This window comes from Schistocerca americana, chromosome 3 (genome assembly GCF_021461395.2).
Source record: "Schistocerca americana isolate TAMUIC-IGC-003095 chromosome 3, iqSchAmer2.1, whole genome shotgun sequence".
Classification (NCBI taxonomy): domain Eukaryota; kingdom Metazoa; phylum Arthropoda; class Insecta; order Orthoptera; family Acrididae; genus Schistocerca; species Schistocerca americana.
The window spans coordinates 985172219-985244307 of record NC_060121.1 but is presented as its reverse complement, the minus strand read 5'-3'; the positions used below and the strand labels follow the sequence as shown (position 1 = coordinate 985244307).

Sequence of the window (72089 nt, the reverse complement as noted above, 5' to 3'; positions counted from 1 at the left end):
TCATTAACTCCCAGGGTTAAAGTCCGTATGGTATTTCTGTTAATTTCACCAAATTCAAAATTATAGTCCGATTCCTTTGTCCGCTAGACGTACGCCCTGTCAAACTTCGAAATCCTCTCAGAGGGTAACGTTACCGTATTTCACGCTAGAGAGATGTACGTGAGTGTTATAACTTCCCTTTACACTACGACAGTTAATTTTTGTTACAGTGCAGAGTAGCCTTCACATTACAACAGTACAAGTTTCATTACGGCAGTTCATTTATTGTTACAGCTCAGTTCTTACAATCAGAAACATTACTTCTGTCTTATTTTTATTTATTTAGATATCTTTCAGCCGCTTCAAGAGCTCATAAACTCGGCTTAACGTAACAACAGCGCCATCTCGGCTTCCACAGCAGTAGCTACAAGGATTTACAAAACTGGCGACGAGGAATTGCAAAACAATGACGTGACATCAGTCGACTTCTGAATACTGTTCTGAGTACCGTCCAGTTTAGTAATTCTTTCAGTTCGTTGTATTTCTTACTATGACGTTGCTACCAGCCGCGTAATTACAATGAGACATCCGTGGCGTACGGACTTGATCAATCTTCCGTCATGGTCGACGTGAGTTTACGAGCCGTACCCAACTTGGTAACAGTTTCCTTTGTATTTCCTTCCTTATTTGCACGTGTTATGTCTTTGTGGGACCGAATAAATGAAACTTCAGCTTACATAGGTAGCGAAATAGGTCGATCTGTACGTATGTGCTCGATTAACGTAAACTATAAGTTACTGATCGGGCCTACAAGAATTTTGACATATCCCTTTTAGTTGCAGTTTGCTGTTTAAAAATGCTTTTGGACAAGTATACGCTAATTGAAAGGAATCATCAGCTTTTATACTAGCGACCCGCCATGGGTTCGCACTGGCTATCTACTGGCAGACGGCTTACGGGAATAAATTATACACACAGACCTTCTTTATGGATCAATCTGTCGGTTAGTGAAAACCACGCTAAATTCCGTGTAGTAGTTCCGAGACTAGCCTCCACCTACAGATAGGAAACTTGGCGGGGGATCTTCGTTTATAATGTGTAAGGGTATGTATACATGGCGACCACAAAATTTCCTTAGTACGAAGGCCCTACAGTCCTGCCAGCTAGGAAAAACCGTCGTGAGCACTGAGGCAAGCATCCCATTTACTTACCAGGTTGAAGGTACCTATTTGGTAAAACTCAGCGGCCTATAGCGTGAAGAAGCCCGTAACTGCTTGCTGCACACCCTAGTGCAAATGGTAATCGTCGACCCTCCAAGGTGTGATAATCGCGTGGGCAGAGATGACGACTTGAAGACGCGTGGTTGGGAGTCTCGCACTTAAGTTGGAGTAGCTTCTCCGTTACAACATTTGCGATGCGGGAACGTGCGTTATCATGAAGTAGTAGCACCAGCGACAGACAATCTGCCCCATACAAGTTCTTCAATCTACGATGGTCCTGTTTGGACGCATTTGGAAATGACGGCGCCACGGTTCACCTTTCCGCATTTACCACGAGCACATCGGAAAACACGAATGTCGCACGGATGGCTGGCTTACATGTCCATGCTTATACACCCGCATTGGAGTCGCGATAAGTTGCACTGATTCCTCTATCAGTATTGTATAATTAATAGTCCAAGCTAGTAGGGACATTCTAGATCCAGTCAGTCTGTTTTACTCTAAAGCATAGGCCTCACTTGACTTGGTGCAATTTATTCTGACTTTCACCATAAGTCATTCATGTGTACTTTCTTTAAATGAAGTGAATTTACTCCTAGGAGAACATATGGTCTGTCAGTTTGTATCAGAAAAGAAATAGCAGACAGCTTACAATATGACACAATAAAATCGGATCAATAAAGTTTTGTCCTTTGGTAGTAACATTCTCAGGAAGGCAACTGCCTGAACCACTACGCGTAAATACGTTTTTAACAATGAGCCATAGCCTAATTCATCCACATTTAACTTTCTCTAGCATGCGACATATAGTCATACAGCTTCAATTATTACAGTGGAAAAGTGGACCACATAATCACAAATGTAAATTACTGGTGTATTAAAATGTGCTACAAAGACATTACTGCAGAGATAAATGCAAATTACCGTCGTAATAATTAAACTAGAGAGAGTTACTATGCAGGAGAGAGAGCGCACCCGTTCTAACATTTATGGTTCTGGGAGCCACTATTTTCGAACACAAGCTTCACTTCGTTATAAAGAAAGACTGCATTAAGTGACGAACGACGTAAGAAGTGAAGTGACGTACAGATAAATTTTTATGTGTTTATATTTACTCAAAATATAATGCAGATTTAGCTGACTTTCATAGTAATTGCCCTCTCAATTGCAAGCTATCGTACATTCTACTCAGATTTCAATTTGCTCGCTTTCTTCATAACAGTAGAATTACGATGTGCAGACGAACCACTTCGCGCGCCTTCTTCACCTCCCGCCAAAAATGTACACCGAGCGACGTGTTTCGGGCTAACTAGTTTAGAGGTTAAGGAGAGGCTAGACGCTAAACGGTTCGGTTCCAAGAGAAAGCACGCACGATTAAGATCAAAGTTGAGCGCAGGGTAAATAATGATCGTAATAAATAGTGATTCTGTAACCAACAGAGACAGAGGAACGGTGTATACGATAATCATCTTGGGGTTGAAGCTCTTTGCTTCCGAGTTTGCTTTAACAATACACACACAAACACAAACAAACAAACACAAAAAGAAAGAAAAAATCTGAGACACCTCTCAAAGATTCAGAATAACCAGCAGGAACACCTTCAGCTGTTCCACTGCCAGCCATCTTGTTTTTACACCTTCAGTTGTTCTACTGTCCGCCATGTTTGTTTGTGCAGCTGGTAAACAGTGAGAGTGACAGTGGCAACTCAATATGTAGTGTTTGACAATGATGAAGATGAGTAAAAGGTAAATGTAAGTGAAACATTATGTAAATAGACACACACATAGAATTAAATAATTGCAGGCATAGAAATAACAAGTTTTTCAAATCGTAAGTTTGGCTTAAACAATTTGTCTACTTTAAGGTATAAGTGGTTGCAGATGACAAGCTGTATAACAAAACGGTCACTGTAGAAACACAACACATCAGAAAAGCCACACCATGTGGTAAAAAAGTATGAATTCGTGATTTACGAGGGCTTTTTTCATGTAACTGAAATTACGATTTAAAAACTAATAGCTACATGTATACAAACAGCAAAGAACACGCTTCATCTATAACAGATGGAAAATAAAAGCCCACTGAAGATGCTGCAACTGCAGTGAAACATGTTTGGGTTAAAAAACAATTCTATGGAGTCCCACACCGGTAAGATATTTTTTTGGACGTAGCGATGTCAGAGATTAGATGTTTTACCGGATTCCCGATATTCACGGCACACTCGTGTAATGGTCGTAAGAGAAAATCCTCACTTCATCGCTATCTCGGAGATGCTCTGTACCGTCGCTCGTGAGCCGACTATAACACCACGTTCAAACTCACTTAAATCTTGATAACCTGCCATTGTAGCAGCAGCAACCGATCTAACAACTGCGCCGGACTATTGTTTTCTTATATAGGCGTTGCCAACCGCATCGCCGTATTCTGCCTATTTACATGTTCCTGTATTTGAATCCGCATGCCCGTACCAATTTATTTGGCACTTCAGTGTATTAATACAGTCTGTTGATTGGCTAAGTATACGAGTCATTGACTACCAATCCATTATGTGAAAACTGCACATCAATAGCACTTTCCATTTCCGTAATATTTGCGGTGCAGGTTTTAGGTGGTTTATCCAGTATACTGATGGTGCATTCACTACCTGCTGATGTGGCAAAACACTGCCTGAGAACAAATGCCACCTGCTGGCGTTGAGCGCACGTGATGCGGTAAGGAAAGCGAGGCGAAATGGGAATCATTCTAGCGACGATACCGGCCAGAAATTGGGATTTCTAGTGACGCAGGGGACTTGCACCCGTGGTCTAGGGGTAGCGTCTTTGATTCGTACGTCCTCGGTCCCGAGTTCGAAACCTGATTAATAATTAGCATTGGCGGCCGAAGACTTCCGGCATAAGAAGTCACCCCTCATTCTACAAACGGCCTTGTGAAAGAGGGCGGAGGAGCTGACAGAGGTTCAGGGCACTCTATTACCCTTGGGGTGGGAATTTGCCCCTAAAGGCGGAAGAACCAGCAATGATCAACGGCATGAAGATGCAGAAGGCAATGAAAACCACTGCATTAAAGACACATAACGTGTATCCACAGGACATGTGGCCTGTAACGGAATGATGATCTCTCTATTGGCAAAAGATTCCGGAACAGTCCCCCATTCGGATCTCGGGATGTGGACTGCCAAGGAGGAGGTGACCATGAGAAAAAGATTGAATAATCAACGAAAGGATAACGTTCTACGAGTCGCGGCGTGGAATGTCATAAAGCTTGAACTTGGTAGGAAAGCTAGAACATTTGACAAGGAAAATGCAGAGGCTCAATGTAGATGTAGTAGGGATTAGTGAAGTGAAATGGAAACAAGAAAAGGATTTCTGGTCAGAAGAGTATAGGGTAATATGAACAGCAGCGGAAAATGGTATAACGGGAATCGGATTGGTACTGAATAGGAAGGTAGGGCAGTGAGTGTGTTACTGTGCACACTTCAGTGATAGGGTTATTCTTATCAGAATCGACAGCTACCCAACAACGACATCGATAGTACAGGTATACATGCCGACGCCGCAAGCTAAAGATGAAATAGAGAAGGTATATGAGAATATTGAAAGGGTGGTACAATACGCAAAGGGGGATAAAACCTAATAGTCATAGGGGACTGGAATGCAGTTGTAAGTGAAGGAGTAGAAGAAAAGATTACAGGAGAATACGGGCTTGGGACAAAGAATGAGATAGGAGAAAGACTTATTGAGTTCTGTAATAAATTTCAACTAGTAATAGAGAATAGTCTGTTCAAGAATCACAAGAGGAGAAGGTATACCTGAAAAAGGCAAGGTGATACGGGAAGATTTCAGACTCCATCATGGTCAGACAGAGATTCCGAATTCAGATTCTGGATTGTAAGATCTACCCAGGAGCAGATATAAACTCAGATCACAATGAAGTAGTGAAGAAGAGTAGACTCAAGTTTAAGAGATTAGTCAGGAAGAATCAATAAGCAAAGAAGTGGGATAAGGAAGTACTAAGGAATGACGAGACAGGCTTGAAGTCCGCTAAGGCTGTAGGTACAGAAATTAAGAATAGTCCAGCAGGAAGCATAGTTGAAGAGGAATGGACATTCCTAAAAACGGCTGTAAAGGTAAACATAGGTACAAAGAAGGTAAATACACAAATAAACCATGACTAACGGAAGATATACTTCAGCTCATCGATGAAAGAAGGAAGTACAAAAATATTTAGAGAAATTCAGGAACACAAAAATAAAAGTCGATGCGTAATGAAATAAACAGGAGGTGCAGGCAAGTTAAGCCGAAATAGCTGCACGAAAAATGTCAAGAAATCGAAAAAGAAATTATAATCGGAAGGACTGACTCAGCATACAGGAAAGTCAAAACAACCATCGGTGCAATTAAAACCAACGGTGGTAACATTAAGATTGCAACGGGAATTCCACTGTTAAACGCAGAGGAGAGAGCGGATAGGTGGAAAGAATACATTGAATGCCTCTATGAGGGTGAAGATTTGTCTGACGTGATATAAGAAGAAACATGAGTCGATTTAGAAGAGATAGGGGATCCAGTATTAGAAACAGAATTTAAAATAGCTTTGGAGGACTTAAGATCAAATAAGGGAGAAAGAATAGACAACATCCCATCAGAATTTTTAAAATTGTGGCAACAAAACGACTATTCACGTTGGTGTGTAGAATGTATGATTCTGGCGACATACCATTTTAGTTTCGGAAAAGCATCATCCATACAATTACGTTGACGGCAAGAGCTGACAAGTGCGAGAATTATCGCACAATCAGGTAAACAGTTCATGCATCCGAGTTGCTTACAAAAATAATATACAGAAGAATGGAGAAGAAAATTGAGGATGCGCTAGATGACGATCAGTTTGGCTTTAGGAAAAGTAAAGGCAAGAGAGAGGCAAGTCTGACGTAGCGGTTAATAATGGAAGCAATACTAAAGAGAAATCAAATTTTCATAGGATTTGTCGGCCTGGAAAAAGCGTTCGACAATGTAAAGTGGTGCAATATGTTCGAAATTCTGAAAAAATTAGGGGTAAGCTATAGGGAGAGACGGGTCATATACAATATGTAGAAAAGCCAAGAGGGAATAATAAGGGTGGACGACCAAGAACGAAGTGCTCGTATTTAAAGGGGTGTAAGACAGAGATGTAGCAAAAAAGTGTTCAAATGTATGTGAAATCTTATGGGAGTTAACTCCTAAGGTCATCAGTCCCTAAGCTTATACACTACTTAACTTAAATTATCCTAAGGACAAACACACACACAACTATGCCCAAGGGAGGAATCGAACCTCCGCCGGGACCAGCCTCACAGAGAGATGTAGACTTTCGTCCCTAATGTTCAATATGTACACCGAGGAAGCAATGATGGAAATAAAATAAAGGTTCAGGAGTGGAATTAAAATTCTAGCTGAAAGGATATCAATGATACGATTCGCTGATGACATTGCTATCCTGAGTGAAAGTGAAGAAGAATTAAATGATCTGCTGAACGGAATGAACAGTCTAATGAGTACTGAGTATTGATTGAGAGTAAATCGAAGAAAGACGAAAGTAATGATAAGTAGTAGAAATGAGAACAGCGAGAAATTTACCATCAGGATTGATGGCCACGAAGTAGATGGGGTTAATGAATTCTGCTACCTAGGCAGTAAAATAACCAATGACAGATGGAGCAAGGAGAACATCAAAAGCAGACTAGCAATGGGAAAAAAGGCATTACTGGCCAAGAGATGTCTACTAATATCAAATATCCGCCTTAATTTGAGGAAGAAATTTCTGAGAATGAACGCCTGGAGCATAACATTGTATGGCAGTGGTACATGGACTGTGGAAAAACCGGAACAGAAGAGAATCGAAGCATTTGAGATGTGGTGCTACAGACGAATGTTGAAAAAAAGGTTGGCTGATAAGGTAAGGAATGGGGGGAGGGGGGAGGGGGGAGTGGTTCTGCGCAGAATCGGAGGTGAAAGGAATATGTGGAAAACACTGATAAGGAGAATGGACAGCGTGATAGGACATCTGTTAAGGCATCACGGACTAACTTCCATGGTACTAGAATGAGCTGGAGAGGGCAAAAACTGTAGAGGAAGACAGAGATTGGAATACATGCAGCAAATAATTGAGGAAGTAGGTTGCAAGTGCTACTCTGAGATGAAGAGGTTGGCACCGGAGAGAAATTCGTGGCGGACCGCATCAAACCAGTCGTAATACCGAAAAAAAAAAAAAAAAAAAAAAAAAATGGCGACTTGGGACTTGGACAGAGAACAGATTGTTTTGGCCTGTCGGCTAGGAACGAGCTTGTCGGAAAGGTGGCAGGTAGTCGGTTGTTGGTGTGCTACCGTCGTGAGCATCTATGGTAAGTGGTTGAAGGACTGTGACAGCGTGAGCAGGTGACTGTGTCCACGCCCCATCACAGAGTGTCGATGTCGGAGGTTTGCCCGCTATGTAAAGTAGGCCAGCCGGCGGACTGTGGCACATCTGGACGACAGAGTACAATGCTGGTGCAGGCATAAGTGTTTGGTACCCGCAATATGCGACCACTTCGTTTTACAACCTTGACCCAACGATGTTACCAGGGGATCATGGAGACTGGATGAATCAAAAGGTATCGCCTGGTCGAACGAATCAGGTTTTTTGTCCCATCAGAGTGATGCTCGCGTGCTGCCACCCAGACGAACGACTGCTGTAAATATGGACTGCACCCGAACATAGGCCGGCGGCGAGCAGCATCTTCCCAGATCGTTTAGAAACAGACTGCCCGACCCTTCTGTGAAAAAGACAACCGCATTAAATGGCTTTGCTGTCGGACAACAAACGTGGCAGACGACACTACGACGTCCATTGATCTATATATTTGACGAAATTGCCACTGGTGTGTCTTCAATGAGGTGTCGTGGCCCCGGGATGTGGCGAGTGCGATGTCGCAGATTAGTAGGAGTCGGGACGGCTGGAGTCATGCAAGTCAAGTGCTTTCGCTCATTACCCGACTACGTATAGCTATAGATCTGCTCTCCTTTCTCCCGAATAGTTTTCCTTGTCGCTTCCATCAATGAACGCAGATTACCTCCCGTAAGCCGGCCGCTGTGGTCGAGCAGTTATACGCTCTTCAGTCCGGAACCGCACTGCTTCTACGGACGCAGGTTCGAATCCTGGGGGCGCTGATAACCTCGTTGTTGTGCGCCCTGAAACTCTAATCATCATAATCATCGAATCCTGAGCCGGCCGCGGTGGCCGAGCGGTTCTAGGCGCTTCAGTCCGGAACCGCGTGACTGCTACGGTCGCAGGTTCGAATCCTGCCTCGGGCATGGATGTGTGTGATGTCCTTAAGTTAGTTATGTTTAAGTAGTTCTAAGTCTACGGGACTGATGACTTCAGATGTTAAGTCCCATAGTGTTCAGAGCCATTTGAACCATTTTTGAGCTCCCGTAATTTTACACTGAAGCGCCAAAGAAACTGGTATAGGCATGCATATTCAAATTCAGAGATATGTAAACAGGCAGAATACGGCGCTGCGGTCGGCAACGCCTAATATAAGACAGCAAGCGCCTGGCGCAGCTGTTAGATCAGTTACAGCTGTCTCTATGGCATGCTATCAGGATTTAATTGTGTTTGAACGTGCTGTTACAGTCGGCGCACTACAGCGCCCCCGAGGTACTGATGAATTGGGGATTTTCCCGTATGACCATTTCACGGGCGCACCGCGAATATCGGGGATCGAGTAAAACATCCAATCTCCGACAGCGCTGTGGCCGGAAAAAGATCCTGCAAGAACGGGACCAAGGACGACTGAAGAGAATATTTCAACGTCACAGAAGTGCCACCCTTCCGCAAACTGCTACAGATTTCAATTCTGGGCCATGAAGTGTCAGCGAGTGAACCATTCAACAAAACATCACCGATATGGGCTTTCGGAGCCGAAGGCCCACTCGTTTACCCTTGACGACTTCACGACAGAAAGCTTTACGCCTTGCCTGGAGCCATTAACACCGACTGTTGATGACGGAAAACATGTTGCCTGGTCGGAAGAGTCTCGTTTCAAATTGTATCGAGCGAATAGACGTGTACGGGTACGGAGACAATCTCATGAATCCATGGACCCTGCATGCCAGCAGGAGACTGGTCAAGCTGGTGGAGCCTCTGTAATAGTGTCGACCGTGTGCAATTGCAGTGGTATGGGACCCCTTATACGTCTAGATACGACTCTGATAGGTGACACGTACGTAAGCATTCTCTGATCACCTGCATCCATTCATGTCGGTTGTGCATTCCTATACACTTGGACTATTTCAGCAGGACAGTTCGACACCGCACAAGTTCAGAATGGCTACAGAGTGGCTCCAGGAACACTCTTCGGAGTTTAGACACTTCCGCTGGCCACCAGACTCCCCAGACATGAACATTATCGAGCATATCCGGCATGCCTTGCGGCGTGCTGTTCAGAAGAGATCTCCACCCCCCGTACTCTTACGGATTTATCGACAGCCCTGCAGCATTCATGGTGCTCATTCACTCCAATACTACTGCAGACATTAGTCGAGTCCATGCCGTGATGTGGCACTTCTGCGTGCTCGCGAGGGCCCTGCACGATATTACGCAGGTGTACCAGTTTCTTAGGCTCTTCAGTGTATAAGCGAATGTTATTTGTGCTGTAGGGATGCATCTTATTACTACATGCAAAATAAATGAAAACCTTGAAATGTAACGCTTAGAAACATTTCTTGTGAGGTAGTGTTTGAATGCAGGCCGTACTGCAATAAAAGTTTTCTGATAAATTGTATTTATGCATTCGAATGGTTTGCATACTCGCTGCCCTCGATGTCGTCTGTACACTCCCTTTTGTGATATGGGACATTATGCTGTGGAGGACATTCACCTGGCCGCCCACGGGAACTATGGTAGTACTCCGAGGGACTCTGACAGCTGTGAGCTCGTGAACAGATCTTTTCACCACCTGCTATGAATGGGCTATTACAAGATTCGATTGACTGACCCTCTCGATTTTTATATGAATCCAATAATCATATTGATTAGATGCATCTTGATAAGCGTTTTCGATTGTCGTGCTACGTTTTTAATTTTAGTTTTGTACAAAAATACTCTAAATTACTTTTTCTATAGTGAAAAAGATTTATTTTACAAAAAATAAAGTGATGACATTGCGCTTACGGAGTATTTCTTCCTTTGTAGTCAACAATAGATGCTCATCTTTACGAAACGCATAAATACCCTCTGTCGTTAATGCCATATATAAAAAGAAACACCGTCTAAACAAGGCTTGAAGACCCAATGGTACCGACTGGCCGTCATGCCATCCTCAGACCTTAGGTGTTACCGGATGGCGATATGGAGGAGCATGTGGTCAGCACATTACCCTCCTGGCCGTTGTCAGTTTTCATGACCGGTGCTGCTATTTCTCAGTCAAGTAGCTCCTCGATTGCCACTATGAGAAAGCCATTGGCAACACCATATTAGCAAAGCTAAATATGTTTTTTGCACATGTATTGCAGTGAATATGTTTTCAAACAACAAAATTTTCCAGGAAGTGAATTAAGGAAGGCTAACTTAAGTATTATTTCTCATTGAGTCATGAATGTCAAGCTGTTGCTGCGTCCCCTACATTAGAAAACGATCTATCAGAAGGAACAGAAGAAGCCATTTTTCCCAGATATTTGCGAGCCACACCATGTAGAATAGTATATACCACCTCATTGTCGTTCCAAAATTGCAGAGGAGATGATTCTGGGTTGTTTGCAAGTTGATGTAAATAGAGTCGAAGTTCAGATACTAAATTCTGGGTATTTTCTGTTACTGTGGTCTTCAAAACTGATCCTTTTGCAGCGAGGATCGAGAATTGTGCACTATGGAAAGGAAATGGCCTTCTCAGCGTTCTGAAAGCGTCTTTGATACTGTTCTTGCAGATTTTCTTTCAGACTTTTTACATTCTTGAGTCGCAATTTGTATGTCCATTAACTTTTTTGACAGCAAATAATTTATCGTAAATACAGTCAACTATGTAAAATTAATTGATGTGAAAGAAACATTATCTTACGCAGAATAGATGACCGGAGTAATTGAGATTAATTGATTAATTACAATGAAATGGAAGCCCTACGACCTGCACTCATCCCTTCGTGTTTCATGTTTTCCTCTACGGCGACAGCAACTTCCAGCAGGATAACTGTCTGTCTCCCAAGGCCAGAATCGAGCTTACCGTGGTTTGTTGAGCGCTATAGTGGACCAACATCGATGCCTTGGCCGTCATATTCGCATGATCCGTACTTGATGGAACACTGTTTGGTCGGTAACGGGAGCCAGGTCTGCACCCACAAGCCACCTTCCCGTAATTTACGAAAACTGCTTTCCAAAAGTGGGCCGTCACAGTTGGCCATAATGTTTCTGCTCATCGGTGTAGGCGTGCTGCGCACCTATTCGAGGAACTGATGTGGATGAACAATTTATGTCCAGTTGAAACACTCATAAGCTGCTAACTTGGAGACCACGTGCCGTAATCCAGAACACAAAAACGCGGCTGTGGGGGGAAGCAACTTGCGAAAAATACAATAGACCCACACGTGAAGGAATTCCAAGTCTTTCTCCACATGTATGTCTCTATCGACGGGTCAGTGTGGGTATAGAGCAAAGGAGGACCCCACTACCCTTAGGCGTCGAAGAGTCAGGAACTATGAGAAATCCTACTCGACAAGCTGATGCAGGTTACGGGTACAGGTTAAATAACGCTAACATTTTCGAAAATGCGATTGTCAAAACTGACTTGTTTTAAAATAGTCCAATTCCAAGAGGTAAACTATTTGAACGAGGAGTAGCAACAGCAGTGCATGTCTTATGAGGCGCTAGTTTCCTGTAATCGCACACGTGTTAACATGTTTTCAGATAAATTATTTAAAACTGAACAGCTCGACAAACAAAATAATTTTAAAGTTGTTACTTGTCTGATTTGGCTGCACACTGAAATCTCTTCTCTGTCCCTGGATCGAACTTCCAACTTGCGAACATTCAGGGAATCAGGTTGTCTGCGAAATTTCGAAAATTAGAGTTCCAATCGTGTATATATATATATATATATATATATATATCCCATTTAATTGAAGGATATAATATTTTAAGTACAAATAGTTTTTAGTAACAACTCTACAGGACCTCTATACAATAATTTTTACAATGAACTCACTTCCGAACTGTTCGCTATCAACACCCACTTAGAACTATTGATGGTACGACTGTTGGGTTTGACAATCGATTGGACGGTTGAATGTTATGGCTTCAGTTGCGTTTTTCTGTCGAATGAATGATTTTACTTACTCACGTTTCACTTAATGGAGACCGTGAATTCTCTGATGGTTATGTTGCTTATATGTTTTTCACTCTGTCTCCACGTACTTTTACATTTCCGTAACTGTTTAGCTTTTCGGTTACACATTAGCCATGATGAGGGCTGCCAGTTGTTTTAGTGACAAATAACGTATCCTACTTTCAGGAGAGATAAATAAAAAGCATATTTCTAAAAATTAAGTATTTTCGTTATTCATGCATTTATTTATTCATTTACGAATATCTCTTACTTCTGGCATTAAATACCAATTTTTGATTGGTTTTAATAATTGGAGGTATATTATAAATTTAGTTTCGATAAATGAACAATTACTTGTTTGAATTTAGGTTTATTTAGGGCCTGTTTATTCACGCTGCTTTGCACCAACCACTAATAGTTCTCTTTCGGTAAATACTGAGGTGACGTGATCAGAAAATAAATAGGATACACTTTGAGTGCTTTATGACTTAAGAATTTGCATAAACTTAAAACGTACCTTTGCATAGGTACTTACGTCTCTATTAATAATGTAATCTACATCTCAACCCTCCATTCTCGTATCTCCACTCCCTAAATTTCTTCTGCTGAGTTCATATTGTTACAACGAGGGACAGAAGTAACTGAAATAGTGTGGCTACGTGGCAGTTTCTTATGTGTCGTTGAGGTTGGTGTCGATTTCTTTGCAGAATTACTGTAAGCTTAAGTTGTTTCTATGAAACGTACGTCAATAAAAAACTAAATAGCCCTTTTTTCCCATAAGTTATTTATTCCAAAGTAGTTTATCAGCCTACACCATAAGTGTAATTTAGACGTTGAAGGCTTGAGACAAATTGTGTACACATCCAGAATCGCTGAATACATCTAACTACATCTTAATGCATTGACGTTGAGCGTGTACTGTTTTTGGTTCATCTAAATAACTCCTGTTGCAAGAAACACGGCAGGGTATACGTATTTCTTAATTCTAGATTGCCTAATCCAGTATTTTTCCTGAATCTCTTAATGAAAGTGTATTCGGATTTTACATAAGCAACTTATAAAGAAGACAACTAGCTTCGTTTGTCGCGGAAGACTAAGTGTACTGCGGTGAGTTGTGAGCAATTTCTTGTAATAGCAAAGACTTCTACGATCTTAAAAGGCTCAGACCTCCTGCCACCCAAATACTAATCTGAATATACAATGGTACAAATGGTACAAACTGTCGTCAATAACCAGCACGCAGCCGCCATATGATGTCCATTACAAGCCGAATATCAGAAAACATCAAGATTTTTACATCAACACCAGAGACATAAAAAGAAAAGAGCGAAAGGCAATGACTTCTTTCACGGTACCGAAGTACCCTGTCCAAAGCGTAACTGCAAAGATAGAAAAAAGCAAACTAACGTGGGAAATTAAACTTTACAGTGCACCTACATTCAAGACCTTAAGTTCAGGAAATGGTGTTCGATTAGCAAAATCTTCGATATTTAATGCTACTTCATTTCTTCTCTGAGCGTTCTAATTCGAGAAATTAACACTGCGTGGTCGAGCTATAGAAGTTACGCTCTCTCTTAGAATGTCATTGTCAGATTTTTATGACTCAAACCAATTGTTTAATGGTAAAATATTTGACTGGAGGATCCAACGCACTCTGCTCACTGGATAAGTTTATGTACATGTTGTAATTCCAGCTTATTAATGATATCTTTGATTAGGTTAGTACTGAAGTTGGCGCAGTATTTGTAAAAGGAGAGATTGAAAGAAAAGTAAAACCAAATATCGTCGTCTCCATAGAAGACTTACGTAATCAGGGCATCAAAGCATCCGAAAAGGGCTGCTGCCTTCTAATGGACTAATGAATTCGAGCGAATGTGGACGCCAGTACGTGAGGCGAGTTCGCAACGTAAGTATTAATCAGCTGCATGAGCAGTTCCACCAGACCAAAGACATGTTTGGACATAACGAAAACAAAATAACATACCTAGGTGAGCCGAGATATATGGAACAGGCAGCCGGTGAAACCGAATGCGACTGATTTACTAGAACATTTCTTGGTCAGCCGTGGCTACCAGTTTCCAGAAAGGCCGTAGGACGCTTGTGGAGTCGGAGATCACACGTCTTCATTAACCGGGACAACCTGGACTGGGACGTGACGATGTGTGTTGAATGTGAAGCAGGCGAAATGGTCAGAATAACGAAAGGAGCAGTTTGGGCAATGCAGCAGGAAGGGTCCCACAGGGTGAGATAAACCTGCTTGTACCAAGACTCAAGACAAATACGTTTTCTTTTTCTGCAAACGGTTTTCATTAACTCACTTCTTATCCATATTTTTCTTAAAGAATATCTCATCAATTATAAAAATCTTTCATTAGCTAAAATTACTGAACTGGTTTATTTGCTGGAAACAGTACTAGGTCTAAATTATAATTATTTCACTTTTGATGATCCAGTGTACATACAGCCTAGTAGTCTAGCAGTAGTCTCCTTCATATCTAAGACCATAGCTTGTGACAAAGCAAGCTGGGATACTTTTACTTCCCCTCTTATTTTGCCATCTGCCTCCTGAAATTCTCCTTTTCAATTTTAACTAATTACCATTAACATACGTGAGTATAAGGGGCATTTTCATAAAAGAGAAAGGTTGGCCCTCAGATTTAAAGAAAATTACAACAGATCTAATGTTGTGCTTAGTTTTATGTGTGTAATTGATTGTATAATTTATTATTATTTATTATTATTATTATTATCATTATTTATTATTTTATTATTTACTATTATTATTATTTATTTTATAATTTATTAATTTATCAAGAGAAAGAAAATTGGTGTTCTACGGATCGGAGCGTAGAATGTCAGATCCCTTAATCGGGCAGGTTGGTTAGAAAATTTAAAAAGGGAAATGGATAGGTTATAGTTAGACATAGTGGGAATAAGTGAAGTTCGGTGGCAGGAGGAACAATACTTTTGGTCAGGTGAATACAGGGTTACGAATACAAAATCAAATAGGGGTAATGCAGGAGTAGGTTTAATAATGAATAAAAAAATAGGAATGCAGGTAAGCTGCTACAAACAGCATAGTGAACGCATTATTGTGATCACGATAGACACGAAGCCCACGCCTACTACAGTAGTACAAGTTTATATACCAACTAGCTCTGCAGATGATGAAGAAATTGATGAAATGTATGATGAGGTAAAAGAAATTATTCAGGTAGTAAAGGGAGACGAAAATTTAATAGTCATGGGTGACTGGAATTGCACAGTAGGAAAAGGAAGAGAAGGAAACGTAGTAGGTGAATATGGAATGGGGCTAAGAAATGAAAGAGGAAGTCGTAGAATTTTGCACAGAGCATAACTTAATCATAGCTAACACTTGGTTCAAGAATCATGAAAGAAGGTTGTGTACATGGAAGAACCCTGCAGATACTAAAAGGTTTCAGATAGATTATATAATGGTAAGACAGAGATTTAGGAACCAGATTTTAAATTGTAAGACATTTCCAGGGGCATATGTGGACTCTGACCACAATCTATCGGTTATGAACTGTAGATTAAAACTGAAGAAACTGCAAAAAGGCGGCAATTTAAGGAGATGAGACCTGGATAAACTGAAAGAACCGGAATTTGTACAGAGTTTCAGCGAGAGCATAAGGGAACAATTGACAGGAATGGGGGAAACAAATACAGTAGAAGAAGAATGGGTAGTTTTGAGCAATGAAATAGTGAAGGCAGCAGAGGATCAAGTAGGTAAAAAGACGAGGGCTAGTAGAAATCCTTGGGTAACAGAAGAGATACTGAATTTAATTGATGAAAGGAGAAAATACAAAAATGCAGTAAATGAAGCAGGCAAAAAGAAATACAAACGTCTCACTAATGAGATCGACAGGAAGTGCAAAATGGCTAAGCAGGGATGGCTAGAGGACAAATGTAAGGATGTAGAGGCTTATCTCACTAGGGGGAAGATAGATACAGCCTACAGGAAAATAAAGAGACCTTTGGAGATAAGAGAACCACTTGTATGAGCATCAAGAGCTCAGATGGAAACCCAGTTCTAAGCAAAGAAGGGAAAGCAGAAAGGTGGAAGGAGTATATAGAGTGTCTATACAGGGGCGATGTACTTAAGGACAATATTATGGAAATGGAAGAGGATGTAGATGAAGATGAAATGGGAGATATGATACTGCTTGAAGAGTTTGACAGAGCACCGAAAGACCTGAGTCGAAACAAGACCCCGGGACTAGACAACATTCCATAAGAACTACTGACAGCCTTGGGAGAGCCAGGCCTAACAAAACTCTACCATCTGGTGAGCAAGATGTATGAGACAGGCGAAATTCCCTCAGACTTCAAGGAGAATATAGTAATTCCAATCCCAAAGAAAGCGTTGACAGATGTGAAAATTACCGAACTATCAGTTTAATAAGTCACAGCTGCAAAATACTAACGCGAATTCTTTACAGACGAATGGAAGAACTGGTAGAAGCTGACCTCGGAGAAGATCAGTTTGGATTCCGTAGAAATGTTGGAACACATGAGGCAATACTGACCCTACGACTTATCTGAGAAGAAAGATTAAGGAAAGGCAAACCTACGTTTCTAGCATTTGTAGACTTTGAGAAAGTTTTTGACAATGTTGACTGCAATACTCTCTTTCAAATTCTGAAGGTGGCAGGGGTAAAATACAGGGAGCGAAAGGCTATTTACAATTTGTACAGAAACCAGATGGCAGTTATAAGAGGGACATGAAAGGGAAGCAGTGGTTGGGAAGGGAGTGAGACAGGGTTGTAGCCTCTCCCCGATGCTATTCAATCTGTATATTGAGCAAGCAGTAAAGGAAACAAAAGAAAAGTTCGGAGTAGGTATTAAAATCCATGGAGAAGAAATAAAAACTTTGAGGTTCGCCGATGACAGTGTAATTATGTCAGAAACAGCAAAAGACTAGGAAGAGCAGTTGAGAGGAATGGAGGGTGTAAGATGAACATCAACAAAAGCAAAACGAGGATAATGGAATGTAGTCGAATTAAATCGGGTGATGCTGAGGGAATTAGATTAGGATGTGAGACACTTAAAGTAGTAAAGGAGTTTTGCTATTTGGGGAACAAAATAACTGATGATGGTCGATGTACAGAGGATATAAGATGTAGATTGGCAATGGCAAGGAGAGCGTTCCTGAAGAAGAGAAATTTGTTAACATCGAGTATGGATTTAAGTGTCAGGAAGTCGTTTCTGAAAGTATTTGTATGGAGTGTAGCCACGTATGGAAGTGAAACATCGACGATAAATAGTTTGGACAAGAAGAGAATAGAAACTTTTGAAATGTGGTGCTACAGAAGAATGCTGTAGATGGGTAGATCACATAACTAATGAGGAGGTACTGAATAGAATTGGGGAGAAGAGGAGTTTGTGGCACAACTTGACTAGAAGAAGGGATCGGTTGGTAGGACATGTTCTGAGACATCGAGGGATCACCAATTTAGTATTGGAGGGCAGTGTGGAGGGAGAAAATGGTAGAGGGAGACCAAGAGATGAGTACACTAAGCAGATTCAGAAGGATGTAGGCTGCAGTAAATACTGGGAGATGAAGAAGCTTGCACAGGTTAGAGTAGCATGGAGAGCTGCATCAAACCAGTCTCAGGACCGAAGACCATAGCAACAACAACAATTTATTTTGACTATTCCTGACTAAAAAATAAAAACCAACATCTCTCACGTCTGTATCTACATACAAGACATTTTCACTATCTCTCTCATACACACACACACACAAAACATTTTCATAGGTTGGCAACACTCACAACATGAACGAAAACAAACGAATAGGCATAAACACCGCAGCAGTGATGAATGAAAAACAGTTAAGAAAGTCAATTATAAATAGTGCATTACAGGAAATAACGCAAAATGTCAAAAACTGCAGATTTGAAATGAAGCCTGTCGACATTAGCCACTGCTAGCAAGAGGGGAAGGTGCAGACTGTGTAAAGAAACACCGTAAGTAGCCTACAGACTAACTTCATATAGAAAATGTTGTTTTTAATGTAAAAGAATCAAAAAATAAATGTGAAAACGTATGTATCCAATTTACAGAATCCCTCAGAATATGCTTTATAAATAAAAGCGAAACGCGTCTGGTCTAATTCTTCTTAATTACGTTGCAGTCAGCTCGAGACAGTGCATGGAGGCTTAATTAAATATGATTGAAAATATTTTTTAAATTTTTCGTAGCTGTATGTCCGATTACGCTGTGTCTCGTAATCGGTTGGCCCTGACTAGTATTATTACGCTATCTGACTGCAAAGAACAACAACAAGAATGAAATGAAATTTTTCGTTAACACAATTAATTAATTAAGTCCCCAGCAACTATAAAACCTACAAAACCCAAGCACTAATGTAATTGTTCTGTGTGTGGGAGTGTGACTCAACGTACACATCTGGCCCGGTTCTTCTTCAGCAAGACAAGAATTTTTAAATACCAATTATACTGACGTGATAAAAGAAAATTAGAAATACCATAATTGCGTAAGGAAAGTAGAATTACACTCTATACAAGAATACACGCCAGATGCTTTGTTGACTGAACCTGTAATGACGCATTATTTAGGACACTAAAATAAAAACAAACTGAGTTAATTACCTCATTTATACTGATGAAAATCATTCTAATCCTTACATTATATCTCAATCAGAACTCTCCAATATCACATCTCAGCAAGCACTGCCTAATAGCACATCTCAACAAACACTCTCTGCTACAACATCTCAGTACAGACTACCACGAGTCCTCGACAGGCACTGACTACTACGAGCTCTCTCCAAGCACTGACTTCTACGAGCTCTCGACAAGCACTGTGGAGGCGGCTTAATAATACTCTTTGGCGCAATCTCTGGCACAGTGGCTCAGTGTAGCCACCTTTCAACAGATAACCTACAACAACAAATATAAATTGGTTACTAATTATAAACATTTGGAGGAACAACTAATAATATTGTTAAAGGATCTATTTTCCTCTATTCGAAAATGTGTTAGAAAAACCAGCCCTTAATTAATTACAAAGTAATTAACAGTTTTGTCAAAAGTGTTGTTTGCATAGTTGTATATGTTAATTACATGATTTAAACAAATAATTCGGCTTTACCCCGTGTAGTAGGAGAAACTGTAAAAAAGACGGAAGTTTTCGATGTATTTAGTTAATTTAATGAGTAAAGTTTAAACTGTAATTTCTGTAAATTAAACATCGAACAACGCGTAGTTTCAACACCTATTATTATGAGGATATGTAAGGGCCCGATTTTTGATCCAGAGTCAGTGTGTCCACGGCCGAGTTTCAGACAAGGAACCCGTATTGGTTATATCAACAACAATGCATCAACGTAACTGTGAAATAAGTACAACACAATTAGGCCGTGTGTTAAAACAATGACAGTTTCTGTTCCATACATACCTGATTATTCTGAAAGAACTGTGAACTATGTGGTTATGTTTTTTACTGCTCATAGATATTCAACAGTAAACTATTATAGCAGAGAGTGGATGTTTACCTGCAACCTATTAATGAGGCTTATCGGAAGTTAAACAACAGTGCACTGGCCATATAACTGCGCATTATTGGGGGGGAGGGGGGGGGGGTTGTGAACAGTGAAATTAAAGTACTGTGAAACGCATCTGTGCACCTGTCGGCTACATCGCTTAAAGTAGTCAGTGCTGTACTTCCACATTCCATTTTTCAGCCAGTATCACAACGCAGTGCGTCGACACTGAGGACAACAAACGAAGAAATAAGGCAGGCGAACGACACAAGCTGGCAGCCTCCTAAACCAACTTGAGGAACAAAAGTAATAGTATACCTTGCCTACAAGACGTTAAGTTCTACAATAGTCATCAAGGTTCACAAAGTACCGGGTGATCAAAAAGTCAGTATAAATTTGAAAACTTCATAAACCACGGAATAATGTAGATAGAGAGGTAAAAATTGACACACATGCTTGGAATGACATGGGGTTTTATTAGAACAAAAGAAAGTTCACATAATGTCCGACAGATGGCTCTGGACAGCTAAACGTCAGTGACTGCGCTTGACAATCGTGTATGAAAGGAGCCGTAATGAGATAGAGGTGCGCCCTCGTCGTCTCGCGGTAGCGTTCTCGCTTCCCGAGCACGGGGTCCCGGGTTCGATTCCCGGCGGGGTCAGGGATTTTTCCTGCCTCGAGATGACTGGGTGTTGTTGTGTGGTCTTCATCACCATCATCATTCATCCCCATTACGGTCGGAGGAAGGCAATGGCAAGCCACCTCCATTAGGACCTTGCCTAGTAAGTCGGTGCGGGTCTCCCGCATCGTTCCCCTACGCTCTGTAAAGAAGTATGGGACTTCATTTCATTTCCAATGAGATAGAGAATCAGATGCGCCAGCAGTCGCAGCATGTTGACGTTACCTGAAAAGGCGCTTTTAGTGAAGCTGTATTATCAGAATAGGGAATGTGCTAGTTCAGCGTTACGATCCTATCGCCATAGGAAGGGGATTCGAACGGGTAAACGTCCGTTGGCAAATGCAGCTGTGGCGAGAATGATTTCGAAATTTGAAGCCACGGGTTGTTTAGACGATAGACTCCGTAGTGGCCGACCGAGCACAAGGCGTAATGCTGCTGAGACAGTTCAGGAAGAAATGGAGACTGTAGCGGGTTTGTCTATGCACGGGGAAATCAGCACTCGTGCAGTCGCACGTCGCACCGGCATTCCATACACTACTGTTTGGTCGGCACTTATGCGTACCCTCCGATGCTATCCGTACAAAATCCATCGGCATCATGAATTGTTACCTGGCGATTTAGTGAAGCGGAGGGCATTTGCGGTGTGGGCGTTTCAAAAGATGGCGGAAGATGACGATTGGTTGAGTAACGTGTTGTGGACCTGTGGGGCGGCGGGTGGAATAATAGAGTACATGTTTTGTATTTATGCTGTTGTTTGCCGTTCTCAACACTGGCTCTCTAACTACAATATTGGCAACCAGAAAGTTATTAGCAAAACGTGAAGCCTGTAATTAGAATTCCTAGTGCCCACTTCATCTGAGAAATACCCTTATAGCTACAGCTTATAGCTCTGAGGAATTAGGAGATTGTCTGGGATTCATAATCAAAAACTATTCTCTCTAAAATGTTCACTATATTCTGAAAGTCACAGACCGAAAAGAATCCACACAATCCAACTACCAGAGCAGTTCAGAGTCTAATGCGCTGATGCAACTATAACTGTTCAAATTAAATGTTTAAGTGAATGCTCGCCATAATTTGATGATAATGTTCACCAAATGCCATGCTAATAATGGCAGAATGTCTGTCCTGCAGCGGCACGTGAAAATACGACATACGCAAACTAAAGATAGGTCATTAACGTCATCCCAGAATTAACACTTCACTCGAAAACGATTTCATGGTTACGCGTATCCCGAGTAACTTATTACTGCATCCGAGGCTGTTTATATCAACGATACCGACCAACGCGACGCGACTCCCGGCACAGGTGGTGTGCTATTCAACGTCTGGAGAGAACTGGGGCCTTTCTTTTTCTCGCGCAGCGTTCTTATATTTAAAGCCGCGGTGCGGACGGCTAAGGGAACGCCTGGTCAAATCGGCTCTCCCGACTAGCCGCTCGGCTAGTAATGCCGTTATCGAATAAATCATTGCTTCCTTTACTGATGGCCGATGAAGCTCTCAATTTAAATGTGCATTCAGCACACAGGTAAGTAATCATAATAAAAGTCTGACGTGGCTAAGTCAAATATTTTGGGCGAGAGAATTAATTTAATTACACTACACGCAGTAGACGACCTCTGAACTTGCCCTCTGGAGATACGCTATCGCTATAGTTTTATAGTTATTCTGTTGAAACTTCTCACATTTTTATGATTATAGCGGATCTCCCTTCTACTTAAATTTAAGCATCCTAGCTTTATTTATTCGCCTACTTAATCTATCTTGCTTCCTTAATATCTAAGACAAAAACCAGAAAATCATGAATTTCAACTAAAATTTTAATTTGTGAGATCCAGAATACTGTTTCTACTAAATTATTATGCAAAGGGAATCTAAATATAAATTTTTAAGTTTCTAGCTCTTTTCAGTTGCGCCAATGATTTTTACAGTAAAACATCCACATTTCAAAAATGGCTTAAGTTATTCAACTGATATCCAACACATATTGATTTTGTATTAGTCCTGACATACTAGAAACGTTTCAGGTTATTTACTTCATTTTAAAGTATTGCACAATATTTATGACGTCAGAGCTAGTTACAGCGGACTAGGCTGGCACACAATGGAAAGACTGATGTGAATTTTATAAGGCGTGAGTATGCTGCTTCCCTACAGAGCGACGAAGCTTATTTCACGCTCCGAGGATCTCTCAACGCCCACAACTGCAGAATTTCGGCTACTGAAAATCCTACAACTGTCGTGGAAACTCCATTGCACGACGAGAAAGTCGCGGTATGAGTTGGATTTACCACATCTACCGTTATCGGGCCTTTTTTCTTCGAGGAAATGCGTGATTCCGGTTTTGTAACTGCTACCGTGACGGGTGAGAGGTACGGCGATATGTTACAGAATCGCATCATCCCCAGCCTGGCTGATAAACACCTGCTGGAACGTACGATGTTTATGCAGGATGGCGCTCCACCCCATTTTGCTAGACGCGTGAAAGATCTGTTGCGCGCGTCGTTTGGTGATTATCGTGCGCTCAGCCGCCACTTTCGTCATGCTTGGCCTCCCAGGTCCTCAGACCTCAGTCCGTGCGACTATTGGCTTTGGTATTACCTGAAGTCGCAAGTGTATCGTGATCGACCGACATCTCTAGGGATGCTGAAACACAACATCCGACGCCAATGCCTCACCATAACTCCGGACATGCTTTACAGTGCTGTTCACAACATTATTCCTCAACTACAGCTATTGTTGAGGAATGATGGCGGACATATTGAGCCTTTCCTGTAAAGAACATCATCTTTGCTTTGTCTTACTTTGTTATGCTAATTATTGCTATTCTGATCAGATGAAGCGCCATCTGTCGGACATTTTTTGAACTTTTGTATTTTTTTGCTTCCAATAAAACCCCATATCATTCTAAGCGTGTGTGTCAATTTGTACCTCTGTATCTACATTATTCCGTGATTTATTCAGTTTTCAAATTTATACCGATTTTTTGGTCACCCAGTATTCAAAACAGAAGTGAACAATAAGCAAGAAGTATATGTAATTTGCATAGTAACATAAAAGTGAAAACGTAATGAAAGTTCTCGTCCTCATCATCTCCAGAAAAGATAGCGTAAAAATTTATTAGCATCTGAAACGTCCCCTTTGAACAATTATATACGACTGTGCTTATATTGACACACAATATTTTTATTAGCGCAACGCAATCTGACTTTCAAAAATCCCGACAAAAGAATGGCCGTGACTAACATTAACCTATACGTTTCACAAATCACTTACCTCACAAAAATCTTGGTTACTCGAACTACTGCAATACAGCGAGCACCACTACTGCCAGCTAAATAAAAGATTCAAACTACAGAAGGCACTAACTACTGATAGGGATAGTTAGCAAATGAAAGATATTAATAGAGAACAAACAAAGTATTTACCTTAATATCATCAAAAATCATAATATACATAGGAGTTCATAACATCCATTCTTACAAATTTCCAAACTCCGCCATCTCTCTCCCCACATCCACCGCTGCTGGCGGCTCACCTCCAACTGCGCAACGCTACGCGCTGTTCACATCCAGCTGCCGCTGCCCAACACTACAATGGCAGACAACAATGCAAACTAGCCACAGATTGCACACAGCATAGCCAGTGATTCTCACACAGAGAGTTACGTGGCGTTACCAATAAGAAAACCTAAACAGCCTACTTACACATCTACAGAAAATCTAGAACTACAGATAGAAACATGAATTCATCTCCATGCCACCATCACACCTACAGACCAGAAGCATGTATGTCTTTGAAGGCGTGATGTAAAGTAATACCTCCCAATTTTAATGTGAAAACTCTTAAGACTTTTTAAATAATACAAACATTATTGACATTCTCCACCTTTATTCTTCATGTCTACATATTTGTAGCTCTCTGGCGGTAGAGGGCTTCGAACTGTAGCATACAACTGTGATGGAGCGTGAGAAACAGCTTGCTGTAATCCGGATTCGAATCCTAAGAGTTCTTCCACGTCTCCTGCAGCATTAAAATGCCAGATCGCACACGAGCACTTCGAGATCTGCAACAGCCGAAGCCTTGGCTTCACTGTCACAGTTCATCCTTCACGCTGTCACTACTTGGCCCCATCTGATTTTCACCTGTTTCCAAAATTTAAAGAACACTTTGGAGGACTTCACTTTGGCAATAACAAAGCCGTTCAAGCAGAGGTGAGGCTGTGGCTCCGTCAACAAAATCAAACATTCAAAACTAACGATATCAACAAACTGGTCTCCAGTTGGAAGAAACGTGTTCATCGCCAGGGTGACTGTGTTGAGAAGTAAATACGTAGACATCAAGATAAAGACGTAAAATATTTGTAACGCTTCCTTTATTTTAAAAGCTTTAAGACAGTTCACATAGAAAATTCGGAGGCATTACATTTCATCACGCCGTCGTAATCTTGTCAGAGACGGCAAACCATGGGAACAACATTATGTTACAGTGAGCACATAAAATCGACTCTAGAATGAAACACATCAATATGATGTAGGAATAACAAATTAATTAGAAGTTGCAAGTGGTTTCCAGTCTGCGCTCGTAGATAAATGTCGAAGAACTTCAAGAATGGCACAGATAAAGGTAAACATAAGAACAATGTTAAAGTCCAGATTTTGGTGTCTTTTTACGGAAAATTGCAAATGTACTGAGAACATACAACGCAAGAGTCGCTTATATCACGAGCAATAAATTATGCAATAGACTGCCACACAACGTAAAAAGTATCAAAAAATTTCCACCCAGGTGAAAGTAGTGCAATGCAGTTAATGCTCTGTACAGTACTTAGGAAAGACTGGGCAAATTTTCCGACCCTAAAATGAGAATCAGATGAAGGCAGTCAAATACAACACCCCAAATAAATCTGTTGTCGTTGCCCACTAGAACGACAACACAGACGATAATCTAGTAATAATCATAAACGACTCAAATGCCTCTTTGAAGAGTTGGAAATTTTCGTGTACAACAGAAGACTTTGACAGAACGTACTCAAGGGAACTTTTTTAGAAGTTTCTCAACCACACTAGATGACATACACTAACTTTTACTGCCACCTCCACTTTAGTATTGAAATAACAAAACCAGAACGTAATAATCAATCCATCAGTCGGATTCATTATCAAATGAATATGCGGAAATCAGTGTATATAATTCTTTAAAAAGGCCCTTAACACAAACGCTGAGTAAGTTTCGATTAATAAAGAAACAGCTTATCAGCTGTCGGAAGTGTATTTATTTAAACTTGAGCTAGATATGTATTCTACTATGAGTAACTTACTTACGAGTACATGACGTTGTTCGGTTACGTTAATTAAAACATTTAAATAAATGTTTTAATTAATGTAGCTACTCATTGTTGTATCGAAACCTAGGTCGAGTTTAAATAAATAAACTTCCAGTAACTGACTGACTGTTTACTTTATTAATTGAATATCCGAACATGTACACAGCTGTGCGTATGTTATATGTGTCTTCGATTCGCGCAGTATTTCTGTATAAGTGCGATATCCGGATAGTTTATGTTTTGTATTTACGTGCGATATTCAGTGACGCAAAAGTGTGTATATAAAAACCTACACTGTGCTGTTCGGGGACAAATTTTTAGTAGTTTAATTTTTTTTTTAATACGTGATTCCAGTGCTGTATTATGATAATAAGGGTTATATAACAACTATAGTGAAGTAAGCATGTATCAGGCTACATCCAGGAAAAGAAATTGCACATGTAACCCAATGGTCAGCATGAAGATGATGGTGCAAATCGCTGAAAGATGTCGTGGCACAAAAAAATGAAAGTGAGACAGATAATTGGCTTGATTTGTATTTTTCATCGTAAACAATGCCAAATCACAAATCGGAAAGCAACACGGACTAAACACAATTGACTTCCGTCTTTATCTTTAGTATTTCAGAGCTAGCAAAGTTCATACACATCTTCAAAAGTCTTCAAATGTTTAACTTTTGCCCATCCGGCGCGTTCACATTTTTTACACACACCATTACCTTAGTTTCCCCTTCTCTTTTGTGTGCAAATTGTAGCCATCAGCTAAGACAGACCCATTTCAGTAAGCAGCCGGTAATAGTATAAAACATCAAACTGTGTACCGGACCTAGTTATAATTTAAAATTGTAGCCATCAGCTAAGACAGGCCCATTTCAGTAAGAAGCCGGTAATGGTATAAAATAGCAAACTGTGTACCGGACCTAGTTGTAATTTAAAACTACTCAGACGTTCTCGCGAGTGTTCTGCTTCGGTATTCATAATGAAGAATTGTGATTGAAGGAACAGAATTAAATTCTAAACACTTAGCCTAACCTACATTTTTATAAAGAATACAAATCGTGTCATATAAGAAAAACTGTATCCTGCAAAGTGCCTCTTGTGAATTACATTGATATCTTTGTGACACGTTTCAAGTGACTGTATTGTTAATCAAGCACATCGTTGTGATTACTGATCAATGATACTACACACATCAAGAAAAATTTTGCATCACCCCAGTTCCCAGAAATGCTGAAGATAGATGTTGACTGTGGATATTGTATCACAGACACAGTGTCTTTGAATGTTCAGAGATGTCACTAAACCCGCCCAAAGATGTAAACAACTGTGCATGAGCAGCGCCTATTAGACGGAGGGGGTCCGACAGCCGATCGATTCCAGTCATTCCAACAGGAAGGAGGTACACGGCTCGTGTTGTCTGTAGTTCAATTATGCCTAGACGGTTAATACCGCGGTTCGATCGCGTCCGCGTTGTTACTTTGTGCCAGGAAGGGCTCTCAACAAGTGAAGTGTCCAGGCGTGTCGGAGTGAACGAAAGCGATGTTCGGACATGGAGGAGATACATAGAGACAGAAAGTATCGATGACATGCCTCGCTCAGGCCGCCCAAGGGCTTCTACTGCCGTCGATGACCGCTACCTTCAGACTATGGCTATGAAGAACCCCGACAGCAACGCCACCATGTTGAATAGTGCTTTGCGTGCAGCCACAGGACGTCGTATTACGACTCAAAATTTGCGCAATAGGCTGCATGATGCGCAACTTCACTCCCGACGTCCATGGCGAGGTCCATCTTTGCAACCACGACACCATGCACCGCGGTACAGATGGGCCAAACAACATGCCGAATGGACCGCTCATGATTGGCATCACTTTCTCCTCACCGATGAGTGTCGCATATGCCTTCAACCAGGCAATCGTCGGAGACGTGTTTGGAGGCAACCTGGTCAGACACACTGTCCAGCGAGTGCAGCAAGGTGGAGGTTCCCTGATGTTTTTGGGTGGCATTATGTGGGGCCGACGTACGCCGTTGGTGCTCATGGAAGGCGCCATAACGGCTGTACGATACGTGAATCCCATCCTCCGACCGATAGTGCAACCATATCGGCAGCATATTGGCGGGGCATTCGTCTTCGTGGACGACAATTCGCGCCCCCATCGTGCACAGGATAACGACACCGCTCGACTAGAGCGGACAGGATCTTCTCCAGACAAGAACCCTATTGAACATGCCTGGGACAGATTGAAAAGGGCTGCTTATGGACGACGTGACCCACCAACCACTCTGAGGGATTTACACCGGATCGCCGTTAAGGAGTGGGAAAACCTGGGCCAACAATGCCTTGATGAACTTGTGGATAGTATACTACGACGAATACACGGATTTATCGGTGTAAGAGGATGTGCTACTGGGTATTAGAGGTACCGGTGTGCAGCAAACTGGACCACCACCTCTGAAGGTCTCGCTGTATGGTGTGTGATTTTCATGAGCAATAAAAAGGGCGGGAATGATGTTTAAGTTGATCTCTATTCCAATTTTCTGTACAGGCTCCGGAACCCTCGGAACCGAGGTGATGCAAACTTTTTTTTATGTGTGTACACTATCTGGTCAAAAGTATTCAGACACCTCTCAGTGGGTATTGATATTATGAGTTTACACCCTTCAACTTTGTGATGGTTTGTACTGGAGACTATTTCAATGAGGTGTGGGAATGTCTGTGGAGGGTTTCCATCCCATTATTGCTCAAGAGAGGAATGCAGAGAAGGTAGTGACGTTGGACCTTGGGGTCTGCAGCAAAGTGGACGTCCTAATTCATCCCAAAGGTCTTCCACTGGGTTCAGGTCGGGATTCTGGGCAAGTCAGTCCTTTTCCGGACTGTTATGGTCAGCAGACCATTGTCTCACAGACGCTGTCTAACGACATAGTGCACCGTCACGTTAATACAATCGTCGCCTCCGAACTGTTTCCCTGATGTACGCACTACACAGTGGACCACACCCTAACAATGAGAACTAGCCCCATACCGTACCACCACCTCTTCCGTACTTCAATGCTAGCAAGACACTTTGGCAAGCAACGCCCTCTAGGTATTTTCCAAATCCAAACTCTTCCATCGGATTGGCACAAGGTCTAGCGTCATTCATATTTCGAAATCACTCGTTTCCAGTCATCCACTGTCCTGTGGCTCTGCGCTTTACACCACATCACATGTCGCTTAGCAACGACTACAGAACTATGTGGGTTACTTCGAGCGACTCGACCATTTTATCCCATTCCTTTTAACTCCGTACACACTATCATTGTCCTATCTGGACTGCTGCTAGCACTTTGGAGATAGCGAGTGATTCATAATGCAGATTCCGTGCGATATTTTACAACGACCCTCCGAAATGCTACCCGGGTCCTGTCTGTCAGTAGATGAGGTTATTTTTCCACTTCACAATCTAATAACCAACTGTCGACTTGGGCAGCTTTAGAAGGGTTTGAATGTCCACAATGGGTTTGCTACTCACGTGGCATACAGTGACAATTCCATATACGGAGTCACTGAGCTGTCCTGACCGACTCATTCTGCTGTTGGTGCTACTCGACAACACAATACTCCCTCGTTCCTTTTACAGTACCAGGTTTGCCTCTAGTAACACCTAGTGGGCAATTCCTATCTCATAGTGGTATGCTTTTCATCGGGCAGTATATATATATGGGCAGCTGTGTGCTGTTGCTTTCGTAGATAGCTGTTAATAAATTCTATTGTGCAATGTAAATTGTGGTATCACCGCCAAACACCACACTTGCTAGGTGGTAGCCTTTAAATCGGCCGCGGTCCGTTAGTATACGTCGGACCCGCGTGTCGCCACTATCAGTGATTGCAGACCGAGCGCCGCCACACGGCAGGTCTACAGAGACTTCCTAGCACTCGCCCCAGTTGGACAACCCACTTTGCTAGCGATGGTTCACTGACAAAATACGCTCTCATTTGCCGAGACGATAGTTAGCATAGCCTTCAGCTACGTCATTTGCTACGACCTAGCATGGCGCCCTTACCAGTTACTATTGATACTGAATAATGTACAGTCAAGAGCGACGCTAATCATTTATGGATTAAAGTTAAGTATTCCACCAGCTACGTCCGTTTTTCTAAAGTCTAATTTCCCTGTCCTGTTCCAGACCTCACGCCAGCCTGCGTGACCTAAAACGCGTGCCTTTCGGCTTCCTCTAATAATACGGTGTTGGCTCTCTTGCCAACCCACAACATAAATTTTCTTCGGATGTGACTTAAAGAAACATGTAATATCTTTTTTGGTAGTTTCTTTAAGAGTCTTTATCAGTTACAGAAATATAAAGACCTTTAACTCTTACTTTTTAACACACTTTAAGTTTGCTAAAGATTAATGGTTTGCCCTTTGGTTGTCCAGCTGGGTGAGTAAACGGAGGAGTCAAACGTTAAGACTGCTTCGCTTTCGAGATCACTACACACAGCACTTGTGTTGCTACTTCCCACAGACGAAAGACGCTAGATATGGAGGTTTTTAGGTTCCTTTTTAGGAAAACGTTCTTCTTCTGTAGTGTAAGATTCACAAATATTACCCGCACGGTTAAGAGCGACGGTGTAATTTCAGTATTTTACTTGCCGGCCTCTGAAAACTAACGGAGTTACCGCGTTTCCTACTGCTGTTGACCCCACACCTTTAATGGCAAGAGGTCGGTGAGTCTTACAGTGCCGGCAGGGTGACGTCACCAGGAAACTGCTCACACGCCTTCAGCCGTTCTATGATTTATGTTCCGCCTATCAGTATCTATTCTTCAGAATTTATACATTTACATCTGCCTATGTGCTGCCGCTAAAAAGAAATCTACTGGTACAACAAGAGACATTAGTTTGAGGATAATATTTATGACAATATATGTTGGGAGCCTAGTACAGTTCAGAACTGCGTTATTGACTGTGGCAAAACCGGAAAAGAAGATATTGCCACAAAAGGAAGTTAACATTAAGTGGACGGATAAAATAAGAAACGTGGTGACTCGCCGAAGAACCGGCGAAGAAAGGAGTATAAGGCAAAGAGACAACATGAAAGTACGTGTGATAAGTCGTTAGGGAATAAATTCAATGATACCAGAGGGAGTCGTGCGTGAAGAGATTGGCACAGGAGAGAAATTCCTGGCGGGCTGCATCAAATCAGTCAGAAGGCTAAATGAAAAAATAATCTCTAACCTAACTACGATGTGTGCTGAAAGAAAAATGGTATAGAAAAAGTACTTTCCATCCTCCGCTGGATGTTGCGCAAAAGGAAAATTTCCTAAATTTTTCCCAAATTGACATACGCACGATGTCACCTATGTAGTCACTTAGTTAGCTCCTAATGCGGAACTGTTACGTTCGATTCCCGGTGACCATCTGTCATTTTTCTGCGGTTTTAAGGTCTAAAACGGAGTCTACTCGTCATCGTAAGGTAAAATAAGAAGTTTTTCGACTAAATAAGCACTCCGTCTTTAGGCCACGAGTGGCCTACCTGGACCAACCGACCGCCGTGTCATCCTCAGTGGAGGATGCGGATAGCAGGGGCGTGGTGTCAGCACACCGCTCTCCCGGTCGTTATGATGGTATTCTTGACCGAAGCCGCTACTATTCGGTCGAGTAGCTCCTCAAGTGGCATCACGAGGCTGAGTGCACCCCGAAAAATGGCAACAGCGCATGGCGGCCTGGATGGTCACCCATCCATGTGCCGCCCACGCCCGACAGCGCTTAACTTCGGTGATCTCACGGGAACCGGTGTATCCACTGCGGCAATGCCGTTGCCTTCGACTAAATAAGAAAACGAAATTAACACTCAAGTCGCCGAAGACTTACACCAGTCGATTTATCACACATGATACACGGTCGTCTCCTTTCAAATGGCTAAGAAGCCTCGTCTCTGCAGCTATAGCTTCCTGTCTTCGGCAGTTCATTTTTATGCGTCAAGAACACACCATCCCACCGATCATATTTTAAAGAAGAATGTTCTCCGTTAGTTCCTTCTTTTTCTTTCCTACAATCCCGCCCTCAAAAATGTTTTGTAGAAGAATGTCACGTATAATTCAGTATCCTACGAGTTTTGCTTTTCATTGGCCCGTAACTTTCAGTAGTTCTTTCTTCTCTCCTATTTCCTGCAGAATCACCTCATTCGTTTTTCTACCACTGCAACTACTTCTTCTAATTCTCCTCCAGAGCCGCATTTCCGCAGACTCGAAAGGAGCTTTCTACTGTTCCGTTAACGTCGAGATTTCACGTCCGTAAATCAGAACATTCCAGCCTAAGATGTTTACAAATCTTTTCTTAGTGTGGAAGATGATGTTCAGTAGAGATTTTTTCATATTTTGGAAAGCATTTTGTGATACAGTGAAGACAAAATAAAACCGGCTCCTTTACGAGTGTTATTTATGCCGTCACCTGTCTACATTTACATCTACATCCACTCTCCGCAAGCCACCTGACGGTGTGTGGTGGAGGATGCCTTGAGTACCTCTATCGGTTCTCCCTTCTATTCCAGTCTCGTATTGTTCGTGGAGAGAAGGATTGTCGGTATGCCTCTGTGTGGGCTCTAATCTCTTTGATTTTATCCTCATGGTCTCTTCGCGAGATATACGTAGGAGGGAACAACATACTGCTTGACTCCTCGGTGAAGGTATGTTCTCGAAACTTTGACAAAAGCCCGTAAGCCCGTACCGAGCTACTGAGCGTCTCTCCTGCAGAGTCTTCCACTGGAGTTTATCTATCATCTCCGTAACGCTTTCGCGATTACTAAATGATCCTGTAACGAAGCGCGCTGCTCTCCGTTGGATCTTCTCTATATCTTCTATCAACCCTATCTGGTACGGATCCCACACTGCTGAGCAGTATTCAAGCAGTGGGCGAACAAGCGTACTGTAACCTACTTCCTTTATTTTCGGATTGCTTTTCCTTAGGATTCTTCCAATGTAGCCCAGTCTGGCATCTGCTTTACCGACGATCAACTTTATATGATCATTCCATTTAAAATCACTCCTACTGCATACTCCCAGATAATTTATGGAATTAACTGCTTCCAGTTGCTGACCTGCTATTTTGTAGCTAAATGATAAGGGATCTATCTTTCTGTGTATTCACAGCACATTACACTTGTCTACATTGAGATTCAATTGCCATTCCCTGCACCATGCGTCAATTCGCTGCAGATCCTCCCGCATTTCAGTACAATTTTCCATTGTTACAACCTCTCGATACACCACAGCGTCATCTGCAAAAAGCCTCAGTGAACTTCCGATATCATCCACCAGGTCATTTATGTATATTGTGAATAGCAACGGTCCTATGACACTCCCCTGCGGCACGCCTGAAATCACTCTTACTTCGGAAGACTTCTCTCCATTGAGAATGACATGCTGCGTCCTGTTATCTAGGAAGTCCTCAATCCAATCACACAATTGGTCTGACAGTCCATATGCTCTTACTTTGTTCATTAAACGACTGTGGGGAACTGTGTCGAACGCCTTGCGGAAGTCCCAAGGGAAAGTGGCTTCATCAATAAATAGCATTAACGGGATTAATCGGCGATTTGCAATTACTCAGCAACAAAATTCCAATTGCATGCCTTCATCTTCTTTTCGGTGTTTAATCCACTGTAAAGTACAGGGGCTGTGTAGACGTAGTGTACGTAATATTCTTGTAGGAGGGGCGCTCAATAAGTAATGCTACACATTTCTTTTTATGCAAAGAGATTGGCTTTATTCACGATCCCGGCACACCATGTTATTCCCCACTCTTCTGGCTAGAAAATCCTGTTATTCAACATAATCTCCGTTCATTGTGACGACCTTACGCTACCTTACAGGGGGCGGCCGTAAGCCAGCAAGGTACCACTCTACTTGGCGACGTTTTGCTGCATCAACAATGTCCCGATCATCAACGTAGTACTTCCCGCGGAGTGTATACTTCATTGGGCCAAACAGATGGAAGTCCGAAGGTGCGAGATCCTATCTGTAAGATGGATGAATAAGAACAGCCCAATAAAATTTTGTGAGCTCCTCTCCAGTGCGCGAACTTGTGTAAGGCCTTACGTTGTCATCGAGAAGGGAAGTTCGTTTGCAAGCTGGTGGCGACGAACACGCTGAAACCGTTTCTTCAAAATAATTAGGACGGCAGAGTACACTTCCGAGTGGATCGTTGCACCATGAGACACCCCTTCAGATGCCCAGAGGGCCGTTTCCATGACTTCAATGGCTGAGGCTGACGGCTTTGAACTTCATCTTCTGAAGAGAGATGGTGTTTCACCACTCCATGGATTGCTGTTTTGTTTCTGGTTCGAAGTGTTGAACCCTTGTTTCATCGCCCGTGACGATGTTCGACAAAAAATTGTCTCGATCAACTCGTAACACGCAAGCGATTCCGCACAGTTGGTCCTTCGTTTCTCTTTATGGTCTTCTGTTAGCCAGCGATGAACCCATCTGGCACATACATTTGAGAACCCCAACTGGTGTACGACTGTGTCAGTACTACCAAAAGAGACGCGCAGTTGAGCAGCGAGGTGTTTGCTTGTGGTACGGCGATGACCTCGAATGAACGTGTCAGTCCGCAGGAGTCACAGCTGTGTGCGGACGGCAGAAATCTGGAGAAGGTAGAAGTTTGCGCGACCTTGTTGCCATGGTAACAGGTGTCTCGCCCGACGACTCACCGTGCTTTTGTTCACTGATAGTTCACCGTGAACATTCCTCAAGCGCCTATGAATTCATGTGATCCCGTGGTTTTCCGCAGACAGAAACTCAATGAGAGCTCTCTATTTGGAATGCACCTCCGCTACAGAGGCCATTTTGAAGGCTACGTACCAGTACAGCGCAGCCATCCAACGGGACTTCATGAAACTATAAGGGATGAAGTGGGAATATTCCATGATGTTCGACAGCAAATTCCGCATTTTTTCAACCAAGACTGGCCGAGAAAAAAATGGTTGCATTACATATTGAACGCTCTCGTATATGAAACACCGATGCGTGTAAAAATTCTACGTGTGTTTGCTGAAGGACTATGATGCCTTCTAATTCATTCACACTCTGTTCATTTGCACCTTCAGATGCAGTATGACCTGATGGGCATGATCCATTCTCATGCAATCACAAGTAAACACTTTTTATTCGGCACTCTTTGGTTAGAAAATCATCTACCGTATTCTCTACGAGCAACAGCAACCTTCCATTACAAAACCTGTATATCATCATGCTAAACATTTGTGAAAAGGTGCGGCAACCGTAATGATGAAGCACAATTAGCCAACAAGTCGGAATCACAATGACAGTTGAAAAATTCAGTTATATAAAATAAATCACATGTTTATAACTTTACTTTAACCAATAATGACAATCGGTAAATCAAAAGCAACTGGAGTAAAAGCTCGAGAAATGAAAACTTATGTATCTAATCAAGTGTATTTAGACACACATTATACGCAATTTTTCATAACAGTTAATTCATATGGTTGCTTCAAATGGCTCTGAGCACTATGGGACTTAACTGCTGAGGTCATCAGTCCCCTAGAACTTAGAACTACTTAAACGTAACTAACCTAAGGACATCACACACATCCATGCGGTCGCTCGGTTCCAGACTGAAGCGCCTTGAACCGCTCGGCCACACCGGTACGATCTACTCTCTTCTACAAGAAGTAAGTCAGTACCAAGACTAAGTTATCTGTGCACCGTTCAATCTTTCGACCAACTTTGTTGTATGGGAGCGAAAGCTGGGTGGATTCAGGTTACCTTATCAGTAAGGTTGAGGTTACGGATATGAAAGTACCTAGGATGATTCCAGGTACTAGTAGATGGGAACAATAAGGAAATCAAAGAAAAACTGGGAATGAACTATATAGATGTAGCAGTCAGGGCGAACAGGCTTAGACGGTGGGGTCATGTTACACGCATGGGAGAAGCAAGGTTGCCCAAGAGACTCATGGGTTCAGCAGTAGAGGATAGGAGGAGTCGGGGTAGACCAAGGAGAAGGTACCTGGATTCGGTTAAGAATGATTTTGAAGTAATAGGCTTAACATCAGAAGAGGCACCAGTGTTGGCTCTGATTAGGGGATCATGGAGGAATTTTATAAGGGGGGCTATGCTCCAGACTGAACGCTGAAAGGCATGATCAGTCTTAAATGATGATGATGATGATACAAATCACTACAACAGAGTCAGACCACCACCACAGCTCTCTTCCAAGAGCACTGACGTGGCACGTGTTTACAGCCAACAGTCCAGTGAATATCACGTGAACAACTCGTTGCGCTAGTGTTGACCTCTCGTGGTGATTCCGAGAGGTTTTTACACCACCCTCGTAATAACTCTCTGTCATAGCTGATATCTGAGAGACAGAAAGCGTTGCTCTAGATACGCATTAGAACGCGGCAAGTCCTCGGTGAGTCAGTCGCATGACCCCCTACTCGCACCGTGGAGTGGGCGGCTGTCACAACAGTGTGACTGTGAGTGAAGGGGTGTGCAGGCATTATGCGGCCCCAGATCAGAGAAAGCAGGGCCGCACTGGTACGCCGTGGCACCGCTTACTCCCAGCCGTTAAGAGCTCGGCCGCTTGCTGGCAATAGCTGCGCACTGCTCATACGGGCTGCCATATGTGTACCGACGGCCGTTGTTCCCACTCGTGCCATCTACATCTACATCTACATCCACTCTCCGCAAGCCACCTGACGGTGTGTGGTGGAGGGTACCTTGAGTACCTCTATCGATTCTCCCTTCTATTCCAGTCTCGTATTGTTCGTGGAAAGAAGGATTGCCGGTATGCCTCTGTGTGGGCTCTAATCTCTCTGATTTTATCCTCATGGTCTCTTCGCGACATATACGTAGGAGGGAACAACATACTGCTTGACTCCTCGGTGAAGGTATGTTCTCGAAACTTTGACAAAAGCCCGTACCGAGCTACTGAGCGTCTCTCCTGCAGTGTCTTCCACTGGAGTTTATCTATCATCTCCATAACGCTTTCGCGATTACTAAATGATCCTGTAACGAAGCGCGCTGCTCTCCGTTGGATCTTCTCTATCTCTTCTATCAACCCTTTCTGGCACGGATCCCACACCGGTGAGCAGTATTCAAGCAGTGGGCGAACAAGCGTACTGTAACCTACTTCCTTTATTTTCGGATTGCTTTTCCTTAGGATTCTTCCAATGAAGCCCAGTCTGGCATCTGCTTTACCGACGATCAACTTTATATCATCATTCCATTTTAAATCACTCCTACTGCATACTCCCAGATAATTTATGGAATTAACTGCTTCCAGTTGCTGACCTGCTATTTTGTAGCTAAATGATGAAGGATCTTTCTTTCTATGTATTCGTACACTTGTCTACACTGAGATTCAATTGCCATTCTCTGCACCATGCGTCAATTCGTTGCAGATGCTCCTGCATTTAAGTACAATTTTCCATTGTTACAACCTCTCGATATACTACACCATCATCCGCAAAAAGCCTCAGTGAACTTCCGATGTCATCCACAAGGTCATTTATGTATACTGCGAATAGCAATGGTCCTACGACACTCCCCTGCGGCACACCTGAAATCACTCTTACTTCGGAAGACTTCTCTCTATTGAGAATGACATGCTGCGTTCTGTTATCTAGGAACTCTTCAATCCAATCGCACAATTGGTCTGATAGTCCATATGCTCCTACTTTGTTCATTAAACGACTGTGGTGAACTGTATCGAACCCCTTGCGGAAGTCAAGAAACACGGCATCTACCTGGCAACCCGTGTCTATGACCCTCTGAGTCTCATGGACGAGTAGCGCGAGCTGGGTTTCACACGATCGTCTTTTTCGAAACCCATGCTGATTCCTACAGAATAGATTTTCAGTCTCCAGAAAAGTCATTACACTCGAACATAATACGTGTTCCAAAATTCTACAACTGATCGACGTTAGAGATATAGGTCTATCGTTCTGCACATCTGTTCGACGTTCCTTCTTGAAAACGGGGATGACCTGTGCCCTTTTCCAATCTTTTGGAACGCTACGTTCTTCTAGCGACCTACGGTACACCGCTGCAAGAAGGGGGGCAAGTTCCTTCCCTTACTCTGTGTAAAATCGAACTGGTATCCCATCAGGTCCAGCGGCCTTTCCTCTTTTGAGCGAGTTTGTTTCTCTATCCCTCTGTCGTCTATTTCGATATCTACCATTTTATCATCTGTGCGACAATCTAGAGAAGGAACTACAGTGCAGTCTTCCTCTGTGAAACAGCTTTGGAAAAAGACATTTAGTATTTCGGCCTTTAGTCTGTCATCTTCTGTTCCAGTACCATTTTGGTCACAGAGTGTCTGGACATTTTGTTTTGATCCACCTACCGCTTTGACATAGGACCAAAATTTCTTAGGATTTTCTGCCAAGTCATTACACAGAACTTTACTTTCGAATTCGTTGAACGCTCTCGCATAGCCCTCCTCACACTACATTTCGCTTCGTGTAATTTTTGTTTGTCTGCAAGGCTTTGACTATGTTTATGTTTGCTGTGAAGTTCCCTTTGCTTCCGTAGCAGCTTTCTAACTCGGTTGTTGTACCACGGTGGCTTTTTTCCATCTCTCACGATCCTGCTTGACACATACTCAGCCAATGCATATCATACGATGGTCCTGAACCCCGTGCACTGATCCTCTACACTATCTGTACTTGAGATAAAACTTTTGTGTTGAGCTGTCAAGTACTCCGAAATCTGCTTTTCGTCACTCTTGCTAAACAGAAAAATCTTCCTGCCCCTCTTATTATTTCCATTTACGGCTGGAATCACCGATGCTGTAACCACCTTATGGACGTCGTTCCACACGACCGTGTCTCCAAGGTGCGTGGGTTGTGTAGGAGAGAGCGGAAGAGTAAAAGTAACACGTCTCAAAGCGTGACAGAGCGCTATTTACTTCACGCGCTCAGACAATATGTCAAACCGGCGCGCCGTACCGAAGCAGTTCAGAAACTGGACTCGTAGTCGGGTGGACGGTGATTCAAATCCGCCTCCAGCAGTCCAGATCTACAAGGGGTGACCAAAAATATGGGAATACCAGAGACGCAACACATTACTGTGCCTAATAGGGTGCAGGAAAACCCTTGGCATTCAAAACAGTTCTCAATCGGTATGGACAAATGAAGGTCCTGTACGAATAGCGTAAGACGTTATGATGAACTTCAGGAAACAGGAGCACAATAAAACTCTGAAAGCTGCGGAAAGCAACAAATAATTAGAAAAGTTTTACGAGCGTAGCACACTACATTACCGAGTAACAGAACAAACTGTTTCAGTGAATAAAAAAAAGTTAAGTGTCTCAGTAAGTAGAGAACTGAATGGCTGCAGTGATATCTGAGCCGTTAACGCTTGAGTAACAGCAGTAAACAGGTCGTAACTGGAATAATAAACTGGATGCAAGCCGTGCTTGACTGTTAGAAAATGAAACAATAAAACCAATAAAATGTCTTAAGAGAGGGCAACTAAAAAAAAACAGCTGTAAACCACTACCGGGTCAACGGCCTTGCCGCAGTGGTAACACCAGTTCCCGTCAGATCACCGAAGTTAAGCGTTGTCGGACTGGGCTAGTACTTGGATGGGTGACCATCCGGTCTGCCGAGCGCTGTTGGCAAGTGGGGTGCACTCAGCCCTTGTGAGGCAAACTGAGGAGCTACTTGGTTGATAAGTAGCGGCTACGGTCTTGTAAACTGACATACGGCAGGGAGAACTGTCTGTTGACCAGATGCCCCTCCATATCCTCATCCGGTGACGCCAGTGTGTTGAGGATGACACGGCGGCCTGGCGGTACCGTTAGACCTTCATGGCCTGTTCCGGCGGAGTTTAGTTTAGTTTTAAACCTCGAACGGACTGGCTACTGCACTGGTTTACTGCTGTATGACGTTGATCATCAACTTCTATTCGACTCACTGCTGCTTCAGCTCAAGCGTTGAAGAATCCCGGGTCAACCTAGCGAGGTTATTTTACGACAGAGGTGAGCACCTAAAGCAAGTGGACAAAAAAAAGGAAAAGCTTTAAACCAACACATTAATATGCCCAATACGGTGCAGAAAACCCCGTTGGCATTCAGAATGCTTCCAGTCGTCCCCCAATGGATTAATAAGGTCTTTTTTCGTTTTCAAGGGAATCTTGTACCATTCTCAGTTCAGGCAACAATAATGTAAATGGATAGCGATCACTCCCACTTCCCTTAAATGGTTGAAATGGCTCTAAGCACTATGGGATTTAACATCTGAGGTCATCAGTCACCTAGATTTAGAACTACTTAAACCTAACGACATGACACACATATATGCCCGAGGCAGAATTCGAACCTCGCGACCGTAGCTTGCGCGTGGACACTTCCCTTCAAATTACGCCACAAAGGCTCCATAATACTGTGATCTGGTGACCGTTGAGGTCATGGGGCGTGCCACACTTTATCCTCAAGCTTACAAAACAGTCCTGCGGCGTGAGTAGGCTCCCTTGGAACAGAGCATAGCCTTTGGGAAACAAATATTGTACCATGGAGTAGGCCTGATCAGACAAAATGATGGAATAGTCCTTAGCAGTAACGCGATCTTGCAGAGTTACCACTGGGCCCATGGAATACCAAGGCATGGCTGCTCAAATCATCACCGAGTCCCTGCCATGTTTCATCCTCGACAGCAAGCAGTCTGAATGGTAGGCTTGTGCCGCCGGTACGTACATTCGGCCAGATGTTGCAAACAGTATGAAACAAGTCTCACCCTACCAAATGACTTCTTTCCATTACTCTACAGTCCAGGATTGTGACTTTTGCTCCACGTTCTCGTATTGCGAGCATTTGCATCACTGATGAGTGTTTTTAGAATCCAGCTCGTCCTGCAGTTCGGAGCAAATGTAGAATCCTTCGTGTTGGTTTGGTGCTGGCAGGTTTCGCAGTGCGCCATTCAGTTCTACAGTGACTTTTGCACCTGCTGTCCTGTTATTTTTGTCTCATTCCACTTGAATGAACCTCTGTCACAACCACTCGACAAAAAATTTCGCCTGTATTCGGTGTATATTTTCGATACGGTGCTTCTCAAAACACCAAACACTTCGGCTACTTTGGTTACGTAAGGAGTCACCGTACGAGCACCAACAATTTTCGCTGAATCTAACTCACTCAGCTCCGACATAACGCCGGCCGAGGTGGCCGAGCGGTTCTAGGCGCTTCAGTCTGGAACCACGGGGCTGCTACGGTCGCAGGTTCGAATTCTGCCTCAGGCATGGATGTTTGTGATGTCCTTAGGTTAGTTAGGTTTAAGTAGTTGTAAGTTCTAGGGGACTGATGACCATAGATGTTTAGTCCCATAGTGCTCAGAGCCATTTGAACCATCTAGGCGACTGATGACCTCATATGGTAAGTCCCATAGTGCTTAGAGCCATTTGAACCATTTTTATGCAGCTGTTGTCCTCTTATTTTTGTCTCATTCTACTCGAATGAACCTGTGTCACAATCACTCGACAAAAAATTTCGTCCGCGTTGTGACTTAGCGGATGATGTTTCTCTGCTTTCCCCGTATTCGGTATAGATCGATACGGTGCTTGTCAAAACACCGAGCACTTCGGCTAATTTGGCTACGTAAGGACCACCGTACGAGCACCAACAATTTGCGCTGATTCTAATTCACTCAGCTCCGACATACCGCACTCCCAACTACATAGAGCTCTGCTCTAACCACGGCTGACGCTTGCAACGTATTGACGGCATTGGATAGTTGCTGTAAGAGGTCAAATACAACAGAGCCCGCTGCAGGCTCGGCTAACACCTGCATTTGTGTTCAAGCAGTCAGTCCTACAGTGTTTCCTTACTACCTACAGGTTTTCCGTGAATCCTTTTGCAAGGCCTCGGCCAGTTTCCTTGCCTGTCCTTTCCCTACTGGGATACGTCTCTAACAACTTCGTTGCCGACGGGACGTTAAACCTAACTCTTCCATCTTTTCTTTCCTAGTGCCGTGTTTAAGTTGCAGTAGGACCAACGTATTCACGTTGATTTTCTACTGGCGTCTGCTTGACTGATACACTGTTTGCGTCAATATGACCAGAACTCTTTTTTTTTATTTTTATTTTTTTACAAATTTCATTGTGGCTACTAGGTCTGCCATCTTATTGCTTTTTACAGGCTGTAGTGCTCCAGACAGACCTCTTAGCCAGCACCCATGACGACCACCGAGAAGCAAAATTACGCTATGCAGATGAGGCTTCGTGCACTGTTGCCCATGCAGCACCATGTAGCTATGTGTAGTTCTTTTGTCAGCTCTTTAGTGTTTTCTGTTATTTACTCACAGCAATTGCACTTGCTTTTTAAAGAGAAATACATGAATTTAGAAATGGAAATTGTATATTTATGGCATGTTTTAAGGCGAGAAGAAAAAGAAAACAGGAAAGAGTAAATATGCAGGGTGTTTCCATAAGAGCGTGCAAAAATGTAGCAGGACACTGAAGTGAAAATGTGTAAATTGCATGATTTTGAGTTAGTTATGTTTATTTCAGTATAAAATGACACAAAATCATCATCTTCATAAATATTTAGCTCTATATGCGATTGCAGTCTTTCTTGGCGTATTCCACTCATGAATTCTTCTCGGGTTATCAGAAGAGTGGAGGCGTCGTCTTGTCGCACCGTTTCAGTGAGTTTCGGACCCGTCATCCAATAATTGACAAAAATAGGTGAGGAACGCTCCGATCTGAAGGCAGCGCCGTCCGCAGACAGATTCGGTAGCCACCGGGTCTCGAAGCCGGTCCGCGCCGCACCGCGCTTTTTCAATAAATAGAGTTGTTTGCTGTTTTTGTGAAACAAATGTCACTTCTCCACACACATACCAAAATCCGCTGTTAACACAAACTTGTGGCATTTTTGTTCACTCCAGTAGCAGTAAACTTCAACAACCGGCAGTTAATCTGGAAACAAATGTGCAAAAATTATTACAAGCATTAATAAATTCGCTGAAGTTGAAGAGGAGGGAGACATAAAGATCACTAAAATTGCTATCAAAATATTTATATCAAAAATATTGCACATAAGTAGGACCAGGAACAACAATATGATCCATTGTTAATAGTTATTATGATTTTGACAAACTATCGTAACATTTGATTTCAAACTTAACATAAAAAATCCGTATACAATTATCTCACGGTAATAAAACAGTGTAAAATGAAAACTAGAGCTAATTTTGAATTGTCTTTGTGATATTCACGATCAGCACATTAGAAGTGATACGAATTGACTATTTTCATGTGATTCACATTCTCATAGTTGCTCAGTGTTTGATGCACGGAACCTGGATCAGAGAAGTCAGCTTACGCAGATATGGAAGTAAACTTGACAACCGCTTAATCTAGCATTACTGTTTTCCAGCTTATTTTCAAGTAACATGCATACGAGTTTACGTGTACTCTGCTGTTTATTTACATGTACATCCTTTATTTCCTGAAAGAAAACAAGGAGAACGAGCCTGATAACTAGGATCTCATGATGCAGGTTTTCTTTACTTTACTTGTCCCATGCTCTGAATCAACGACAAACCTATTGTTTCTGATCGCTATTAAGAGATTTACCGTACAATACGGTGGAGCAGTACCATTACAGTATCGAAGAACTCACACATGTACCTTGTGTATGGGGAAGTACGTTGCAGTGCTCTCGCTGCCGAAAGGCTGTACAGGGAACGACTTACTGGCAGGCACCATCCGTCACGACGAGTGTTTATTTCTCTCGATCGACGAATGCGGGAGACTGTTTCATTCGAAAGAAGAAACTAGGGACCTGGCAACATGAGGTCCATTCGCCAGACCCGACTTTGAAGAGGAGGTGCTGGAACGCGTTGCAGCGGACCACACAACAAGTACTCGCCATATTGTTTGTTAGTGAACAACAAAAACATCAATATCACCCAAAACGAGCCTATGCAATGCTTGTGACTGACTCTGCACCAAGAGTCGTGTCGTGTCAGTAGTTGCTCCAACAATGGACTGATTGAGTAGATTTCCTCCAAATCGTGTTGTTTACTGGCGAGGCCTTATTTGAAAGTGATGGTATTTCGAGCAGCAGGAACAGCCAAGTGTGGGATGAGGAAAACACTCACGCTGTCTTTGAGTCACATCGCCAAGCACGTTTTGCTGTGACCATCTGGGAAGGCATTCTAGGCGACAACCTCATTGAACCATATCTTCCAGCTAGCCGTCTGAATAACCAACTGTACTTGAGACACGTGCAAAGATTTCTACCTGATTTGCTGCAGAACACCCCTGGCTGTTCGTGACAAGATGCGGATACAACATGACGATGCACCACCTCACTTCAGTGCGGATGCCCACAAGCGTGTCACTGTTGTATTTCCTGGTCGCTAGACTGGAAGGGGACGTCGTATTCCATGGCCTGCGAGGTCACATGATGTGAATCCCCATAATTATTTCCTATGGCGATATCTATAGTCCGTTGTCCATCAGACCCCAGTGGATACAGAGATGGAATTAGTTGCCAGAATTGTACCTGCCTGTAATGTGATTCAAAATACACCAGGGATATTTTTCAGGGTGCATCACAATCTTGTTCGCCGATGTCGTGCTTGCATTGAGGTTGACGGCCGTCAGTTTCAGAACGTTTTGTAAGATACAGTACAAATGGTACGTTCACTGTGTCAAAGATGGTATTTGCAATTAACTGTAACTAATGTAAATGAAAAAGTACACAGTGATGTGATTTTATTCCTATTATCTAACTTATGCTGGATTCTCTGACCCCAGGCTCCCCTACCTCAAACTGTTCAGTGGAGTATCTTCTATGTCGTGTTAAATTTTTCCGCTCTCTTACAGAAACACCTTGTAGATGTCCCTTCACCAACACCATGCGGCGGTACTGAACTTCAGGTCCAGCATCCCTGTGTAGTGTGTAACGGGTGACTGTGGGGCCTCGTTGGCAGGCAGCCACGTGGTGCCGAACATTAGCCCGGCTCCAGTGACCACGTGCCGGGGAATTCGATGGTGACGCTGTGTCAATGAAAGAGACTTGTATGGCGATAGTGCCAATGATGACGAACTTTGTGAAACCATCATGGCAAACATTTCACAGTTCGTATAGAAATTAATAGTAGCCAGAGGAAGCATGACACCTTAAAAAGAAGCATATACATTACTATTATTTGCAAATCGATTCTGATGGTGTAAACAGATTTTCAATATCTTTATTAGTTTAAAGTTTAGCATCTGACGACAAATTAAACCAGTAACACCCAGCAACGAATTTCCAAAATATAAACGATTCATACGATTTTGTCGATCAACGTGTCTTTAGAAAGCTTTTGGTGTAAACCTAAATTGGTATGAATTACTGGAAGGTAACTTGAATAGTACATAAGTTATTGGAGGTCAAAGTGGCTGGTTACTACTAATCGCATCAGGCTGTGGGTACTCCACAGTGACACGAAAAAACGGTAGGAGCATGTTTATAAATATATTTATTCATCTATGTCTTTGGTCAATTATTTACAGCTCAGACACATTAGACTACTGGCTTACTTCTGTTCTATTCCTTTGAAATATGTTTATTTAATCTCTTTATGTATTTAATAAATTGTGTTAGAGTGCGTTTATGGTCCAGCCATACAAATATTTATTTAATTTCAAGTTATTTAAATGTAAGTCCAGTATTTCGAATGTCTTTCAAAATGTTTATGAATGTGCGTTGGCTTGGAGGCATGATGGGAGTGCTATCGCCAATCACAGCGCTCGTTACTAAGTGAATGGAGGGGGAGTTCTGAACAGGGCGGTGCGGGGGAGAGTCGCACAGGAAACAGAGAGTCGCACAGGACACAGAGAGTCGCACAGGACACAGAGAGTCGCACAGGACACAGAGAGTTGCACAGGACACAGAGAGTTGCACAGGACACGGCAGAGTCGCACAGGACACGGCAGAGTCGCACAGGACACAGAGAGTCGCACAGGACACAGAGAGTCGCACAGGACACGGCAGAGTCGCACAGGACACGGCAGAGTCGCACAGGACACAGAGAGTCACACAGGACACAGAGAGTCGCACAGGACACGGCAGAGTCGCACAGGACACGGCAGAGTCGCACAGGACACGGCAGAGTCGCACAGGACACGGCAGAGTCGCACAGGACACAGAGAGTCGCACAGGACACAGAGAGTCGCACATGACACAGAGAGTCGCACAGGACACAGAGAGTCGCACAGGACACAGAGAGTCGCACAGGACACGGCAGAGTCGCACAGGACACGGCAGAGTCGCACAGGACACGGCAGAGTCGCACAGGACACAGAGAGTCACACAGGACACAGAGAGTCGCACAGGACACGGCAGAGTCGCACAGGACACGGCAGAGTCGCACAGGACACGGCAGAGTCGCACAGGACACGGCAGAGTCGCACAGGACACAGAGAGTCGCACAGGACACAGAGAGTCGCACATGACACAGAGAGTCGCACAGGACACAGAGAGTCGCACAGGACACTGAGAGTCGCACAGGACACGGCAGAGTCGCACAGGACACGGCAGAGTCGCACAGGACACGGCAGAGTCGCACAGGACACAGAGAGTCGCACAGGACACAGAGAGTCGCACAGGACACAGAGAGTCGCACAGGACACGGCAGAGTCACACAGGACACAGAGAGTCGCACAGGACACAGAGAGTCGCACAGGACACAGACAGTCGCACAGGACACGGCAGAGTTGCACAGGACACGGCAGAGTCGCGCAGGACACAGAGAGTCGCACAGGACATAGAGAGTCGCACAGGACACAGAGAGTCGCACAGGATCGGCAGAGTCGCACAGGACACGGCAGAGTCGCACAAGACACGGCAGAGTCGCACAGGACACGGCAGAGTCGCACAGGACACAGAGAGTTGCACAGGACACAGAGAGTCGCACAGGACACAGAGAGTCATACAGGACACAGAGAGTCGCACAGGACACAGACAGTCGCACAGGACACAGACAGTCGCACAGGGCACAGAGAGTTGCACAGGACATGGCAGAGTCTTGGACTGTACGGCACGATGGACGCACAGTCGCGAAAAGACTTGAACAGTGGAGCAGTTTGCGCGTGGGCTTGGGAGCCGACTTGTGAACTTGTGAGATCTCCATGGTTTCGGCAGTGAAGATGTGTATGGGTTTAAAAGTGGATATCTCGTGAGCTATGTTGTCGTTCATAACTAATTATGTGCAGTAGGAATCTATTGTTTCCCTGTTCTTCAACTTATATTTTATTTAACTGCTGGACCATCGACACCAATAAGTGTTTCGTAGTAGTAAACGGCATTCTTATAAGTAAGTCTACTATCGTACTCTTCATTTAAAGTCGTTAAGAGTATCACCTGCAGATTTTATTTAATTGCAATCTTTCATTTATAAATGTCCATTCATTCAAAATTCGCAATTTCTGAGTGATAGGAACCTTCGACCATTCGATTCATGTGTGTGTCTGTATTGTATACTGTAGACTCAGCAGTATTTCGCCTGTAATGCGGCAACGACGTATCCCAGCCCCTAGACAATGAAACCAGCCAAAATTTTTAATATTTCAACTCTGAGTCTGAGGGTACGTAGTTGAAGGCCACCACACCACCATAATTACATTTTCTTTTATTGTGAACCTAGCAAATGCTTCCTTCGCATTATCATTATCCACATGAACATCACTCCTGGCGAAACTTGATTTGTTCAGACCATGCGCATCTAGCCGAATAAACACTGATCAGCCAGAACATTATGACCACTGACACACTATGGATATAAATCGATCCAGGCGACTGCAGCGCCACCTGGCAGTCAGACACACGCACGGTGCCTGTAGTATCAGTAAGCGTGGTGCTCTCCGTGTGTAAAACGGGAAACGCCCGTGATCTATCCGAGTTTGATCCAGAGCAGATTGTGATGGCCCGGAGACTCGGCACGAGCATTTCGGAAACTGCACGACCTACCGGGTGTTCGAGAAGTGCTGTGCTGAGTGTCTCCAACACGAGAGGAAACCAAAGTGGAACCACGTCCAGAAGTCGTGGCGTTGGGCGGCCAATACTCGTTTAACTTGTTGGACGTTTTAGGCTGGACAGATTAGTAAAACAGAGCAGGCGGCGAACTGTGGTGGAACTAACGTCAGACTTTAATGCTGGACCGACTACAAGTGTCTCAACATACAGTGTATCAAACCCTCCTAATGAAGTACCTTGGTACAGTGCCACAGCGTTGCATGGTCTCATGAATCCCGACACTTTCTTCATCATGCCTATGGAAGAGCGCGAATTCATTGTCTTCCAGGGGAATAGCTCCTTGACATTTGTAATGCGGGAGGGAGACAAGCTGGCGGTGGCTCCATTATGCTCTGAATATTCACGTAGGCATCCATGGTTCCAGTGGAGCTAGTCCAAGGCATCACAACAGCCAAGGAGTAAACTGGTTGCAGACCACGTACAGCCCCTCATGACGTTCATATTTCTCGATGGCAGTGGCACTTTTCAACAAGATAACGCGCCATGTCACAAGGCCACGAGCGTGATGGAGTGGTTCGAGGAAAGCAGTGGCGAGTTCCAGTTGATGTGCTGCCCCCCCCCCCCTCCTCCCTTCCTCCCTACTCACCAGATCTGAACTCGATCAAACACATCTGGGATGGTGTTGAATGTGGCTTAAGAGCTCGTTACTCCCATCCTAGAAATTACGGGAATTAGGTGGCGTGTGTGTGCAGATGTGGTGTGAACTCCTTCCAGCGACCTACCAAGACCTCATTACTTCCATGCCACGAGGCGTCGTTGACGTTATTCGTGCCAAAGGCGAACATTCTGGCTGTTAGACAGGTGGTCATAATGTCCTGGCTGGTCAGTGTATGTGGGTGTTGTTTGTTTTAGTGCTGTGTGAGTTTTGTTTGGTTACACAACTACTGCTACTATTTTAAGTTAATTAGTAAACAAGCTTTTTCTGGCTTTTGGAGCAATGTCCTGCCTGAAGTAATCCAATTAAGTTACGTGCAGATCTTAAGTGGCTGTAACAAGGAACAGCAAGCCACAATTAACAAAACTGTAAAAGTTACGCACAAACTGAAAATTAAATTTCTAAAACTTCAGTTACTGAAACACTACGAATGTCACTAATTTCTGTGCACAGCTACATAGAACTTTCTTGAGTAATGATATTAAGGTCGCTGCACAAAAAATTAGTCACCTCAAATTCGACACGACTCTGAAACTGAAATCAACGCATGGCATTATTGGCCGGGAGACGCCGTCTGTGGTTGTTCGGTCGCATGCTGCAGGACTTTCTATTTTATGCCACTCTGGCGAGTTGCGTGTCTTTGCGATGAAGATGAGACTAAATGATCAAGACAACACAAACACCCAGTCCGCGAACGAAGAAGATCTTCGACACAGGAGGTAATCGAACTCAGGACTCAGTGATCAAGAGGCAGCAACACTAAACATGAGTTGCGAGGAACAGAGTCCACAAGTTCCGTCACGTATGGCATATCGGGGTGAAGCCATTAATTGCTAATTAGATCCCATAAATATAGCAAATGTTGATTGCTTCTTTTCACGGCCTACTCGAGATACTCCCACCGATATTCTGTGGGATTAAGAATGACCGATTTATCTGGCCTGTCGAGGAGCGTTAGAGTGCCCAAGTAATCGTCAAATCAGGAACGTATCCTTGCAGAACAACGGCTGCTCTTGGCATCTTGAAAGACAGGAGTGACCACAGCATACCCATCACGAATGTGTAGAACAGAGTGCAGCATTTAGCCATGGAGAGCATTGAAAGCAACACCCTAGTTCATGTTCCGGTAACTGGAGTAAGAGGGCCCAATCCGTGGTACCAAAAACCCCCAAAACGTCACAGAACAACGTAAGCCTTGAACTAGATGCTCCACGTATTGTGGTTTAAGCTCCTCACTGAGCTGGTGTTTCACTTGAAGCTTCGCTTCATTTAAAATGTGATAAACTGCTACTCTTTGGACCACACTCCACGTCTCCAGTCAGGAGCGGCCCAGTATCTCTATGGTGTGGTCCAGTGAAGACGAACAGATTTATGTGCAGCTATGAGCCATGGTTTTTTTGCGAAGAACGAGTCTTCCAAGTGTCCAGTGCACGCAGTTCCCTTCACCCAGAAACTGATAGGGACGGGTCTGTTTTCACTGATGTCAGCAATTCCTCTCAGTTTTAAACCGATTGTCATTGATTAAGAGTGAAACTCGCCTCTGGCTTTCTATCGGTTAGGAAGTTTATATGACAGTGTTATATGGCTGACAGTGGTACGCCCTTTCTTGTAGAAACGTTGGACAGTGTTTTTTCCAGACCCACATATCGGGCAATTTCATTCATGCTCTGGTCACAGGTAAGTCGAAGCACTATATCTGCTTTGTGCCATTCTGCATCGTGTCTGTGTCAGACCATCTTACTGCCCTTATTTCGTGCGGTTGACTGTAACTCACACACTACTCCACTCTCACGACTTCGTCAGCTTTAGGTGGCCAGCTGACAACCTTCTACCAGTTATAGGCCGTCTGTAGTGTTCCATAGCGACCAGGGTGTAATTTAAAGGGCTCACTAATATTTCGGCCGGTGAATGTATTTCTTGTTGGGCGGTGTATTTATGCGAGGTGATTTAGCTTCCGCCACCCACTGGGTTTTATACAATCTGCATCACCTTTAAATACAACACACAACAGTTTCATATCCTCTCACTCGTAATGCGCAAACTACTAGTCCTACCGAAAAGTGAGAAGGACATTTTGTATAAAATTTAATGCAGTTAAATTTTGTACTGGAATACGTTTTCGGTAGAGGCCGTAGTTTTCTAATTATTCAAGAAAAACGCACAAAAGTTCAGACGTGTTTTTCTTGAGTAACTCGAAAAACGTGGCTTCCTGTAGTATAAAATTTAGCAACATTAAATTTCCTAGAGAAAGCCGCTGTTCATGTTTTTCTGTGGGATTAATAGTTTGCGCGTACCGACCGAGAGAATATGAAAATCTCGCACATGGTTTTTGAAGGCCTTGTGGGTTGCATAAAACCTATCGTATGGGGCAGCTGAATCGGTCTGTATAACGCATTTGGGCGTTAATTTAGAAGTCTGTATGTTATACATATTTCTAATAACTTTTGTGCTTTCTTTGCTTACAGTTTTGACACAAGCAGATGACGGGAGCTTTAGATATATATGTGTTACAGTTTCCACACAAGTTGATTTTATTGTTCGATCTAGAAAGCGTGTCCTTCATGCAATATATTGCTTTACGAATGGAAATGGAAATGAGCGTTTGGCGTCAATGGCCGGGAGGTCCCTGACGGGGCAGGTCGCATTCCATTCGACACCATACTGGGCGACCTGTGCGCCGGATGGGGATGAAATGATGATGAAGACAACATAACACCAAGTCCCTGAGCGGAGAAAATCCCCGACCTAGCCGGGAACCGAACCCGGGCCAGTAGAACGGCAATCCGTCACGCCGACCACTCAGCTATCGGGGCTGACACTTTACGAATGACATTCTACGTTGTTATAAGTAGCAAGTCGATCAAATATCGATATATCGACACATTAATAAATATCGATGTATAGCGTTGATATATCAATATGAAAAAGGCAATATCGAATGCTGATATTTTTATTTTATACTATATTTTTCACAATTTTAGGTAAATATTTGAAGTTGTTCTTTTGAAAATGCAAAAGTCTTAATAGTTTTTGAGCTTTCATCGCGCCCAACCCTTGTCTTTGATTGTGTGAAGCAAGTATAGGTGCTACAAAGAAGAAGTCCAATTGCGCTGAGGGTGGCAGTGTGAATGGAATAACAAGATCTCCGATGTATTCTTCAAAAGCAGTTGCTAAAAATTATGAACAACAATCTAAATTACAAGATTAGTCTTTATGGTGAGCGGAGACGTGTGGAAGGAAATGCTGACGTAATCGGCCCTCGGCGCTACCAACAGAAACCGAAACGTTTAGCTTGACCGCGCAATTTCGACACTAAACGCCTAGGTCGCTGGCTTTGGCAGAAAAGAAAAAAACTGACAAGTCGACGTGAAACGTTGTGGACAAATCCGAAATGTGACGAAACGGGATGACGGACCCATCCGACACCTTTTATTGTGGCACTTACATGCAGTTACCGCTCTTAGCAAAGTGGTTATCGCCATGCGTGCACGTGCATCGTTTTCCTTTCAATTCTTGCTCCAAGGGCGATAGGGAGGTTTCTAGCTTGTTGATGTACAGAATATGTAATAATAAATCAATACTTCAATATATAGCTCTAAAACCGGCAGTGTATTTACTACGTTATTTTTATAGACAGGTACTTTATATTTTGTTCGTCGATGTATAGTTATATCGATTGTATCGTAGATATACTGAGAGCTTATAACGATGATTTTTTAATATATCGATATTTTTGAAACCTTCAACAGTCCTAGGTCTAAGTATACATTCCGTATGTGAATTTTTTTGCATGCTGAGCATTCACGAACTAGGATACAACACTACATAGGCAAGCAACCCATAGAACTCTGTCAGTGGCATAACGCAAAACAAGTAAGGTCATATTTCAAATTTCTCTGGTACAGAACTATGGTTTGCTTCCGGGTATTCAGCAGATTTGTTGTTTTAGTTATTTTGTTTAATATTTCAGCAACTGACCCCGTTGTCTTCTCCTTGCGCTGTGAGGTTTTAAGTATTCTCTCTGCCTGGACTCCAATCTGATTGTGAATAGTGTTGTTCCCGAGCTGCTACTTATAGCTAACTGGGAGTTCGACTCCCGACACCCACTGCGTCCTTCGATGTTCTTTTTCTTCTCAGAGCCCATACTGATACTCTGCCAAACTCGAAGTTTCTCAGCCCCCTCCCGGCTCCAGTAGATGTGAAGGCCGGTGAGACCTTAATACGCTGTGTCTCGTACCCCAAGCATCATTTAAATTTTAGCCTTCATCCATGTTTATTAGGTTTTCCGACACCTTCTGTTCGACAGACTCTTTAATTACACGTCACATAAACTGGTCTCGCCATATTTCATGTCATGATTATATTCGAGGCAGTGGTCTGTGACAGCAGATACGTTTGGCTGATTTACTCGGGGAGCGGATGCCCGTTGCATCTCTCCTCGCCTGCTGTAATAGTCTGCCCAACATTAGGCGTGGCACATTCCCATGGTACACGTCCGGCCTTCAGAGACTTAGACCGCCTTTAACATTACCGCGAACACTTTTCGTCTTTGTTGAAGGGAGCGAAATACACTGGATGCCATGTTGCCAAAGGCGTCTACCGATATTTCCGGACACTGGCCCAACATGAGTTAACTAAGCGATTCTTGGCTTCTCTTTCTCCGTCTCAGTCTCCACCTCTTTCTCAGGCATTCGTGATGTTGACTGCAACGCCCGCTCAATTTGACGATCCAGCCTTCCCGCTGGAACACTTCTCGTCGTAGCTGAAATTCTTCGACAACGCTACTTTTGTCTCAACGTGTTAGAGCTCTACGGGCTGGAGTCTTTAGTAACGAATTTCTTCATGACGCGTAGTAATGGGCTCAGATGTGAAGACAAAGGTCAACGTTCGTGAGTTGATACAGTGTGACCCAGGGATCCATCCGTTTTTCTGTTAACTAATATATCGAAGGTTCTATGTTTTAAGTTCAGACGCGAATTTCATGTTAGGTTGGATGATATGTTTTTTGTACCTTATGCTTTTCCGAGACAGCCAGTTACCGGAAAGTCTTACCAACATCTTCTGGTGAGACGGCAGTGCAGCGGTTATTGTTTTGTACTGCTGCATTGCAAACCAACCAAGCAGCAGCTCTAAAAGACATTCTTCACAGAATGCTATGACGCAAGTAGTTGATCTGAAGTACTGAATATTGACCCGTACTCCATATTCATTTCACCACTAGTCCAAAGACCACCCACTGTTTCCGCCCAAAGGGGGCAACTGCACTGTAGGTAACTTCAAAGTGAAGACTAGGTGGTAAGATAGGGTAAGTAGTTCTTCTATAGCCATAATCCGCATTACAGTTCGTGTTTCTAAATGGCTCATCGGAGCGCAAGTAATTTATAGAATTGCTGGGAAAGGAGAATTAGGATGTCTTAGTTTGGCCTTAGGAATGGCAAATCCACCAGAGAAACAGTTCAAACTCTGCACTACTAACAGAAGCAACACGAACGTATAGGATTCGTCGTCTTATAGAAACTCTTCGACGACGTAAAACAGTACAAGATATTTGAAATTCTAAGAAAAATAAGTATGAACTATACAAAAATATGAGTAATATTCAACATGTACAAGAAGTAAAAGGAAGCAGTGAGAACGAAAGACCAAGAGAAAAGTCTTCGAATTAAAAACTGAGTTAGGCAGGGATGCAATCTTTCTTCCCTACTGTTCAGCTTACTCATCGAAGAAGCAATAACGTAAGCAAAAGAAAGGTTCAGGTACAGAATTGACTGTCATGATGTAAAGATATCAATGAACAGATTCGACGATGATAATTCTGTCCTGCATGAATGTGAGAAGAAATAGTAGGTCAGTGGAATGAATAATATAATGAGTACAGAAAATAAAATAGCCTACTACTAAATAAAAGAAAGGCGAAAGTAATAAGATACAGCTCAGATGAGATTAGCGATAAAGTTAAATACCGAAACTGGAAACCAGGAAGCAGTCGAAGTGAAGGAACTCCTACGGACGTAACAAGGAATTACACTTCTAACGAACGTAGACCTTGTGATTTACAAAAGCAGTTTCTGAGAAAGTACATTTGGTGCAAACCATTGCGTGGAAGTTATTCACTGACTGTGTTTAAAATCGGAAAAGAAAAGCATCGAAGATGCGATGGGATACGGCGTTACAGAAAGAAGCTGAAAAATAAGACGACTGATACGATAAGAAATCAGGAAGTCCACCGAAGAATCAGTCACAATACAGGCTGTACAGATCCGTCCACAAAAGCAAAGAACACTTGTAATTGTGGGTGCAGTAAAAGGACTAACACATTTTTGAGATTAAGCATAAAGACGTACATTCTAAAAACACGCAAGAAAACTGCGCCTCATCATTCATAGCACTGTAGAGAAAGTGAATGCACGTCATTTTGATGTAGAGTCAGGGGCGGTAAAAAGTATCTGAATGTTCGCACCTTTAGCATAATGCATTCGCGACAACGTTTTACTTGTATGTGACATAATGAAGTGTTTTGTGTTGTTTCGTTAATTTGTTTAATCAGTAGAAACCACCGAATTAACAGAACGAACAGTTCACTATTCTGACTAAGGTGTTTTCGGTCCTCAAAGGGGCACAGCATGTAGCTCCCTTACAACTTTCTGACACTCCACTCCAATTCTCTGTCATCAGACATCAGCAAAAACACCCTGTGAGTCCGTTAGTGTCTATAGAATAAACGATTGGTGTTAGGAGTGGACCCTTGTTCTATGACTGAGCACAATGATGTTTAGCTGTACACAAATTGTTTTTAATTCAAGATTATTGTGAAAGAAGTACACGGGTTTACATAGGTTGTTACATGACAATGTTAGGACAGTTGTCAAGATAACGCATTTCGTCTTGTTTAATCGAAATAACTCCAAACATAACAATATGAAATTTTAACCAGAAGATTCTCTACAAAATTATTCTTACTACTACGTCTTGAAGTTGGCCTATATTATGACAAATCACCCGATTCGGTTCTAAGTTCGGTACTATTTAGTAAGTCTACAGAAGATGGTTAGTTTTTGTGACAAGCTGAACAAAAGATTACTCAAGGTTGCTCGAGTTTACAGTGGACGCAAGCTGGTGAACCAACAAGTTTATGCCTCTGCACGCGGTATTTACCTTAGCTGCGATGAGCTGCCAGCTGCATGGCTGCTCTCGTCCTCTGAAAGTCCTATAAAAGCTAATCAAAATCTTTGCTAATTTTGTCAGCAGGAACTCTCCTATGTTTCTCGTTAGGCGAGAAAACATGTACTCATCCCTAATCTTGGAATATAGCGATATGCACGCGCATTGCTGGACCAGCGTGCATATTACAATGCCCTCAATTCTCGCAAGAACATTTAACTACTTGGCTGTTTCGTTTCTCTGCTGTTGGAGCTCAACGATGCTACAGTTAATATCTAGCCGAAGTTAACGCAATGTTCACACAAAATTCCTCCTTTGCATCATACAGAGCGTGATGCACCCTGTTCTGCACTTAATGCTGGTTGAGAGGAGAGTCCCCTAAATTGTCGGTCTTGTGTTTCTCGTAGCAAAACCGTCCCCCACCAGGATCCTTTCATGATCCGTGTCACGGTTTTTTCTGAGCAACAGAAGCATTCCTTTCATTTTGTGGAAATTCTCTCTGCCAGTCACAAAGGACCTACCATCAAGCTTCGTCGAAATTTCGGCACTTTACTGCTTCGCAGTTCATTTAAGCCAATATGACATTTTGTGCACTCTCCAGACGCCAAAAAAATTACATGCTTACGTCACCTGTGTACCCCGTGCCATTCACGTAATCGACTGCGTCGCTGGTCTGCTTGTTTCCATCTGGAAATTCCCCAACGCAGTTTTTTTTTAAAGATTCTCTCCATAGCACGCCGCTGCCTCGCTACCTGCCCTCTTCGATGAGACACACAGCGCATTCGTTGTCCCTCGCCACGGTGCTTTAAGAGCATTCCGTTGTACTCAGACCGTGATGTCACAACTCGCATCTGCTCCCAAACTAAGACGTTTCCTCCAGCAGATTTTTTTTCTTCTGTTTCTCATTGACATGCAGGATTTAGGTTCGGTGTGTTAATACCGTTGACTGAGTGTCATCCCTCTGCATTGCATACTGTACGTTTTAATAGGCAAATCTGCTCATTTTCGCTTAAGTATGTCAGGTGACATATTCACCTTCCTGTTACGATGTATAAAATCTCTCACGTAAGGTGCGAACTTGACATTCATTTAATCTGCCATCTTACAACTTAATACCTCTTCACTCCAATCGGCGAGGAATAGAGTCTAGGAAGTGGGCGAAAAATCTCCTATTTTCTGCCACATCCTCCGAGGCAGTTAGGATACCGTTGCAAAAGTCATCAAGGATCTTTGATTGGGTGGGGGAGGAGGGGGAGGGGGAAAGGTTGGGCCACTTCTGTCGCATGGTCTGTTTTATGTACTCCCATGCTTATCTAATAGGGTTAAGATATGGTGCAGAAGAAGACCAATCGACATGAGAAATCTCATTCTGTTCTGCAAACCTCGCCTGCACCGTTGCTGACGTGTACTGCGGACCGACTGGTCCTGCTGGGAAAAGATGTAGTTGTCGCAGTGATGGTCCCATGATATCATTCTTTTTGTGGATATACTTGGCAGCAGCAAGTCGACTGTCTATTCTACATTCCACATCCATAGGAACACATTCAGCCTCGAACTGCCACAGATACACAGCCACGGCGAGATGACTCGTGGACGTATTTGGAATCGGGACGGGTTCTTTGTGGCGTGTACACTCGCACTGCATCATTGTTCCCCCATTACAGCACTGATTCGTCGGCGAATATATTATCGTTTAATCAGCTCGATTGCTAATGTCCTCGGTAAACGTTACTCCGTAGAGGAGCTTCTCCTTGGTGACCGTACGTTTGCTAAGCAGTCGCGCCTTCGTAGCCGGCGCCGATTCGTATCCACTGACGCGGGAAACGCACTAGTAGTCGTATGTTTCAACTCCTCCGTGTTTAACCCTAGAACACTACCGGTAGTCGTCCGCCTCCGGTAGCTGGCTGGTAAGCGCGACAGAATGTCATTCCTTAGGGCCGGGTTCGATTCCCGCCTGGGTCGGAGATTTTCTCCGCTCGAGGACTCGGTGTTGTGTTGTTTTAATCATCATCGTTTCCTCCCCATCGACGCGCAAGTCGCCGAAGTGGCGTCAAATCGAAAGACCTGCACCTGGCGAACGGTCTACCAGATGGGAGGCCCTAGTCACACATTTACATTTTTTTTTGTTACTACCAGTAGTCGGTTCGACGAACACATTCCCCTTTAATAACCCCTCTCTTGGTTTCGTGGGGTCTGATTGGCTCTGTGATTCCGCTCTTCGATCAGGTAAACCCTATTTCGTCCCGAAATTACAGCGTCGAATCGACATTGATATAGGCGTACACGTAAATGTTGCTTCGTCGTCATTACGTTTAACAATGAGCGACCAGTTTGCTACAGCTATCTGATTGGATTTTTATTGAAAAGGAATTTTTCGTTTCAAATGGGCGAATGTACAGCGGATAAGCAAAATAATACAAACAGCTGGACTTACTTGGGAATCGTTTATTAATTGCCCATAATACAGCTGCGATTCTTCTTGGAATACTGACACATAATGAATGTATAGTCTCCAGTGGAATGTTATGCCACGCTTCGATCAGAACCTCTTCTAACTCCTGCAGCGACGAGGGAGGCGGAAATCTGCTCCGAAGTCTGCTCTCCAATACTGCCCACAAGGGTTCGATAATGTTCAAGTCCGGGGACTGTACTGGCCTGTAAAGATGCTGCAGTATGCTCCTCTTACCACGATTTATTTTCCTGGCTGTGAGAATGGGTGTATTATCGTCCTGAACTATGGCATCATTGTCGGGGAACAAAATTCGAATAATGGAGTGCACCTGATGACCTAAAATGTTCACATAATCATCGGCTGTAACACTACATTTGAGAGTAATGATGGAACCACCAGAATACCATGATATGGCCGCCCACACCATCACACTTCCACCTCCATGCTTGTCCGTTGGATTAAAGCAATCAGGATTGGATGCTTCTTTTAACGTTCACCAGACGTAAACCACATCACATGTTGGAAATAACGAAAACGTTGACTCGTCGCACCGTATGACGCGTGTCCTCTGATCAGCCGTCCAGGATTTATGCTGCTGAAACCAAATTTTACGCTTCTTTGCGTTGGTTGTGGTCACTAATGGTTTCGGGCAGCAAGTTGCCTATGGATATTTTGTTTATGGAGTTCTCGGCAGACAGTGTCGATAGATACAGGTTTCGAAGATGGCTATTGAGCTCTGCTGTCACTTTAGCCGCTATAGTTTTATGTTGTTTTAACACAATTCGCGATAGCGTACGACGATCTCTGTCAATTAGATTTGATTTTCACCCACTATTACGTTTACACGATGATGTCTCTCCATGTATTGTGTAGGCTGTCATGACTGTAGAAACAGTTGCTCTTGAAACATTCAATACGTTGGCTGTCTTGGTTACTGATGCTCCAGCTAATCTGGCCTCCACAATCTACCCTCTTTGGAACTCTGTTAGGTCTTTCATTGTCCGTCGAGCTCGGCCTCTGAACACGAATACGAAGTGTGCACTATTCGTAAACAACCTGCACTCATGCCTAGTTCGTACTGAACACACACAGTGCAGCGTGATACGTGCCTTACCTATGTTGCTGACCGTCAAACACAAACAGCCAATTACTACCACTGTTCACATTATTTTGCCTATCCTCTGTACCTATACCTTAACTTTCCTTTTCATGTTCAGGTGAGTTACCCAGATTGGATAGTTACGCGTGCAGTAGAATCATATCTTAACATATCATCATCTGATGCTTCTGACGAAGACCACAACGTCGAAGAAGGAGACATCTTTTCCGACGACACTATCGACTCTATCAGACTGGGATGAAGAAACACTCAACGGAACGGTGGCCTAAATTCAGAAGGAAGAGTTCGTCGGGGAAAACAAGAAGAAAAAACAGTCAACTATTGCCCCAAAAATTCTGGCCTGCAAAATGTGCAGAACAAAAGCAGTGACAACGGTTCAAGGAAGAAGACTTCCTCAGCGGCTTGCCATGAGTCAGCTACAATGTTGTCCTCTGGAGACAATTACCATTACACTTAAAGGCGAGCTAATGTCCAAACAGCCGGGAAAACGAAAAGTTTGCTGGAAACCATTGGTACAACACCAACAATGAACGAAGTCCATACTTTCCACGTACCGACTTATTTCACTAGAGACGTGTGACATTCTACAATTTTTTGAGTTATGCTTCTCAGACGACATCCTTCTTCCATTGTTTGGGTATCTATTGTTTATTTTCAATACCCCTGGCACGTGATCACTCAAATTATCGCGTAAGAGTTGTTGCAATTGTCTTTTGGGTACTTATTCCATAGTGTTTCCAGGGTTAAAAATATGTATCAACGACCTTTTGTTTATGAACATATGAAGTGTGATTTTCTGTGTTTTAATTGCAAGAGGAAGACTATGTAAACCCTGAAATGTACTTTTCTTTAACTTACATGCAGTAAAGGGTTTTTAGTTCTACTGTTACGTCGCTTTTAAACTTTTTCATAGACAAACGTATGTGTAGCAGTCGAATCGACGAAGGTATAAATATGAAAGGGTTCAAAATTTGTATAGCATTCTAGTGTTAAAAGAGAATTTCGTTGTGATGACTTTACAAATCCATTTTCCTTGACAGGTGTTATTACACGCCAAAGTCCATTTCTCAGATGCCTACTGGATTCTGCAGTATCTTTATCGTTTTATCCGGCGCCGCGAATTGCACTCTGGAATACGATATCGTGCCCCGGCCTCCGATCCCGTCAGATTCTCTTCCCCCACAAGAGCAATGACGCGGTCAGGATAGTGTGCTGACGTCGAGGCATGAGGCATGAATAATATGACTCGACGTAAAGCGTTGTGGTGCACTTATCTGACCTTGCTCTTGTGCTGTCACTGTCTATTATAGCAGGAATGGTGCGCATGCTGTCCTAACTTGTCGCGATACACTGTCAGTCGATTACAGTGGTTTAGCAAAGAAACTGTGTGAATAATTCTCCCGTATTATACCAAATAGAGATAGCAAATTTATTTTTTCGACTCCAGGGAGCATATTATCCACAAATCTCCGCCATATCTTCAGTGGAAAATTAGATGCACAATATCGAAATGTGTTCAACTAATACGGTGAAAAGCTTCAAAGACAAAAAATTGTTGAACCAGAATAATGTGACACAGACAACAAATATCTGAACCAGAAGAACGCCTCAGTTTCTATGGAATAGAAGGGGATGTCAAGAAGAAACTTTTTTCAGTTTGTTTTCAAATTTTATTTTGCTGTATATCAGACATTTTATATCCACTGTAATTGATCAAAATTTTAGTTGCAGCACTGTGCACCCTTTTTTTGTGCTGAAAACAACTTTAATGTCGAGAAATCAATGTCATTTTTCCTTTTGGTATTGTAATTATGTACTTCATTGTGGCTTTTGTACTGTAGTTGGTTATTTACAACAATCTTCACGAGGGAGGAAATATACTGTTAAACAGTAGTGACAATGCTCAAGTTCTTAAATTGGTATCCACAACATGATCGTGGATGAGCACCACATATTATTCTTAGAGCACGTTTCTGAGCTATGAAGATTTTCTTTCTTAAACGTGAATTACTCCAGGAATTATTCCACGTGGCATTATTGAATGAAAATACGCAAAATTTGTGAGTTTATTGATTTCCCTCTCCCGAAGGTTTGCTATGATTCAAAGTGCAGATGGGGTTCAACTAAGTAGTTTTACAAGTTTCAGAATGAGCTTTTTCCAGTTTAAATTCTCATCAATACGGACGCTTAAAATGGTTGAATTTTCCATGCTACTTATTATTTATCACCATGTGTTACACTTAAGACGCACAGATGTGCAGAAATGAATATGTTGTGTCTCTTTAAAATGGAAGGTGAAACCGTTCGCAGATAATTAGTCTGTGATGCTTTTAAGAACATTGTTTACCATTTCTTCTGTTTCTATATATATGCTTGGATCGATCACCATTCTAGTGTCATCCGCAAAAAAAACTTATTCTGCCTTTTGTATATTTGAAGGAATATCGTTTACATATATGAGGAAGAACCTAACACCGAGTCTTGGGAAATCTCATACGCGATTTCTTCCGTGTCAGAATAACTTCCCGGATTGTATAGGTTGAATTACTAAGTACAACTTTCCAAATGATTCTGAGACCAGATCTGTCAGTGGATTATCAGAGCATCACAATAGTGCAAAATGTCGTTCAGTTTGTATTGTTTAGGCATGAGGCCTGTTTCAAGTGTGATGATATTTTTAATTGCCGCAGTAACCATGACTGGAGTGATGAAATACAACGCACCACAGTCGTCCCACGTTATCAGCACCGATTGTCGATCAAATCGTCGGCTTAAACTGTGCAAGACGAACGAATAGCAACTTATACGCCGTCACTCGGCTTCGTGAGGTCATTCGAAACGCTGCGTCACAGCCGTTAGCAGACTATATCTCTCGCCCTGGGCGATAGGTTAAGGTTGCAACGCTATGGTGCAACGTCCCAATGCGATTGTAATGTCGGTGAGCTACACGACACAACCACTGTCTTCTTTGGATTTGAATACAGTTCCAGTCCCAGTAGAAGAACGGTCTCTCGCTCTCACTTAGATGAATTTATCCTGGGGCGTTCCATGAAGTCGTTGGTGTGCGACATCTCAGTGGAAACTGAGGAGGAAGTCGATGGTGTGGTCCTATCTTTCTGTATTTTTGTACTGGACACAGTAGGAATATTTACGACTGTCAAAATAGATGCGTTAGACCGGCATCTTCAACAGCTGCCATGAGCCTAATTTGTATATGGCAATACAAAGCTAAAAGATTTTGAGTATACCATATGTGGGAGAGGACTATCTTTGAGGTCCTTGACTGTATGCATCTCGTCTCATGGCAGTAATGCGACTTTTATGCTGACTCTGCACAAAAAGGAGTCTCCTTGGAAAGTGACAGCAACTGAGTAATTATTTTCGCAGGAACAAAATGTAGACTTGCAATGGCAAGGAAAGCGTTTCTAAAGAAGAGAAATTTGTTAAAATCGAGTACAGATTTAAGTGTCAGGAAGTCGTTTCTGAAAGTATTTGTATGGAGTGTAGCCATGTATGGAAGTGAAACATAGACGATAATAGTTTGGACAAGAAGAGAATAGAAACTTTTGAAATGTGGTGCTACAGAAGAATGCTGAAGATTATTTGGGTAGATCACATAACTAATGAGGAGGTATTGAACAGAATTGGGGAGAAGAGGAGTTAGTGGCACAACTTGACAAGAAGAAGGGACCGGTTGGTAGGACATGTTCTGAGGCATCAGAGGATCACCAATTTAGCATTGGAGGGCAGCGTGTGGGGTAAAAATCGTAGAGGGAGACGAAGAGATGAATACACTAAGCAGATTCGGAAGCATGTAGGTTGCAGTAAGTACAGTACTGGGAGATGAAGAAGCTTGCAGAGGATAGAGTAGCATGGAGAGCTGCATCAAACCAGTCTCAGGACTGAAGACCACAAAAACATCAACAACAGGAACAAACGTCATTATAACAAAATTTGTGACTCTTTCCTAATTGATGCCACTGATGACTCAGTCATTTTCGTGCTATAACGTAATTAACAGTTCATCACACCAATTCAGTGAGCGGTACGGACTTATTTACACGGTAGTTACACAAAGTTCCCAAGAAAATATTAATATTGACCGTATTAATGCAATTTAAGTCAAATTCCTAGTAACTGCTAGTGAGTATACAATTCTAAATTCATAGCATAGATTGCGGGAATATTTTAAAATATGAACATCATTCCATAAGTCATGGAAACAATGGTATAATTTGCTCCCAAATGCGACAACATGAAAATTCCACGGTGTGTGCTGAACTGGTAAGACAATGTATATCTGAAAGACAACATAAAATAGGGTTCCCGCACAGGAGGCCACAGTAAAGATTGAAATGAAACACACGCATTGGAATTGTGTTTAAATTTACTGTGCACGAGTACAAATAGGACAAAAATGGATCAAAATCAACTATTGCACCTCAAAATTGTCCTCCTTTGTGTATACTCACCATTGCCAACGTTGGATAAAGTGGTGACTGCCATGGGCATTACCATCAATGTGTGCGACCTACAGTCGAAATGCCGTGAAGACATCCGCCCTGTTTGCAAAACGCCTTCCCCGTAGTGGTTTCCTCAGTTGTCGAATGACGGTGAAGTCGCATGGACTGAGGTCTAGGGAGTAGCTCGCTGTTTGAAACCACCGGTTTAGGGACCGTCGCCCTCCCGAAATCGAGTCCAGTGTGGAAACAACCGCGCCACCGCGTTCGGTGATCCACCTGCTAGCACGGCCAATCTCTCACTTGAAAGTTTCAGGAGCTGGTACCGGGCCAACCTCGTCTGCGGTCGCAATCTGTCCGTTGATTTCGGTAATATTTCCCGTGGGCTTTCTAATATATTTACTGTGATTACGGTATGCCATGCGGTCGCACTATACAGGGTGTTACAAAAAGGTACGGCCAAACTTTCAGGAAACATTCCTCACACACAAAGAAAGAAAATATGTTATGTGGACATGTGTACGGAAACGCTTACTTTCCATGTTAGAGCTCATTTTATTACTTCTCTTCAAATCACATTAACCATGGAATGGAAACACACAGCAACAGAACGTACCAGCGTGACTTCAAACACTTTGTTACAGGAAATGTTCAAAATGTCCTCCGTTAGCGAGGATACATGCATCCACCGTCCGTCGTATGGAAACCCTGATGCGCTGATGCAGCTCTGGAGAGTGGCGTATTGTATCACAGCCGTCCACAATACGAGCACGAAGAGTCTCTACATTTGGTACCGGGGTTGCGTAGACAAGAGCTTTCAGATGCCCCCATAAATGAAAGTCAAGAGGGTTGAGGTCAGGAGAGCGTGGAGGCCGTGGAATTGGTCCGCCTCTACACAATCCATCGGTCACCGAATCTGTTGTTGAGAAGCGTACGAACACTTCGACTGAAATGTGCAGGAGCTCCATCGTGCATGAACCACATGTTGTGTCGTACTTGTAAAGGCACATGTTCTAGCAGCACAGGTAGAGTATCCCGTATGAAATCATGATAACGTGCTCCATTGAGCGTAGGTGGAAGAACATGGGGCCCAATCAAGACGTCACCAACAATGCCTGCCCAAACGTTCACAGAAAATCTGTGTTGATGACGTGAGTGCACAATTGCGTGCGGATTCTCGTCAGCCCACACATGTCGATTGTGAAAATTTACAATTTGATCACGTTGGAATGAAGCCTCATCCGTAAAGAGTACATTTGCACTGAAATGAGGATTGACACATTGTTGGATGAACCATTCGCAGAAGTGTACCCGTGGAGGCCAATCAGCTGCTGATAGTGCCTGCACACGTTGTACACGGTACGGAAACAACTGGTTCTCCCGTAGCACTCTCCATACAGGGACGTGGTCAACGTTACCTTGTACAGCAGCAACTTCTCTGACGCTGACATTAGGGTTATCGTCAACTGCACGAAGATTTGCCTCGTCCATTGCAGGTGTCCTCGTCGTTCTAGCTCTTCCCCAGTCGCGAGTCATAGGCTGGAATGTTCTGTGCTCCCTAAGACCCCGATCAATTGCTTCGAACGTCTTCATGTCGGGGCACCTTCGTTCTGGGAACCTGTCTCGATACAAACGTACCGCGCCACGGCTATTTCCCCGTGCTAATCCATACATCAAATGGGCATCTGCCAACTCCGCATTTGTAAACATTGCACTGACTGCAAAACCACGTTCGTGATGAACACTAACTTGTTGATGATACGTACTGATGTGCTTGATGCTAGTACTGTAGAGAAATGAGTCGCATGTCGACACAAGCACCGAAGTCAACATTACCTTCCTTCAATTGGGCCAACTGGCGGTGAATCGAGAAAGTACAGTACATACTGACGAAACTAAAATGAGCTCTAACATGGAAATTAAGCGTTTCCGGGCACATGTCCACATACCATCTTTTCTTTATTTGTGTGTGAGGAATGTTTCCTGAAAGTTTGGCCGTACCTTTTTGGTTTGTGTCAAACAACACGTATGACTGCAGATCATTTTTTACAAAGACAACGTCTACCCTGTGAGTCTGTACCTCTTACTAACATAAATGGTATTTCAAGCTACAAGAGCAGCTAAGCTCATATTTTTAATAGTGAATCTAGGCGTTACCACAATAAGAACTGTCAGATAAAGAGCCTCTTAAACAGACGATTTCTTTACAAAGGAGAATATCGTTTTAGGCTGATACAAACTAACTAAATGTTTTCGAATTGAAATGGTCAATGTTGTAATTTTTACACAAATATGATGCTCTTTTCCAGTAGTCACCTCATTGCTAAACTGTATTTGTACAGCGTGTCATAATCAGTTGCACATGACTGAGAACATTTATTGTTTTCTCTTAGATAAATAGTAAATACAAATGAAGAAAATGTGTTGTCTTATTGATAGCTTTCCTCAAGAGAACTCTTCATATTCAGAACCAAGAAACTAGGAAAGTGACCGGGCGTTGTTCTTATGAGTGGTTGCACTGTGACGTTTTACGAGAACATTTTTTTTTCTATGGAATTCAACAAGTAAATTAACCACTGATAATAAAGTGCGTAACAGCAAGCGATGGAAAAAAAAGCACGGTAAATGGAATAATATTGCAAGGTGTTCGCCGACAGCCTTACTGAACTACTTGTAACAGAAGTATTTCAATGAAGTGCGTGAATGGTAGTGGTTCAGCACAAGATCTTGCTGTCGCCCTTTCCGTATGAATTTTTCCTCGCATTAGGAACTGAAATACACTCACAAACAGCTACCGTTAATTAGAACTGCTTCTATAAAGCTTTATGAATGCCTTAATTGAGTCTCTCGGAATGCGGGTACGTAGCCTGTGGACTCAGTAGTAACTCACTATTTCAAGTTTTTTGTCACATGTCGTCACAGCGTAAACGAATCGGCTCGTTTTGAACAGATACATTCCCGCTTAATGTGTTAATAAAGAACTTCCTGCTGCGGCTATGAAGTATCGAGATTTATGAGGCATTTTAGACCATTCTTTCGTTTGAAAACAAATTTCTAAGAGCAACCAGTGTAGTGAAAAATAATGCTCTAACGACTGCTATTATTAATTGCATTTCGTTTCGGTGCGCAAGATTGGTCATTATTTCCTACTACCTAGGTTTAATTGATATAACGTAACATTTCACAGTTACTGTTCGATCAACCGCTGAACATAATGAAATTTACGTCGATACCGCATTGACAGGTGTTTTTCTGTTGCTCCCAAGCGACTAGTCTGGAAAACATAAAATTAAGATCATTACGTTGTTAATTCCATCCTGGAATTTCCATTGTTTGAAACATAAAATTAATTAATGCATACGTAAAATGATGTCATTACAAATACATCATGGAGCTGCTTAGTCGCAAAAATCATGAAAAGTTAAAGTCGTAAACCAAGAAAAAGAACTTTTGAAGCAGCCTACGTCATCCAGGTTTACCTGGGCGGCGCTGTTTGGCGTAGAAAGACACTTGTCATAATCAGGTGTGCAGGTGTAAGAATATTTCTCATCAATTCATAAGCATTTCTGTAAGTAGCACAAAGTACGTGCTCCACAGTATAATCATATGTTTCCAAGTAATAGCATGTCGTATTTGCGATGCTTTCTACAAAGGAATGTCAATAGCGAGGTTAATGGCCTCTTTTTTCTCCACCTAATGGCTTTTTCTCCAGTCTCCTGGCGCAGCTGGGAGCCCACAACGCATTACGTCAAGGTCACTTAGCTTTCTTACCAAAATATTTACGACAGCAGTTTCCGCGACAGTGACAGACTCATATAAAAAAATTTCAAAAGTCGAGAATTTGCGTTGCAAATGTGTAGAAACAAAATCCTATAAATATAACAGTGTCCAAAAAAATTTTCGCTGGCATTGTGATACATTCACGCAGATACACACATTTCGTAACTCTTAAAGTACGATTCTTGGTTTCCAACAGCCTACTTACACACTTCTACCACATTGAACGATTCTCTTCAGTCATTATTGAACGCGTTCTTGTAGGATCTTTTTCCGTTCGCAGCAATATCGAAGATTTGATCATTTTACCGGATTCCTAATATTCATGGTACACTCGTGAAATGGTTGTACGGGAAAATTACCACTTCATCGCTACCTCGGAGATGCTGTGTCCCATCGCTCGTGCGCCGACTGTAATACCATGTTCAAACTCACTTAAATATTGATAACCTGCCATTGCAGCAGCAGTAACCGATCTAACTGCGCCAGACACTTGTTGTCTTACATAGGCGTTGCGACCACAGTGTCGTGTTCTGCCTGTTTACATATCTCTGTATTGTATAAATATGCCTATACCAGTTTCGTTGGCGCTTCAGTGCATAAAGAACGTACTACACACACACATACAAAACGCTTCTTGGCACCAGACACTGCGTTTGTGCTTGATCCAAGTTGTTATTGCCTTTATTAATAACAAAAATCAACTAAAAACTGCCTCGATCGCTTTTCCAGATTTTTATTCGTTAGCAGCCGGTTTCGGCCCTTTTCTCAGAGCATCTTCAGGCTTTTCTCCGCTGAAATGCGGCAATAATACATATTCATTATACAGGGATGAAAACATGGCTAAAACCCATCTAAAATATGACCTACAGTCATTAAAAAGAACGATCTTAACCCTATTACGGCTACTGGTGGCGGTAAACTGAGCGAGGTCAATTGAAGTAAGGACGTCACTGCTTAATAAAGCAACTTCAGTCGAGATTGTGTACTGTAAACTCCGCCCGTCGCCTACAGCATTACATCATTGGCAACCCATTGCTATAGCAACACGATACAGCTGTCTCTGTTGCAGCGGGCTCATGCAGATGCCCACAGGGGACAGTCAGCACACAATAGCGATCACTGAATGCCTGTCACTTTGTTTCTTTTACTTCATTTAAATATGATAGAATTAGACACGTAAAAATTTTATGTATGTAATTTTCATATTAACTTCTGTATCTATTTTTCTTATAAATTCGACTAAACCTATCAATGTTGTTGTTGTTGTGGTCTTCAGGCCTGAGACTGGTTTGATGCAGCTCTCCATGCTACACTATCCTGTGCAAGCGTCTTCATCTCCCAGTACCTACTGCAACCTACATCCTTCTGAATCTGCTTAGTGCATTGATCTCTTGGTCTCCCTCTACGATTTTTACCCTCCACGCTGCCCTCCAATGCTAAATATGTGATCCCTTGATGCCTCAAAAACATGTCCTACCAACCGATCCCTTCTTCTAGTCAAGTTGTGCCACAAACTTCTCTTCTCCCCAATCCTATTCAATACCTCCTCATTAGTTACGTGATCTACCCACCTTATCTTCAGCATTCTTCTGTAGCACCACATTTCGAAAGCTTCTATTTTCTTCTTGTCCAAACTGGCTATCGTCCATGTTTCACTTCCATACATGGCTACACTCCATACAAATACTTTCAGAAACGACTTCCTGACACTTAAATCTATACTCGATGTTAACAAATTTCTCTTCTTGAGAAACGATTTCCTTGCCATTGCCAGTCTACATTTTATATCCTCTCTACTTCCACCATCATCAGTTATTTTACTCCCTAAATAGCAAAACTCCTTTACTACTTTAAGTGTCTCATTTCCTAATCTAATCCCCTCAGCATCACCCGATTTAATTTGACTACATTCCATTATCCTCGTTTTGCTTTTGTTGATGTTCATCTTATATCCTCCTTTCAAGACACTGTCCATTCCGTTCAACTGCTCTTCCAAGTCCTTTGCTGTCTCTGACAGAATTACAATGTCATCGGCGAACCCCAAAGTTTTTAGTTCTTCTCCATGAATTTTAATACCTACTCCGAATTTTTCTTTTGTTTCCTTTACTGCTTGCTCAATATACAGATTGAATAACATCGGGGAGAGGCTACAATCCTGTCTCACTCCTTTCCCAACCACTGCTTCCCTTTCATGCCCCTCGACTCTTATAAGTGCCATATGGTTTCTGTACAAATTGTAAATAGCCTTTCGCTCCCTGTATTTTACCCCTGCCACCTTCAGAATTTGAAAGAGAGTATTCCAGTTAACGTTGTCAAAAGCTTTCTCGAAGTCTACAAATGCTAGAAACGTAGGTTTGCCTTTTCTTAATCTTTCTTCTAAGATAAGTCGTAAGGTTAGTATTGCCTCACGTGTTCCAACATTTCTACGGAATCCAAACTGATCTTCCCCGAGGTCCTCTTCCACCAGTTTTTCCATTCGTCTGTAAAGAATTCGCGTTAGTATTTTGCAGCTGTGACTTATTAAACTGATAGTCGGTAATTTTCACATCTGTCAACACCTGCTTTCTTTGGGATTGGAATTATTATATTCTTCTTGAAGTCTGTGGGTATTTCGCCTGTCTCATACATCTTGCTCACCAGATGGTAGTGTTTTGTCATGACTGGCTCTCCCAAGGCCATCAGTAGTTCTAATGGAATGTTGTCTACTCCCGGGGCCTTGTTTCGACTCAGGTCTTTCAGTGCTCTGTCAAACTCTTCACGCAGTATCGTATCTCCCATTTCATCTTCATCTACAATCTCTTCCATTTCCATAATATTGTCCTCAAGTACATCGCCCTTGTATAAACCCTCTATATACTCCTTCCACCTTTCTGCCTTCCCTTCTTTGCTTAGAACTGGGTTGCCATCTGAGCTCTTGATATTCATACAAGTGGTTCTCTTCTCTCCAAAGGTCTCTTTAATTTTCCTGTAGGCAGTATCTATCTTACCCCTAGTGAGACAAGCCTCTACATCCTTACATTTGTCCTCTAGCCATCCCTGCTTAGCCATTTTGCACTTCCTGTCGATCTCATTTTTGAGACGTTTGTATTCCTTTTTGCCTGCTTCATTTACTGCATTTTTATATTTTCTCCTTTCATCAATTAAATTCAATATTTCTTCTGTTACCCAAGGATTTCTATTAGCCCTCGTCTTTTTACCTACTTGATCCTCTGCTGCCTTCACTACTTCATCCCTCAGAGCTACCCATTCTTCTTCTACTGTATTTCTTTCCCCCATTCCTGTCAATTGTTCCCTTATGCTCTCCCTGAAACTCTGTACAACCTCTGGTTCTTTCAGTATATCCAGGTCCCATCTCCTTAAATTCCCGCCTTTTTTCAGTTTCTTCAGTTTCAATCTGCAGTTCATAACCAATAGTATGTGGTAAGAATCTACATCTGCCCCTGGAAATGTCTTACAATTTAAAACCTGGTTCCTAAATCTCTGTCTTACCATTATGTAATTCTATCAATGTAGTATATCTCAAACATGATTGGTTGTCAGTGATGTAATGCTGTAGGCGATAGGCGGAGCCTACGGTACATAATCTCGACTACAGTTCCGCCTGCCGCCACCAGTAGCCATAATGGCATAACATTGTTATTTTTAATTATTGTAGTTTATTTTTAGACGTTGTTTGGCCATATTTTCATCTTTCTATACCGAATATGTATTATTACTGTACTGCAGCGCGGAAAAGCCCAAAGATGGCTTAAGGAAATGGCCGAAACCAGTCGCTTACGAATACAAACCTGAAAACGAGATCGAGACTGATTTTACTTGAGTTTTAGCATTCTATACAGAATGCTTTATGAAACTTTATTACGAGGGTCGTTCTAAAAGCAATGCCCCACGTGTTTTTATAAAGGCATTAATATACACCGACAAACTTCCTTGTCGGTGCTTCACATCTGATGTTTGTTCTGAGCGCCGGTGAAGTTTCGAACCGTTCTGGTAGATAGCGGAGCCGTAGTAGTGCCGACTGGCGCATCAAAAATCGACAGTCGACTCTACATTTGTAGCTCAGCATTGGAAGTGCATCTGAAATGATCGACACTCTCGGATATTCAAAAGAGGTGCTCACGACGGGTTCTATGAATGCTCACAGCGGACCACAAGAGTCAAAGAAAGGTAATTTCATCCGAATTGCTGGAGCGTTTTCGGACTGACGGAGATGCCTTTCTGTCACGGATGCAGTGAAAACATGGCTACACCTACAGGACAAGAGCTTTTAACAGCAGGGAATACATTGTCTTCCACAACGTTGGCGTACGGCCATAGAAGATGGAGACTACATAGAAAAATAAGACATGGGCAGCACGTGAT

General features: G+C 42.8%; 2 pseudogenes; one reads left to right on the top strand and one right to left on the bottom strand.

Annotated features, from left to right (window-relative positions):
• Positions 1-31749: 31749 nt before the first annotated feature.
• On the bottom strand, positions 31750-31867 carry LOC124608754 (annotated as a pseudogene).
• Positions 31868-39578: 7711 nt separating this feature from the next.
• Positions 39579-39696, top strand: LOC124607863 (annotated as a pseudogene).
• Positions 39697-72089: the final 32393 nt, after the last annotated feature.